This window comes from Spinacia oleracea, chromosome 6 (assembly GCF_020520425.1).
Source record: "Spinacia oleracea cultivar Varoflay chromosome 6, BTI_SOV_V1, whole genome shotgun sequence".
Taxonomy (NCBI): Eukaryota; Viridiplantae; Streptophyta; class Magnoliopsida; order Caryophyllales; family Amaranthaceae; genus Spinacia; species Spinacia oleracea.
In genome coordinates, this window is record NC_079492.1 from 136057200 (window position 1) to 136118147 (window position 60948).

The 60948-nt window shown below is 36.6% G+C and overlaps 3 protein-coding genes across 4 annotated transcripts; 1 reads left to right on the plus strand and 2 right to left on the minus strand.

The window, feature by feature from the left end:
- Window positions 1–17718: 17718 nt before the first annotated feature.
- On the minus strand, window positions 17719–21936 carry LOC110794767 (uncharacterized). The gene is made up of 9 exons (XM_021999722.2): window positions 21779–21936; window positions 21518–21637; window positions 21352–21419; window positions 20059–20167; window positions 19004–19072; window positions 18767–18824; window positions 18239–18474; window positions 18090–18141; window positions 17719–17999 (listed from the first exon to the last, which is right to left on the minus strand). Exons 1-9 carry the CDS (start codon window positions 21779–21781, stop codon window positions 17932–17934), a joined length of 783 nt encoding a protein of 260 aa, XP_021855414.1. The 5' UTR covers window positions 21782–21936; the 3' UTR covers window positions 17719–17931.
- A 7931-nt stretch (window positions 21937–29867) lies between these two features.
- On the plus strand, window positions 29868–34044 carry LOC110794766 (receptor protein kinase TMK1). Its single transcript, XM_021999721.2, has 2 exons — window positions 29868–32668; window positions 33308–34044. The coding sequence occupies exons 1-2, from the start codon at window positions 30280–30282 to the stop codon at window positions 33814–33816; spliced, it is 2898 nt and encodes a 965-aa protein (XP_021855413.1). The 5' UTR covers window positions 29868–30279; the 3' UTR covers window positions 33817–34044.
- A 2588-nt stretch (window positions 34045–36632) lies between these two features.
- On the minus strand, window positions 36633–59907 carry LOC110794765 (uncharacterized). 2 transcript variants are annotated; one of them, XM_021999719.2, is made up of 20 exons: window positions 59554–59907; window positions 59399–59471; window positions 58792–58914; window positions 58270–58439; window positions 56359–56508; window positions 55313–55456; window positions 51487–51547; window positions 50495–50817; window positions 50052–50189; window positions 46990–47106; window positions 44461–44547; window positions 43320–43442; window positions 43073–43193; window positions 42198–42323; window positions 41746–41880; window positions 40039–40181; window positions 39706–39846; window positions 38670–38972; window positions 38055–38223; window positions 36633–37131 (listed from the first exon to the last, which is right to left on the minus strand). In XM_021999719.2, the coding sequence occupies exons 1-19, from the start codon at window positions 59608–59610 to the stop codon at window positions 38116–38118; spliced, it is 2643 nt and encodes an 880-aa protein (XP_021855411.1). In that variant the 5' UTR covers window positions 59611–59907; the 3' UTR covers window positions 36633–37131; window positions 38055–38115. The 2 variants fall into 2 exon arrangements, with proteins under 2 accessions (XP_021855411.1, XP_021855412.1); XM_021999720.2 differs by having other exon boundaries at window positions 38055–38220; window positions 59554–59906.
- Window positions 59908–60948: the final 1041 nt, after the last annotated feature.

Below are 60948 nucleotides of genomic sequence, written 5' to 3' on the forward strand. Positions count from 1 at the left end.
GCAATGAGTGCTCAGTTGGCTAATGTCTGTAATAGTTGTGGATGCAAGGTCATTATGCACCGGAATGTAGGAGCTCTATTGAACAATGCAATGTATTCCAAGCCTACAAGCAGAACAATCCGTACTCCAACTCATACAATGAGGGGTATAAAAACAACCCCCTATTATGATATAGGAGTACCAATGTTCAGAACCCCCACCAGATTCAACACCCTCCACCACCACAACAACCTTACCAACCGCGGAATAACTACAACCCACAGCCTAGTGGACCACCTGGTTTCCTCCACAACCTCAACCCACACAACCTGATCCCATGCTTGTTGAGATGCGGAATATGATGTTAGAATTGCAGAAGTCTCTGAGCGAAAAGGATGCCAAAATCGATGCCCTCACTAATCATAACAAGATCATGGATAAACAGTTGGCGCAAATGGCTACTGCTCTTGCAGAGAGACCCAAAGGTCAACTCCCTTCACAGCCTGTGACCAGAGAGTCTGTAAATGCTGTCACTTTGCGGAGTGGATATGAGTATGATGGGCCACCTATGACTATAGAGGAAGGAGTTGAAGTATCTGTTAGTGGTGTTGTGCCAAGAGAAAGTGAGAAGGTGGTCAAGGATAAGGAAGCTGACACAAGGGTTGAGAAGAAAGTTGAGATACAAGTTCCACCTATCAAACTTCCCTTCCCTCATCGTCAGCTAAAGAACAAGCTAGACAAGCAGTTTGGTAAGTTCTTAGAAGTGGTAAAGAATCTGCAGGTAACGGTCCCTTTCACTGACTTAATTACTCAAGTACCTGCATATGCTAAATACATGAAAGACATCTTGACTAGGAAGAGAGCATTTAGTGAGGTGGAGACTGTTGCATTTACTTAAGAGTGCAGTGCCTTACTACAAAATAAGTCTCCACCCAAGTTGAAGGACCCCGGGAGTTTCTCTATCCCGTGTAATATTGGCAACCTTTTTATTGACAAAGCCTTATGTGATTTAGGTGCCAGTGTTACATGCCCCTGTCTGTATGTACTAAGTTGAACATGGGTGATTTAAAAGTTACCAACATAACTCTGCAAATGGCTGATAGATCTGTAAAATACCCCCTAGGTGTTTTAGAAGATGTGCCTGTTAGAGTAGGTAAATTTTTTATTCCTGTTGATTTTGTTGTTTTATACATGGAGGAGGATAGGCAAATTCCTATTATTTTAGGTCGACCCTTCCCACACACTGCGGGGGCAATTATAGATGTCAAGAATGGCAAACTGACTTTAAATGTGGGGGATGACAAAGTCACTTTCAATTTAACCCAAGTTGCTAGAAGCCCGATGGTAGAAGAGTCATGTTTTGGAGTCAATGTTTCTGATGATTATTTTAATACTGAATTGACTCATACTAACTCTAATAACTCCTCGGAGAAAGCGCATGTTTCAAATTGTTTTGCAGTTGGAGGTGACCGGAGTGTGAACCCCTTAACATGGGTTCGAAAGAAGGCACGGGTTGATGATGCTGCGACCCAAAAGGCCGAAAGTTCTGTAAACGGTGGGCACCGTATTCATGATCGGGGTCGTGGTCTGTCACTCCCCGCACCACATAGCTCATCCAAGGCAATCGATGTGACACCAGATGGCACCATCTTTGGTGCCCCCATTCGATGAGTTGTCGTGGCTCTCATCCCTTTCATGTCGATTGTCTGCGCATAAACGAGGATTGTGTAATGGGGACATTGCATCAATCTAATAGGGGATGAGTATTTCATTATCCATTTATTTCTTTCCATAGTATACTTTTTGATTTTATTTTTTTGTGTGTTTTTAGTTTAGATTCTATAGCTTTAGAGAGGTGAGAGAGAGTGGAATTTTACCACTTGGTCGTTTGAGTAATGTGCAGATTTTTATACCAAGTATGAGAAATTTGAAGGATGATGGGCGTTTTAGAAGGCGAGGAAAACCGGCCGGTTCGAGGAAACCTGCCGGTTACGAACTTAGCATCATATTCATGCCTTAGAAATTTTTTGAAGTGCTTGGTCGTAAGGGAAAATTTTTAGCGAAAACCGGCCGGTTTCATAAAAACCTGCCGGTTCCGTAAGCACAGCAGGAATTCAGCGCCCAAGGGGATTATTGAAGGAAAAGAAGGAAAAAGAGGGAAAACCGAGGTGGCAGGTTCCCAGAAACCTGCCGGTTTCGCAAGGAACAGAAGAAATTGCAACATCCGAAAACCGGCAGGTTTGTGAGAACCTGGGCGCCCGGTTTTCGGAATCATGGGTACCCAAATCAGAGAAATCGCGAAAACCTGGGGGCCAAGTTCGTGGAAACCGGCCGGTTTCGCGCTTGTCAGGGAGACAGAATAGCAGCAGCAGCGATTTCCCACGGGTCTCACTCTCTCAATTCATCTTCTTCCTCAATTTTTTCCCCAAAACTCCATTAAACCTCAAAACCCTAACTCTTCAAATCCTCATACCACCTTCATTACTCCACCAAATTACAAGTTTCTTACATCAAAATCATCCTCATCCTTCCCTCTTTCATCTCTTAGTATCAATTCCTTGTTTTTCATTCAGATTCTTGAAAGAGGGATTTCACCCAAAAAGCTTGAAAATCCATCAATGGCACCAACTAAGAGGTCAAGGGCAGAGGAAAGTACGAGTAGGGCACCTTCACTACCTCCCGAAGTGCAGCTTGAGCAAGACACAACTTACCCGGATGTGGTGTTCGAGTCCTACGATCAACAACGCCGGTTTAAGCTACTCAAAGAGTCAATTATGGGGCCGATTTGACCGGCTTGAGAGTCACTTCGAGAGCCGGTTTGATCATTTTGAAAGCCAACTGGCGAGTCGATTTGCCCATGATGGTGGGCAAGGGAGTTCTGGTGCGGGTCCGAGTGGTGGACAGGTGGGAGGCGATGATAATGGTGATGATGATGATATTGGTGATGATTCCTTACCCTTTTGAGCCAATGAGGACATTGTCCGATTTAGCTTGGGGGGTATTTGCTTCTTGTACATATTGGTATGTTTTTCCATTCCTCTTTTCTATTATTTTTGTGTGTGTGTGTTTGCTTGCTTCTTTAGGATAGTTTATGCTTTGATAATTTTTGCTTTAACAAAAAATTAAAAATTCAAAAATACGTGTTGATCAATGAGATTTAGACAATTAATTCCATGTGCCCCTTTGGTTCGAAATTGTATTTTGATGATTCAAGCTGATAAGACAGGTGAGCATATTGGATTGACTGTTTGATGTATGAACTAAAGTTGTATTGACTCTTGTCAAAGGTCAAATTTGTCCCACTTTTCATATGTATAATGCTGGATTGTGGTTAGCTGTGAGGTCTTGAGCCTTGATTTTTCAGAGTGCTTAATTCCTGGTGTTGCATTGATCTGAGTTTTTGGTTTTCGACTATTAGTATGCTTAACACACTTGCACTTTGCGCATGATGAAAGGCCATTCTTTAGGAAGCTTTCAGCCGATCTTAGATACATCTGTTCCTGCTTTTTCTTTCCCATGTTTAGCCTTGACCGTTTTCTTCATTTAACTCCACAAAATAGCCCTTATTAGCCCCGTTGGTTACTTATCCCGAGTCTAGCTTGGGGGAGCTATCATTTATTAGTATTGGCTTATTTTGTTGAGATGGTTGGCTTTAAAGTCCTATGTTACTCAAGGTTGTGTTTCCATGTACTCGGGAAGTTAGCAATGGAAGAGGTGTATTCATTAGTTGGCACCTAAAAGTTTGTGGTTACGGGTATTATAGTTTGTACATATCTAGTTGTTTATTTTCGTCGTTATATACAAAAAAAAAATAGAGAAAAAGAAAAAAAAAAGAACAAAAAAAAGGAAAAAAAAAGAACAAAAATATATCATTTATTTTGTAGTATTAGAAAAGCAAGGAAAAGGGTAGAAGTTGGTTCATACTATGAAATATATTGGTTACTTCCTCCCTTATGGTTATGTTTTGGTTATTGATGAGTTAGTTTTCGGAGATGATTTCTTTGGTATCATTGGCTGTTTTTGCTCCCCAAGTTAGACTTTATTACTCACATATCCAGAATATTCCTTACCCCTTGTTTATACCCGGCCAACGTTACAAGCCTATATAAAGACCTTTTTGATCATCGTGCAATGTGTGTATAACAATAGGTTGAAATTAGTCGTTTATCAAGGGCCAAAGAGCATATGCGCATTTCGAGTCGACTCCGGTGTAGGTTGAGTGTTTAGGAGAACCTTCAAACACACTAGTGTTGTGAGTTGGGAGGGGCTACTACTCATTCGGTAGTATGCATGCTCATAATGGGAAGGTGAGTGAACGGGCCACAATTGGTTCGCTTAGCCCGCCACATAACGAGAGGAGTGATTCACTTGGTGAGGCCCGATCTTGATTTTATACGTATGTCTTGTGAGCCTTGCTTGAGCTTTGTATCGGTTTGATGTGTGACTGTGGGGATTAGAGATTTCGGTCATGATAATTGCTTGCCTTGATTTGACTCTTATTTTATCACCAACCTTTTTGCATAGACCATGGGGTGAGTTAATCGTTTATGTCTCATTGATGCTTTTTGCTTAGAGACAAGCAAAGGTTTTAGCTTGGGGGAGTTTGATACACTCATATTTTATATAGTTTTTACCCCCGTCCCGTATGCACTTTTCATCTCATTTGAGCTCTTCGGAGCCTATTTTAGTGCTAATGTGTGTTGTGTAGTGTCTGTTAGTTGCAGTGCTGTTTTTGATGATAATTGATCTTTGGAGGCCTGTTTCTTATCACTCTTGGATGACTACACGGATCCCGGAGCATTGCGGGATGATCTAGCTAGCTTCAAAGGGGCCACGAGCGTCAAACTTGGCCCAAAGGAGTTGGGCCTAGGCCTCAAGTTCAAACTCAAGGCAATTGCGTCAAACTGAGCTCAAAACCTGTGGCCCCGGTTTTCGCTACCTGATACTTTTGGAACGCCTGATTGGCCGAAAACCAGCCGGTTTCTGGAAACCGGGGTGCCCTGTTTTATCAAGTGGCTAGAGTCTGGGTGCTTTAGCCCATTCTGTTCAAGGGGGAGTGACTTACACTTAAGGGAGGGATTTGTTAGAAAGTAAGTGTGAGTATTGTGTCCCACATCGGAAGATTAAGTAAAATGCTTCTAGTTTATAACCTAAGTGGGCTACTCCTCCTATTGCCAATTGATTTTGGGATGGAATCACACTTGGGTTATGTTAGTGGGCTTTTGTTTCCTCCTTTATTCCCCCATCTATTATAACAAACTGGTATCACAGCCGGATCTGTTCTAGGGTTTTGAAATTTCGTCAAGAAAGATTTCTGGTATTAACGTGAAGGTCGAGAAATTTACCAGGAGTAATAGTTTCAGTTTATGGCGAATCAAGATGCGAGCCTTGTTGAAACAACAAGGACTGTGGGCGTCGCTTGTTAGGAATTCGGCGGATCCAATCACCGATGAGATGGCCGTTCTGGAGGAGAAGGCACACTCGACGATTTTGTCGTGTCTTTGATATATGCGTTTTATATAGAGTTTTTACCCCCGTCCCTTAGTACTTTTTGATCTCAAATGAGCTCTTCGGAGCGATTTTTAGTACTAGTGTGCTCCTTGTAGTGTGTTTGTAGTTTCAGGTTCATCATTGTAGGAATTAACATATTTTTATGCATTTCCTACTTATTTGAATTAATACAAGAGATTATATACTTTCGAGAGCGCAAACATTGAGTTGGAACAATTTTCATGCAAAGCGAATAGTGAAAGAAGTAGAAAACTGAATGTCGTCCACTCTTTTGATCATAACTCGAGTTATACAACTCCAAATGCAGTGATTCAAATTGAGTTGGATTCTAGACTTCAAGAGCTTTCCAATGAGTGATCACTCGCCTGATTCCGACTTATAACGAAGGAGATATGTTGTTTTTAAGATACGGGATCGTGCAGTTTGACGAGCAGATCGCCCTATCGGGCGGCCCATTGCCCGATCGGGCGACGACAACCCATGGGCGCGGATTTTTGCTTTGTTTTCGGTTTTTTTCTTCTACTTTTGGGCAAGACTATAAATATAGCCCTTAGACATATTATTTGGGATCTTATTTTTTCTAGTACCTTAGTTTATTGCTTAGTTTTTATTCTTTCTCTAAACTTTTGTTAATTACTTTTATTATTGCTTTCAAGTTTCAAACTTTAAATTTCATCCTTTGTTCTTCAATTTGGTATTTTTTATTTCTTTCCTTCTTTATTCAATTTTAATTATGTTTTCATTAATCATGTTTGCTTTGTTTAAATTAAATATTTGTGAGTAGTTTATATTCTAGGGTTTTGGGAATCCATGAATTAATATGAAGGGATGATTGAATGTTGTTGATTGTTGGTATTGTGGTTAATTCCTATTGATTGATTTCATTTACTATGCGATTAGATTTGCGCAGGTCTAATTGTATTAGTCTAGCAATATCAAGTTAAGATTCGAGAGATGCAATTTGATGTTTAGGCTTGTGTCAATAGGTAGAACTGGGATTAATACGTAGCGAGAGCCCGTTAATTCTAAGTCTATGATTAGTATCGATTCGAGAGAGCATTCTAATCTAATTAATTGTTCTATTGATTATTAATATTGTTTATCATCCCGGATTGTTGTTCATTGGTGAACCTATGCCCTAGACCTCTTAATATCTTATTTATTCCTCTTTTATTATTGTCTTAGTTTTAATATACAAATCAACCAACTTTCTTGTTTCCCAATAGTTTAGACCTTAGTTTTAATAGTAGAAAGAACGCTTGTTTCCCTGTGGATACGATCCTGACTTCCCTTGCTACCTTGTTAGTGGAATTAGGTTTATTTTTGACTAGGTGATACGACTTTAGCCTGTCAAAATTTGGCGCCGTTGCCGGGGAAATGGTTTTATTTTCTGCTATTAATTTCGTGGTCTAGATTATTTTCCTGAGTCTCGAAGAACTTCGTGTTTTTTGGGAGCATGTACATATTTTCTTTTCTTTAGTTTCTCTTTGAAAAAAAAATGGATTATTATTCTTTTCCGGTTCCTCTTTGTGAATCTTTTGCAGGTACTTGCAGTAATTACAAAGAAGAGGTGGATGCTTTGCAAAGAGCTCTATATGGTGAAGAGCTTGTCCACCATGAATGCCCAAACACAGAGAGTGATATTTCATTGATCGTTGAGGTTGAAGAATCAATAGTCCACAAAAATAGCTTCCATAAGGAGAGTATGCCTACTTTCTCTTTTCCTTCTTTTTCCTATTCTTCTTTTATTATTGTTTTTTTCCTTTTGTTCTTCTTCCTTTAGGCATCCTACTCCTTACTGGCATAGAGTTCGTTCGGACTTTATGCAATTTTTGTTGTTGGTTATCGTGCATGTCCGGTTGCACGAAAGGTGTGCGAGTGCGCATGACAAGCTTCTGCGCTCGTTGGTTGGTTATTTACTAACCAAGGTCGAGCGGAAGGTATAGAAGACTTGGATCCGGAGGGGTTCAACGATTATTGAGACCCTCGATCTCCACTCCTTTAAGCACTGGGGACATTGCTGAGTTTGGCTTTGGGGAGGTATGTGTTATTGCTTTCTAGATTAGTTTATCGCTTTTGAAAAAAAAAATACAAAAATACGTTCCGATGAATACAATATCATGCTTCCCTGTGCCCCTTTGATTGAAAATTGTTTTGATTCTTGGTATTTGATGACGAGCAATGTGGATGTGTTAGCCATGATTTGATATTCGATTGCTTTGATGCCTTAACATGAGTCAACTCTGACTAACTATTTGTGGACTTGGTGCTTGGCTAGTTGACTTGGTTAGGATGTGTGATAGCTTCCTGGTGTGTCATTGATTTTGAGTATTGGTTTGCAACTGTTATTAGTGTTTTATGACTCATATACATGCACATTGTGGAGGACGAAGGCATTTTTCTGTTTAGGTAGCCTTCAGATGAATCTAGATACATTTGTTCCCTCCTTTTCTACCCATGTTGTTGCTTGTGCCCCTTTATTCGGTGACTAGCCATATTACAAGCCCATGAAAGCCCCATTGGTTACTAGTCCCAAGCCTAGCTTGGGGGAGCTAATAGTAAGTGAGGTGAGGGAGTTGTAGTGTGCTACATTTTGAGCACAAAGTGAGTGTTGAAAAGGAAATAAGGGAATTCTTCTTATCTTGTTTGTTGTTTGAAAAAGAGAAAAAAAAATAATGAAGAGTGAAAGAGATGAGAAGAATAGAAAATATGAAGGTTTCCAAAGGAAAAAAATAAAAGGAAATTGAAAAAAATAAAAGAAAAAAATTCATTACTCTCAGAAAAATTCAAAGCATTGTTTCACTCAAGTATTGTAATTTCTTATCTTTATGAGTGATTGATTTTAATTGTGAAAAAAAGGCAAGAAAGTATAGTGTGGTTTGTTTGTTGTTTCATCATGTGTTGAGTGGGAGAGTTGTGGTCATCATTTGTGGTTGATCATGGTTTTGCTAGGATTTATGCTCCCCAAAGCCAAGGCTTTAAGCTCACATTTTACCCAAATTTACCGCACCCTTACCTAAGCGTATCATTACAAGCTTTGAATACCTTCCGACCTTTGTGCATAGAGTCATATTAATGTGAAAGCAGTTGTTTATCAATGCAAGTTATGACATGACATATTCCGAGTCGACTATTAGGTTGAGTGTATGTTTTTCTAGACACACGAGTGTTGTGAGTTTTGGGAGGGCATTGTACACTTATATGTTGGGAGGAGAGCGAACGGGTACATCTTTTATCCGCCACATAAATGAGTGATGAGTGTGTGAGCACTAGTCTTAAATTTCATTGTGCATTTGTGGTTCACTTTGCGTGACGATTGTTAGGGAGGATTTGTGGTTGGTGGATTTGATTGGTTGACATTGATGCATGCTCGTTAGATTTTGCCTTGAATTATGTCTTTCGTTTTGAAATATGTTAGGGGTGAAGTTGATCTTGTATTCATCGATGATTTCCTTGCTTAGGGACAAGCAAGGATCTAGCTTGGGGGAGTTTGATATATGCGTTTTATATAGAGTTTTTACCCCCGTCCCTTAGTACTTTTTGATCTCAAATGAGCTCTTCGGAGCGATTTTTAGTACTAATGTGCTCCTTGTAGTGTGTTTGTAGTTTTAGGTTCATCATTGTAGGAATTAACATATTTTTATGCATTTCCTACTTATTTGAATCAATACAAGAGATTATATACTTTCGAGAGCGCAAACATTGAGTTGGAACAATTTTCATGCAAAGCGAATAGTGAAAGAAGTAGAAAAGTGAATGTCGTCCACTCGTTTGATCATAACTCGAGTTATACAACTCCAAATACAGCGATTCAAATTGGGTTGGATTCTAGACTTCAAGAGCTTTCCAACGAGTGGTCACTCGCCTGATTTCGACTTATAACGAAGGAGATATGGTATTTTTAAGATACGGGATCGTGCAGTTTGACGAGCAGATCGCCCGATCGGGCGGCCCATTGCCCGATCGGGCGACGACAACCCATGGACACGGATTTTTGCTTTTTTTTCGGTTTCACAAATTCTTATTTATATGAGGTGTACGATAAATATTGTACACCGAAGTTAAAGTTGACGTAAAATGCTTAAAAGTCACCATTATATAGGTAAACTGTAAAAGTTATCTACTTTTTAGTAATAAAAATTTTCATTTTAATAAAAAATATTTATTCAAAATCACTAATAATGTATAAAATTAATCATTTAACACTTTAAAATGTTTATCTATTAACTTTTTTTGTAATAGTATAAAAGTTAGAGAAAACTGAGTAAAAGTTAGAGAAAACTAGATTAAAGTTATGTTGGTGCACAATAAATTTATTGTACAACTTGTGCACGCAAGACCTTTTGTTTCGGTTTTTTTCTTCTACTTTTGGGCAAGACTATAAATATAGCCCTTAGACATATTATTTGGGATCTTATTTTTTCTAGTACCTTAGTTTATTGCTTAGTTTTTATTCTTTCTCTAAACTTTTGTTAATTACTTTTATTATTGCTTTCAAGTTTCAAACTTTAAATTTCATCCTTTGTTCTTCAATTTGGTATTTATTATTTCTTTCCTTCTTTATTCAATTTTAATTATGTTTTCATTAATCATGTTTGCTTTGTTTAAATTAAATATTTGTGAGTAGTTTATATTCTAGGGTTTTGGGAATCCATGAATTAATATGAAGGGATGATTGAATGTTGTTGATTGTTGGTATTGTGGTTAATTCCTATTGATTGATTTCATTTACTATGCGATTAGATTTGCGCAGGTCTAATTGTATTAGTCTAGCAATATCAAGTTAAGATTCGAGAGATGCAATTTGATGTTTAGGCTTGTGTCAATAGGTAGAACTGGGATTAATACGTAGCGAGAGCCCGTTAATTCTAAGTCTATGATTAGTATCGATTCGAGAGAGCATGCTAATCTAATTAATTGTTCTATTGATTATTAATATTGTTTATCATCCCGGATTGTTGTTCATTGGTGAACCTATGCCCTAGACCTCTTAATATCTTATTTATTCCTCTTTTATTATTGTCTTAGTTTTAATATACAAATCAACCAACTTTCTTGTTTCCCAATAGTTTAGACCTTAGTTTTAATAGTAGAAAGAACGCTTGTTTCCCTGTGGATACGATCCTGACTTCCCTTGCTACCTTGTTAGTGGAATTAGGTTTATTTTTTACTAGGTGATACGACTTTAGCCTGTTAGTCTTGCTGACGATATCATCACCGAGGTCGCAGAGGAGGAAACCGCACAAGGTCTGTGGGTTAAGCTCGAGAGTCTGTATATGAAAAAGTCCTTAACCAATAAGTTGCTTCTGAAGCAACGTCTGTTCAGTCTGCGAATGCAGGAAGGTATGCCTCTCCGAGATCACTTAGATCAATTAAACACAATTTTATTAGAATTGCGTAATATTGATGTTAAAATTGAAGATGAGGATGCTGCTTTAATTATGTTAGTTTCTTTACCATTATCGTATGAAAATTTCGTGCAATCGTTTATTTTCGGTAGAGATACTATTTCTCTAGAGGAGGTTAGATCGTCCCTCCATACTAGAGAGCTGTGCCATAAGGCGACTGGTACAGGTACAGATATCAGGCTGCTGGGTTAGTAGCCAGTGGGAGTTATGGGCATGGAAATTCGGGGAAGAAGAAATTCGAGAAACCAGTTTCTAAGGGTCCTAAACCTAATGATATCTGTAATTACTGTAACGAAAAGGGACACTGGAAATCTGATTGTCCCAAGAAGAAGAGGCAACAGGATAAATCGCCAGGTATTGCTACGGTAGCTGATACCAATTCAGAAGAGGATATTGCTTTAGTTGCTGATGAGCACACGCATCACAGTGATGTGTGGATCCTTGATTCTGGAGTGTCTTACCATATATGTCCGCGCAGGGAGTGGTTTACAACCTACGAGCAAGTAGACGGTGGCAATATTTCTATGGCTATTAGTTCTGTTTGTAAGGCGGTTGGAGTAGGCACAATTAAAATTCGGACACATGATGGTAAATTATGCACATTGAATGATGTTAGGCATGTTCCGCTTGTGACAAAGAATCTGATATCTTTGAGTATGTTAGACAACAAGGGTTTCAGTTTTCAGGGTGAAGGTGGAGTTTTACATGTCTGCAAGGGTTCGAATGTGGTTCTGAAAGGTGTAAAACGTGGTACCTTGTATTTTCTTCAAGGATCTACGTTATCAGGTTCTGTTGCTGTTGCATCCTCGGAGATTGATAAGGAGAACATGAACAAGTTATGGCATATGAGACTTGGTCACATGAGTGCAAGAGGGATGCAAATTCTGTCAAAAGCGGATCTTCTTTGTGGTCACAAGGTCACGGATCTTGAATTTTGTGAACATTGTATTTTTGGGAAACTACATAGCAGCAAGTTCCCTAAAGGTATACACAGAACAAAAGGCACACTTGATTACATCCATTCTGATTGTTGGGGTCCTTCCCGGGTGGAGTCTTTAGGGGGTCACAGATATTTTGTGTCAATGATTGATGATTCCTCAAGGATGACTTGGGTGTTCATTATGAAGCATAAAAGTGAAGCTTTTAAGAATTTCAGACAGTGGAAGGCATTAGTGGAAAATCAAACAGGGAAGAAGATGATGAGTCATATTTGTATAGGGTATTTTAGACGCATTTAGGTTGCATTATTAGGCATTTATATCATTTTAGTTGCATTTAGGATCACATTTGCATAAGTTATCGTTGTCGTACTCTATTACGCCCCGTTTGTGTTCTCTTAATGTTTCAGGTGATTTTACGGTCATTTGGATGCTTTCGGAGTGTTATGAGTTGATTTGGATGATGAACGGATGGGATGTTGACTCGAGGATCATTACATGTCTCTAGGGATAATTTTGAGTCAACAACGAAGCTAAACGCTATTTTTCTAAGCATCAAAACGGACAAGCGTTCACTCTTTTGATGATATCTCAAGTTCTACATGTCGGATTGAGACGATTTTTATTGGCCTAGAAAGTAGGCTTCAAGAGCTTTCCAACGACAGGTCACACGTCCCTATAGGCATTGTAGATCAAGAGTTATGACATAAACAAGATGGCTCGACTATCCGATTCGCCCACGGCCCAAAACGCAGGCCCAACTCTCCTCCTTGGGCGCGAAAACCAGCGGGCCCGCTGGTTTCTGCGCCCAAGTGATTTCTGCGCGTGTTTTAATCTTCGTGATCGTCCAATTAAATCTTAGCTTATGTAATTGTTATTTTTTCCTATTTTATTAAGAATTTAGGAAGCATATAAATACTTCAAGGGATTGCTTTATTTCCCTTATGCTTTATTTTATCCTTTAGGTTTTAATTCTCCTAGAATTCTAATTCACGTTCTTTTTCTCTCTTTTTTTTTCATGACGCTAGTTTTTCTACATACTCCATCAATGTAATTCTTTGAGGTATTATTGATTTTTCTCTTTATTTTGTTTATTGCTTTTAATTATGTTTTCATTCTTAGATTTTATTTTCATTGTTCGTTTCATGATTGAGTAGTTCGCTTTCTAGGGTTTGGGAATCCATGTTTATATTATGAATCCTTATTATTATTGTTGATGGTTTTATTATTCATTGATATTTCTAGTTGATTAGGTTTATATTGTTAATCTTTGCAATCTGATCAATTGTTTGATTAAATCATGCTAATAGGATTTAGAATTGAAAGACCGAATTTTAGAGGCTTACCTACAACTAGCAATTCTGATTATGTTAGCGATCGTACTGCATATGTTGAATTGAGAGTGTTAAGACTCGACCGTAACTTATGCTCTAGATAATTTGAATATTTGAATTGTTGATGATATTTTGATTGATTCTGAACTATGAACATGGTGAACCATTGCCCTAGATCTTTTAGTTTAATTTTCTTTTTATTTTAGTTTAAACATTGAATCCTAAATTTCGTGACATTGTTAGTTTCGCCATACCTTGACATCTAGATTTAAATAGCCATCTCTCTGTGGATTCGACCCTGCTTACCCTACTACATTGTTAGGAGGTTTCGTTAGGATTTTATTTTTGACGGGTGTACGACAACCTATCAGAAGATCAAAAGGCTGCGAACTGATAATGGTCTGGAATTTTGTTGGTCTGAGTTCGATGAGTTGTGCAAGAATGAAGGGATTGCTAGGCATCATACAGTCAGGGATACACCACAGCAAAATGGTGTAGCAGAACGTATGAATCAGACACTTCTGAAGAGAGCTAGGTGCATGCTTTCTAATGTTGGACTAACTAGAAGATTTTGGGCAGAAGCGGTTAGTACAGCTTGTTATCTGATCAATCGTGGACCTCACACAGGTATACATCTCAAAACCCCTATTGAGGTGTGGTCTGGTAAGCCTGCTGATTACTCTAGTTTAAGAGCTTTTGGTTGTACTGTTTATTATCATGTAAATGAGGGTAAATTAGAGCCACGAGCTAAAAAGGGAGTATTTGTAGGTTATGGGGATGGGGTTAAAGGGTATAGAATCTGGTCTCCATCTGAAAAGAGGGTTATACTAAGTAGAAATGTAGCCTTTGATGAAAATTCTATGTTTAACCCTACTGTGAAGTCTATTGTTGTGTCAGAAAGTAGTAGTGTTGAGAAACAGGTGGAGCAGCAAGTCACTCTAGATGGGAGTGAACCACAACAACCACAGTCAGAATCAGAACCATCAGGTTCTTCATTACCAGTAGCGAATCAGCACAGTTTGGCTCTTGATCGATCAAAGAGAGCTAATTATGGGATGCCTCCCAAGAGATATGATTTTGAAGATATGGTGGCCTATGCACTGCAGGTTGCTGAAGAGGTAGATCCTAACCCTGATGAGTCATCCACCTACAAAGAAGCAGTTACATGTACTGAGTCTACCCAATGGCTTGCTGCAATGGGAGATGAGATGGAGTCACTTCATAAGAATCAGACTTGGGAATTAACCAAGAGACCTCGAGACAGAAAGATCGTCACTTGTAAATGGGTCTACAAGAAGAAGGAAGGAGAAACATCAGTTGAGGTTATCAAGTATAAAGCTCGAGTAGTAGCTAGAGGGTTCACTCAGAGAAAGGGAGTAGACTACAATGAGATGTTTTCGCTAGTGGTCAGACACACTTCCATCGGGGTGCTACTAGCAATAGTTGCACAATAAGATCTGGAGCTTGAACAACTAGATGTGAAGACAGCTTTTCTGCATGGAGAGTTGGAAGAGGAGATATACATGACTCAGCCAGATGGTTTTCAGGTTCCTGGTAAGGAAGATTATGTTTGCAAGTTGAAGAAGTCCTTGTATGGACTAAAGCAGTCTCCGAGGCAGTGGTATAAGAAATTCGATAGCTATATGATAGAGATTGGCTACACCAGGAGTCCGTATGATTGTTGTATCTACTATAGCAAGGCAGCAAATGGTTCATTGATTTATCTGGTCCTGTATGTAGATGATATGTTGTTAGCTGCAGAGAACAAGTCTGATGTTCAGAAGTTGAAGGATCTCCTTAGTGTTGAGTTTGAGATGAAGGATTTGGGTGCGGCTCGGAAAATTCTGGGGATGGAGATTTATCGGGATAGAAGCAAAAAGAAGCTCTTCTTATCACAGAATGGATACATTCAGAAGATTTTGTCAAGATTTGGCATGTCTACAGCAAATCCCATAGATACTCCTAGTGCTGCAAATGCACATCTGTCTGTTGCTTTTTCACCTAAGTCTGCTGAGGAGAAGGAGTACATGTCTCGAGTTCCATATGCTAGTGCAGTAGGAAGCTTGATGTATGCAATGGTCTGCACTAGACCTGATCTAGCACAGTCTGTTAGTGTTGTTAGTAGGTTTATGGGTGAACCTGTAAAGGAGCATTGGCAAGCTGTTAAGAGTATTGTGTCCCACATCGAAAGATTAAGCAAAATGCTTCTAGTTTATAACCTAAGTGGGCTACTCCTCCTATTGCCAATTGGTTTTGGGATGGAACCACACATGGGTTATGTTAGTGGGCTTCTGTTTCCTCCTTGATTCCCCCATCTGTTATAACAAATATCGGAAGATTAAGCAAAATGCTTCTAGTTTATAACCTAAGTGGGCTACTCCTCCTATTGCCAATTGGTTTTGGGATGGAACCACACTTGGGTTATGTTAGTGGGCTTCTGTTTCCTCCTTGATTCCCCCATCTGTTATAACAAATTGGTATCAGAGATGGGTTTTCGATCTGTTGGGCTATTGCACCATTTGTTAACACCGTTGTCTGTGGGCTTGTTCCGGTTATGGCCTGTCGGTTGGTGTCTCCTAAGTGGCTAGAGTCTGGGTGCTTTAGCCCATTCTGTTCAAGGGGGAGTGACTTACACTTAAGGGAGGGATTTTTTAGAAAGTAAGTGTGAGTATTGTGTCCCACATCGGAAGATTAAGCAAAATGCTTCTAGTTTATAACTTAAATGGGCTACTCCTCCTATTGCCAATTGGTTTTGGGATGGAACCACACTTGGGTTATGTTAGTGGGCTTCTGTTTCCTCCTTGATTCCCCCATCTGTTATAACATTACTCATTGATGGTATATCTCTGAGGGCCACTGTGGACTTAGATGTCTTAGTCATGGTGCGAAATAAATTACTCGTGAGATGAACGATGCACAAGTTAAGCCAAAAAAAAAACATCATAGGGGCCATTAAAAATAAATATCCAAATGAACATTCCAACATGAGACGGCATTTACAACTTCAAAGATAAGATACAACGAAAAGGTTCAGAAGGAAGAAATGTCGCTAAGCAGTTGTTGCATCTAGCAAGAGAGCATGACTACGCATGACTACATAAATTGGATCTCAATGAAGGACCGTCATTATCGCACATTCATAGCTCACCCAACAATGGTGTACGTGTTACACACATATCCACTGGTTATTGGCTTGGATTCGACATACAACATTAACAGATATGAGTTTCCTATCTTGGAGATTGTTGGTATGACACAGACAAATTAAAATTTTATGATTTCCTACGCATTTATGAAAGATGAGACAACACAAAGCTATCGTTGGGTGTTAGAGAAATTGAAGTCGTTCCTCGTGAAGGCGATCATTCCCTCGACAATCGTAACAGATAAAGAGGGTGGTCTTTTGAAATCGGTAGCCGAGGTATTTCCTAATTCTAAACATTTGCTATGTAGTTGGCATATCAACAATGACGTGGAGGCTCATGTTTCATATTTGTGCAACAAGAACAGATATTGGTGCAACGTTCAAGAACAGGTGTTTGAAAAAAAGCATAGAGCCACATCTGAGGCAGAATACAATCATGGAAGATCGTTATGCAAGATGGTCGACCGTTATTGATTATTTGCACAAAACAGGGCTTATTAGGAGAAGTTTGTTCTAGCTTGGACGAACGGTGTCCTACTGTCCTACACTTCAGCAACACAAAGATTTGAAAGGCCGAGAGTCAACATTCTGTCGTGAAGAGATGGCTTGGCAGTTCACAAGGGTCATTAGAAAAGTGCATGCTTCAATCGAGAATCAAGTAAGAAAGATTAAAAATGATTTAGAGGGTTTGAGACGTTATTGGTTGTGTGTCCCGTCATACTTGGAGCTTATTTTAAGTACTCGGCAGTTAAATACCGAAGTTTTTTAGTACGGTTGTGCTAAACTAACAACTCATGGAGTCCGCCCTGGGCAGATTCTTCGTCATTTAGCTATGTAATACGAAGTAGTACTTTCAATATCATCAAGCTCATGTAATGTTTTCTTCTGAGACATGCTGTATACGAAGTAGAACTTAGGATGAAAAGAAAATGAAACCGACCCAATTGGAAAGATCCTACTCTAACAATCTAATTGAAAGAATGTAATTCCTTGTATACCCAATCATCCATTTTAAGATATTCAATTGTGCCTAAAATTACATGACCCATTGTAACCGTAATTAACCAAACCCGGTGATCATACGACTTATAGGGGGCGTTTGGCATGTGGGAATGGGAATTTGGAAAACAGAGAGAAATTTGGAAGGGAATTAGGCTATGTTTGGTTTGGTGTAAAACGTTGTCTTTGCAAAATGATTTTCCATGGAATTCATCATCTTTTCAAGACTCTTTCCAAGGGAATTCATCATCTTGTCAAGAGTTGCCTAAGTCTAAAACTGGTAGACCGGGATCAGAGGACAGACCGGCTAATGCACCTCAAGCATTTAAGCCTAGCAAGAAAAAACGCATAACAAACACAACCTCCCAATAACAATTTTAACATGAAAAAACAAACAATGAATCTAAACATTAAGTTAACCAACTTGATTGACATGTATCTGTGTACAATGATACAAATTACGACTCAAAGTTAGAGAACAGGTCGCACGCTCGCACCAAAAAAAGAACAAAAAAACTAGCTTGTCAAGGTCTCTTTCTTTAATAAAAGTAAACACCCGCTTAATAGTAGTAGTGATATAATGTCAAAATTACAAGTGAATTCACTAAACAGCCTGATTAAACTAGCAAAACAGCATTTATACAGCCATCATTCTCAGGGTCATTTGTCACTTGAGCATACTTCCCTGAAACCACCGTAAAACACGAGTAAGGTACAAGTCAATATGAATTTAGATAGATTTCAACAATTATTGCTATCCAAATTGATCACTTACCCCATACTACTTTCCCAGCTGGTGTGACCAGACCTAGTTCACTCACGTTGACCTAGAGCAATTACGAAGCAAACAATTAGTAAAGTATTAGCAGTATGAAAGTATAAAACACGTAGGGTGTGAAGAATAGTTATAGAAAATAAGTGTACCTCAATTATAGTTCCTTTGGTCATAACACCGAGGGAGCTATACATTGGACCGTTGGGGTTCTTCTTTACTCCAATGATCTCGAGATTAAAAGAACATTTAAGTTCAGGATGAGTGACATTGGCCTTGGTAAAACGTAACCCTGACGGACGAATGAAACGTTCGTACTTTGGCGGTTTTCTAGTGAATCCGGCACCAACAAATGTAGCTTTCGTTATCATTCTTTTCCATTGCTTGGCTGCAAAAGAAAAAAACTGTTACGCTTGGCTACCAATAAAACTGCTAGAATTTAACATAGCAACATGCTGTTACTGAAACATTAAAAGTTTCTTCATACACAAAGCAAATCTACAAAGATGTCCAAGAGATAAAAGGAGGGACAGGTTCACACAGAATAATAGCCAACCAAACTAGACAAAACAAAATTGCATCCATACCACCATCATGTTCTTCCAACATAAAGAAGAGCCAGAAACTCACGACAAAATGAAATCCAATAAATACAAACAAGCATTTCATGAAATACTTACTCTTCCTTTTTCCCGTTCTTATAACTTTAAACATTTCATCTTCAGCAACTGGTCTAACCTGAAGAACAGAAGTTTTGTATCGAAGTTAGAGTTAGAACCTTTGAAAAATACAATATATTCCTTCAAGGAAAACCATAAACTTCTGCATTTGCAAGGGTCCTCCAAGTAGAAAAAAGTCTCAGTAGTAGAGTACGGATGCTAATTAGATAAAAACAACAAAACGAAGTAAAACTTTACCTTGGGTAATGGGACCTCCCATTTTCCAGCTCTATCTTTTCTCTTTTGCTTGATTGTGTTACTCAGGATCTATTCAATAAAAAATATGAAGCTCAGCAACTAAAAGTTAAACTAAGAAATTCCAATATGTTGGTATCAAAAAGGAAAAATATAAGCCAAATAATAATCTATGAACATCTTTAAGACCTCTTTCTTAAACCAATAACTGCTGACACCTTCATTAAGGGATGTAATCTTTAAAAGCATCAATCACGAGGACAGGCTGTATTCTCAAAGACCACACAAAAGGTACAACCAGACTAATGTGTTGCAATGATTGACTGAGCCCTATTCCAGCGCCCAGCACTCCAAATATACAAAATCAATGTCAAGAATATTGATTTTGGTGTCCTTTAACTAGGGATGGACTAGGGGTTTGGCTCCCAACTCTAATACATAGCTAAAGCCTTACAAACAGAATTCTAGGGAACGCTCAGAAGATTCCGGGCATAAGACAATTGAGGAAGATACTATGAAACAAAATTCAGCAAGCAACAGTGGCCAAAGTTTAAACTCTGTTCATAGATCTTCAAGACTCGTGGAAACAGAACTAGTATGAAGATCTTCACAGCAGAAGCACAAGAACACTATTTCATTAATACATTTTATGATGGCTTCTAGCAAAGGTTGTTCCCCAATATAAGAGAATCTCACAGTTCTACAAATTTTCAAATGAACTGGGTGCAAAACAAAAGAAGAGGTCTTACAAATTGTCTTCTAGCCCATGTTGTGGTGAAAACAAGTCCAGCAATAAAAGCAAAATTCAGTTTTGTGACCAAAGAATGGGGATAAAAATATCAGCAGAGTTTCCAGATGATACATATAGTTATGGCCAGCGACTGCTCAATTATGAACATCTATGTACTTAAATCATACAAAATTTTGCACAGTAAGATACAAAGATTTACAAATATACATTGTCAGCATATCAATCGAAAAGATGTCACAAAATGTAATGAACAACTAGCTGAGCAAAAATGTGCCGTCTCAAAATGAAACTAGCATAAAGCACCAACCTTAGCCCTTGCTGTTACGTCACGATCAAGCAAATATGCAGGAACTGCTCCATCATGAACCTCATCATCCACCTTGCGCCTACTTGGTGTTTCGTCATGCATCTTAAGTCTGTGGATTTGCATTTAAGTTAGAAAGTCACACAGATAAAATAGTTGCAAAATACCTCACCATGGAAAAATGGTTTAGGAGAGGGGGATGGACATTCCAAAATTTGAGAAACAGATACCCAGTACCGTTTTCCATTATCTGAGTCAATGCTACAAACGAATACTTTAAGGAGTTGTTGACTTTCACATTTTTCATAAAAAAGAATTACACCGCAAAGCTCTCAAACCTCCATAGAATAGACAATCCCAGTTTATTCCCCTAAATTTGATCCTTTCATACCAAAACAAGCAAGAAGCGTACAACCTCCTGGGTTTAAGATTAAAAAACCTTTTTACCATTTTTTAACACTCCTATGAAATTGAAATGACATTGCCATTACAAGGCCTTACAGGTAAACAACCCCAAATCACCAATTCTTTCTAGACAAACATCTGTAGCTTGTATATCTACGTAAAGCCAGCAGAATTTCGACTCAAAGCACCAACCTTAGGCCCTACACTTGATCGAGGAGGTCCAAGTGGTTAAATGCTATTACCATAAAAAGTATGCAATGGCTATGCCTTCCATCTTATCATTACAAATCAGAAAATCTGCACCTCAAAGAGCTTATTATACTCACTAGTTACATTAGTGCCATTCTTACAGATCTTACTTAATCATTTTTTACATAACCAAACGACAATGATGATATAATTCCATCTCAATCTCCATATCAATACGACAATACCAATTGCAAATTAGAACCTTTTCCCATGTTTCTTCAATTTCTTCTACATTCTCAACCCCAAAACAATAACTACGACATCACCAATATTACAGTGACCAAGAACGATATAACCCAACTTACCCCAACATACGCCTAAAACCACCACATACAATCCATGAATAAAATGTTTGGCTTTTCTTCAAATCCCCAATCCACTCTCACTCGTCCTACCAACAAGCTCTCAGTTGATTTCCTCGAAACCACTAAATATAACAAAAGCTCCTTTCAGAAAGGCATATAACCTATTCTGTCTCCAACCCCTTCATATAATCACTAAAAATCCCAACTCTACTACCCTACCAATCCTAAATTATCTACTATCTCTGTATAACCAGAAGACGACCCGAGCTTATAAAACACAACAAGGTAACATCTAGCAAAACACTAAAAATTAGAGCAATCAGAAAGTAAAACTTACGTTTTCTTCATTTGAGCTTTCTCCGCATATCTCTTCTTAGCAAGCATCTTACCCTTAATACCCAAAGTCTGCAAATTTCCATAGCAAACAAGATTACCAAATCAAAACAATTGGAATAATAAATCAATCAAAAATAAACAAAACGTAGACGAAATATGATACTAACATTTTGGGCTTTTTTAGAGCGTTCATGGACTTCACGCGCCGCCTTCTTGCGCTTACGCTCAAAGTAATCAAGACGGTATCCATTCCTCTTCCTGTGAAGCTCAATGTAATCTCCTTGAGGCTGTCAAGAAAATATAAATCAAATCATATTCCCATAAAAATCGATGAAAATTTGATATTCCGCCATTAAGAGGATGAAATTGGAGCTTCAACATAGCAGTGAACATCATCAAATTGATGGAAGAGGGAAAGAAAGACGAACCATGGTGACGAATTTGAAGGTAAAACCCTAGAATACGGTTTGATTAATTGGGGAAAAGGGTTTTGGTGGCTGCAGACAGCCGGAGTGACGAGTGAGAAAGAGAGACGTTACTGGGGTTTTAGATCTTTTAGAGGGTGAGAAATTTATGTGGGTTCGGGCGGGTCGGAACCGACTTAGCCCATTACTGTTATGGGCTTCTGTACTGTTTTTAAACTTTTGCTTGTTTAGTCGTATTTGGGTAAGTGGGCAAAATGGGTGATGCCAGCCTCATGGAGTAATGGGTACCCTATTCAATTTGGACTTAGGAGATGTTTGGTATGGCTTTTTTCTGGACCGGAAACGGATTCAAGTAACCATTACCGTTACTGAATGTTTGGTCAGAGTTATGGAGTAACGATTACCGTTATTTAGGGGTAACCTATTCCTCCCCTTTGTTACTGGTCCAACCCTAGAGGTAACAGTTTCCATTCCTTTCTCTTAACAACACAGCCGCTCAACTCCTCTCTCTCTTCTCTCCTTCCCTTCTCCTTCCCCTCTCCATCTCTTACTATTTTGGTTTGAATATCTGACGTCTCTTCAGTGGTGTTCTTCTTCGTCTTCTTAGGCAATGATTGCAGCCTCCTTCTGTATCTTTGGTCCGATTTCTCGTCATCTCTTTGGTTCGAATTTCCTCCGTCATCTTTTTGCTAACTCCTTCTCCTCGTCGTCGTCGAATTTTATTTTGTCTATGTCACACTCATTCAATCACTCTTTTCCGACCATTGTTTTCTTGAAATTGGAACAATGAATTTTAATTGAGCATGTAATCAATTAAATTTATATGTTAATTTTTTTAGAATTTAATTGTTTATGAGTTGTTGGGAAATTGAAATTATTGATTACAAATTGGTAATCCAAAAATTGGCAGGCTTTTGATTGGTGATTATTTGGGAAAATGCATTTTTATGTAAACTACTGATTCCAATTGGAAAAATGAAATTACTGATAATTAAAAATTAGTAGTTTGATTAGTGTTCTGTTCTAAGTTGGGTGTTTTTATTCGTTAGTGTCAAATTCCGCTGTTGATGTTTGGCAGGCTGATTAAAAATTGGCAGGTTGATGCTTGCTTCCTGTACTTCTGCTGTTTGTCTACAAGTGAGAGAAACATAAATAAGTGATTCCTTTCCTAGAATATACCAAACAACCAATAACAGTAATAGTTAACATTACCTGTTCCCCTGCTTATTCGTTTCCATTCCACTCCCTTTCCAACATTCATACCAAACACCCCCTTAGTAGAAAATAGCCCAAACATGGTAACGTTTTCTTCATTCGAAAAGCCCAAACATGGTAGCTTAGTTGGTATTCCCTCCGTATTTATTTAAGAGATACACTTGGCCGGACACGGGTATTAAGAAAAAAAAATGGAATGAAATAAAGTAATAAAATAAGTGGGGTTGAAAAACAAGTAGGGACCATGTCATTTTAGGGAGTGGGGGTGGGGGTGGGGGGTGAGGTGTAGATATAGTATTTAATTAGATGGTGGGGTTGATAAGTTACTAAAAATGGCAAGTGTATCTCTTAAATAAATACGGCCGGAAAAGGCAAGTGTATTCCTTAAATAAATACAGATGGAGTAAAGTCTTGAGGGGTAGTACGCAAGACCTGTGTTCAAATCCCGTCTACATATCCACCACTCTAACAATACAACTGATAACTCTAAAACAATTAAAAACATAAAAAAGTTGTTCCTGTGAATGTATAGAACTCTAATGCCCAAGTTTATGTATTTGACTAACAATTTATATGACAACAAAATTTTTTCTTAGTTTTTATTCATTTGCTAATCAAATCATATATTTTTAAGAAAATTTATTTAGATCAAACATAAAACCATAAAATTACAGAGAAAATAATAGGAAAAAATAATGTTGCGCTTTCTTTTAGCTAATCAAATGAGTTTTTCTTTCCTTTAAAATGTATTTCTACTTTTTAACTCAATATACAAGTGTAACTTTAAAGAATTCTTATAAAGTATAAGTAAAGTAGTACAAAAAAAAAGTTTTACACAAATAAAGAAGGAAAAGAAAACTACACAAAATTAGTTTACCGATTTTTTATTAACTAATTTTATTCTTAAACTGCATATAAAATGAAATCCATATTATTCAAAAACATTCATATAGAAATTTATAAGTAAAATTGAAACGAATACAAAAATCAAACTATATGTAAAACTACAAGGCATTGCTTGGGCCACTAACTAGTTGGATATCAAAACTCTCTTTGATCTTCTACATTTTTTTTTTTTTGGTGTTACCACCCGATTCACCCTTAAGACTAATCCGGATTCGGGGCGAGTTTAGGGTGGATAGGTTCCAATTCCTAGTGGTGTAAATTGGATGGACTCGGTTGGACTTTGCCAAGTCCAAATCCAATCCAAAAAAAATTGGACTTGGATATTTGAGTCTGAGTTTGATCCAAAAAATTTCTGAGTCCAATCCAGTCTTATCCATAAAAAAGTTCTTGAGTCCGAATCTAGTCCAATCCGATCCGAATTTTATATAGAAAAAAAAATTTAAATCCCGTCTACATTAACGAGCCTAACGTGATGTTTTTCGATCTTGGCTCATTTACTTATCAAGCCTAGAATTTTTGTTCAAACTCGTTCATTCATTAATAAACGAGCTTTGATCGAGTTTTGATCGAGCTTGTTCGCGAGTTGTTAGCAAACATATCAACTCATTTACAACCCTACCTAATAACTAATACTCCGTATATATTAAAAGACACACATGCATAATCCAATATATTCTTTTGCGAACGAGAATATATTGTGTATCAAATTTTGGTGTTGACAAATACTCTGTATAATGAAGAATATAAATTTGGGTGTTAACAAGATAATTTTATACCATGTCGTTATTTTTTTTCCAATAATATATGACAAAACTTGATTTTATTTTCTTTTATCAAAAAAATTTATTCCTTAAAAAACTCCTCCGTATTTTTGAATTAAAAAATACATTTAGTAATATTTGTGTGTTGCACGTGAACTAACCTAATATAAATATTATATTGCGGCCAGTAAACATAAACATGTAATTCTTAACCCTCAAATTTCAACATAAAAGTCTTAACCATTAAGCTACAAAATGATATCATATATTTTCGTAACAAACAATAAAAAAATGTCAATACATTAAGAAATTTTTAATAACAAAAAAGTTTATCAAATACTACCTCCGTTCCTAAATGATATTTACGCTTACTATTTGCACGGTAATTATGAAATTTTGGTGAACATGTAATAGTGGGGTAACAAATGGAAAATGAGTGGCTATAAATTATCCAACAATGTGAGTGAATGAAAATTAGTATTAAAGTATTGTGAGTGGGTAAGTTATGGTGGGCCAAATGAAAGTAAAAATGGAATAAAGTAGAGTGTAAAGAACTTTCAGGAACGGACTAAAACAGAAAGCGTAAAGAACTTTCAAGAACGGAGGTAGTACTACGTAGTTATATACTCTATATATTGAAGTACTATCCCGTTTCAAAATGATATTTGTACTTTCCTTTTTAGGCTCCATTCTATTAGACTTATTTTGACTGAACTTGTATTATATGAACTTAATTATCTAAACTTAACTAAACTTATTTGAACTTATTTTATCTTAAAAAAAAACTTATTTTGTCTGAAATAAATTTATTTGTGTGTGAAAATGTCTGAAAAAAACTTATTTTTGTTGAACTTGTATTATCTGAACTTATTTGAACTTAACTGAACTTATTTTGTCAAAATAAGTTGCACAAAACAGAGCTTCAGTTCGTCTCATAATGTTTTTTACATTGTGTTTTATTTTATTATTAGACATGAAAAGTTACTATTTTATCCCTTATACCCAACAATATTTACAATTTTTAATTTACGTTCTCTTACTTTTTCATTTTTCTCATACACCCACCTTCTATTTTTTACACATCTATCTTACTTTATCCATATTTTATTATATTCACCCCTTTTTTACATAATTTTTCTATTTTGTCTTTGTATTTGAGCAAATAGTAACTGTAAAAAATTATTTTAAAACGAAGGTAGTAAATAATAAGTATTTGAGGCATTCACCTCATGAACCCAAATAATAGTTGATATCTTACGGCATTCGTGAATTCAAAAAAATTGGGCGGTGTTGATAATATCTCGTGCTTATGTTATGAGGACACTAACCGCTAAAATAGTAAAATGGGGTGTTGATATTAAATCCAATCACGTTAATGTGGTCCGAACTCAATTGACGCCCACATTTTGCATTGGGAGCTTTTTATTCTTGACCACCAAAAGTGATGCGTCCTTCAAACAAGACCATTGCATTTTTTTTAACGGTTTTTTCATGAAATGCCCCTGAGGTTTCACGAAACGCACCAAATACACCCGCGCGTTTCGAATCACATAATATACCCCTATTTAAACTTAAAGTGCACCAAATGCCCCTAGACTTAACGCCGTTAATATTCCGTTAGCATTATTGTACCTTTATACCCCTACTCACCCAATATTTTACATTTAACTATTTTTTTAAAAAACAAAATTCCTCCTCTCCTCCTCTTCTTCTTCTCTCTCCTCTCCTCCTCTTCTTCTGCCATTTTTCTTCTCGATTCTTTCTTTTGATATTTGCAAGTATGCAACAACACAAAGGGTATGAGAGATAGAAGTTGTAGATTACCAAAAAAAAAAGTTAGAGAAAAGTAGTAAGCTAGTGTCAAGCTCTCTCGATGACTCGATCTCTTTAATCTGCAGCCCACTTTATTATTATTTCCATTTTTGGAAATTAAGTTATTGGTATCATTGAATTTTTGCAATTGACAACCTGCAAAGAGAAATTTCATTGTTGTTGACAAGATTGATAATCTGACATTTTGTATGTTTTTGAAGATGATTGAGTCTGGTATAAACCAAAGGTATGACCTTTCATTTGTTAATGGAGATGCATGTTGTGGGAGGAGAAGAGGATTAGAATTGCGTATGCAAATTAGAATCGCGGATAGAGGGTCGACTTTAATCTGATTTATTCAGATGAAGAAACCGTTAATTCTATTATAACCCAGGATGATTTTTGCATTCTTGTTTGATTTTTCAATTTAATTTTGCATTCCATTATGGCTGAAATCGAAGAATTGGGGCTTAAAACCCAGAAATTGATTCAATTAAGGCTGCAAAGAAAGCAATGAAAGATAAGGAGAGAGAAAGGAACAGAAGAGAGAAAAGGAGCCGCCCCCACCGCCGCAACCCTTTCCCTCATCTGTTACTTCCGCCGCAACCTCCGCCGTTACAGTATCATCATCACCATTCGCCATCGTCTTAATCTTTCCCTTCTTCATCAAACTTCAATTCATGTTCACGATTTCAATTCACTCGAAAATCTGGGTTCGAATATTTGGGGGTTTGAGTTAGCAATTGATATTTGATGAAGATGGTTTGAAGAAAGGAAAAATTGTGGTTGGTTTCACCATTTTGATACCCAGAAAAAAAGGGACTTGAGATTGAGAGGAGAGTGAGAGAAGAGAGGGGATTTAGAGTTAATTAGGGTTCATTAGGTGTTATCTAGGATTATTTAGGCTAATTAGTATTTAATTAGGATTAGTCGGATAAATTAAGAGTTAATGTTAACGGAGTTAGACTTCCGTTAAGTCTAGGGGCATTTGGTGCATTTAAGTTTAAATAGGGGTATATTATGTGATTTGAAACGCGCAGGTGTATTTGGTGCGTTTTGTGAAACCTCAGGGGTATTTTATGAAAAAACCGTTTTTTTAAAAAAAGTTGGGAAATAATTGAGATTGATTTGTCCAAAATATCCAAAATTGTTTTGTGGTTTGTTAAGGCAAGTCATGTGCTCTTTGGTTTGAAAGTGACAAAAAGTTTAAACTTGTCAAATATTAGTATGTTACCATCATACAATAATTTCTCTAACTTTCAAACTTTCTTTCTAAGCTCCCCTATCAATTGCTCTTTCTAAGAAGTTACTACGTATATTTCAATAAGATATATGGAGGATTATTTGTTATTTTTTATGCATAAAAGGAGATATTATAAAGAATTTGTAGTGCTACTAGTTGATCGTATAAAGAATTTACGAGAATCAAATCCAAACCGTTTGTCCTTATTAATTTGTATTACATCGGTTTTAAAAACATCTTTACGCTTTTTATTTTATCTGTTGAGCCATGTCTACATAATAGAATGAGATCCATTCAACTTTTTTTTTTCATTTATCCGAATTTATTATAAATTAATTTATTTGTAAATTGATCTCAAGTAATCCCTATCTAAATACAAACTCTTATCTAAATTTATACAGAGTTAACAAGCGCAATTTAGATTATACACCCGGGTGCACAGTGCTTATTGTGCACCCTAAATAACTTTTGTTGAATATCTAACGAACATAAAGAATGATACAAATGAAATATTTGCACTATATGTTCTTTGGATTTGAACTATATGTTCATTTAGTATATGTTTTATGGATATGGACGATATATTCTTTGCATTTGAACTATATGTTCTTTTAAAAATAGGATGCACAGTGAGCATTGTGCACCCATGTGTATAAACCATATTTTGGTTAAAAAGTTAATGAATGCTCCGAATTAGAATAAGTGTTAAAATAAGGTAAATAGAACGTGACCAAATACTAGCTACGGCCTACGGGTATTAAACTGTGCTAAAGATGGCTGTGGGTCGGGCAGGCCCGATGCCCGACCCGACCCGGCACGAGCACGAAAAAAGCACGGTCCGGTACGGGCACAAATTCGTGGGTCGTGGGCCTTAAATTTTTGGATAAAGCACGACAACACAACGCACACTAAATATAGTTAAATTAGCCTTAGGCACGACGGGCTGGCCCGACCCGGCGCGAAAGCCTGTGGACTTGGACCCCATTTTAACTTTTCGGCCAGACCCGACACGAAACAATGTGGGCCTGATGTGGACCCGACACGGCTAGCTCCATGGCCCGTGGCGGCCCAAAGCCCGGCCCGGCCACGGCCATCTTTAAACGGTGCTACTTCGAAAAGAACAATTAATTTCGGTGACTGGAATAAAATAAACATTATTGATTTAGGGTGGCAACAAACGATTAGACAATAGCACCTTCCACTCCAAAGGAAACAAAACAAATCCAGCATTGCAGCTCATCATCATCATCTTCTTCCATAAGCAGTCTCATGCAGCAATTATTATGTCCCACTCAAATTATGCTTTCTGTCCATTTTACTAATTACAATATTAATTAATATCCCTTCTCACTAATTTCAGATCTCTTCTTTTCTTTGACTACCCCCCCCCACCATCCAAATGACGATTTTGCCCTCCTCTCTTTCTCTCTCTCTTCTCCCAATAATCATTCTCACTATTGTGGTTCAAAAGAGAATCACAAAATTCCCATTGGATTTGATTTCTCACTTTAAAGTTTAAAACAAAAGTTAGAAAAACAACATCCTTAAAAAGTTGAAATAGAAAACATTGTTTTATGATGGAGTACCTTTCAAAACAACATCACCCGAGTTCTGATTTAAATTTATGGAGAGACGCTTTAGAGTTGAACTTAATTCATCTTATTTGTAATAATCCGACATATTTGTTGTATTATGCAATATTTAATCTCCTTTTTAATATTAGTACATATAATTGATATTAACACGATGATAAATATGAACACTATTCAATTGTACAATAAGCCACATACTTATTCCCTCCGTATTATAAAAAGAGATACACTTTCATTACACGACCGTATTTTAAAAAAGATACACTTTTACTTTTTGACATGTCTTGATCTCCATTTCAAATTTTATTAATATTTATCTATTTCTTGTAGTCTCTACACTTACTCACATCATCTTTTTACTATAATAAAATAATTCACCCACTACCACTTTCATCTTATTTTAATAAATTCAACTCACTCTTCTTAAACTACATGCCGGTCAATTTCATTTTATTTTAATAAATTCAACTAACTTTCCTAAAACCCGTACCGATTAAAGTGAATATCTTCCTAAAGAGTACATAAAATATGATTCGAGTCTGATCTGAATAAATCGAGAGACACTTCACACTTAAACTTAATACATCTCGACTCGTAGAAATCCAACCCATTTATCGTATTATGCAATATCTAATCTCCTTTTTATATTAGTACATACAATTAACATTAACACGAAATTAAACACGAAAACGACTCAGTTATACAGTAATACAATGTACATGGAGTATGATTTACCTAAAACTTTCATGTAGGAGTTGAACCTTTCTCTCTCTAAATCCGCCTTTAGTTGCCAATATCACCCTTCGTGATCCACGGTTCACACACACTCCCCCTCTTACCTTCTTCTTCTTCTTCTTCTTCTTCTTCTTCTTCTTCTTCTTCTTCTTCTTTTTCTTCTGTGCTGCTCATTATGAGCTTTCTCTCTCTAAGCTCACGCAAACTACACATGGGTTTTGCCTCTTGGGAGCTTCTAAAATGAGGGCAGCCAGGGAAGTTCACTGGAATATGAAGAAATTTGCTTTAGTTCTTACGCTATTTCTCTCTCTAAAAACAGTAGTTTTCAGTGTTACAGATCCTGGTGACCTTGCAATTCTGAATGACTTCAGAAAAAACCTGGAAAATCCTGAGCTTCTAAAATGGCCTAGTGAAGGAGATGATGATCCATGTGGAAATAAGTGGGAGTTTGTGTATTGTGCAGATGGAAGAGTTACCCAAATTCAAGCTAAAAGTCTAGGGTTAAAGGGTACTTTGCCTAAAGATTTCAACAATTTGGAAATGCTCTCAAATTTGGGTCTTCAGCACAATGAATTGACTGGTATGATACCTTCTTTTAATGGGTTAAAAGAGTTGAAGTTTGCATTCTTAGATTTTAATAATTTTACTGCAATTCCTGCTGATTTCTTTGTTGGGTTAGTTAATTTACAAGTAATGGCATTGGATCATAACCCTAATTTGAATGCTACTACTGGCTGGTCTCTCCCTATTGGGTTGCAAGATTCAGCTCAGTTGGCTACTTTGTCATTGGTGTCTACTAATTTGGTTGGTCCATTGCCTGATTATTTGGGGGGGTTTGGGTCATTGACCGAGCTTCGATTGTCATCGAATCGAATCTCCGGTGGGATTCCGGCGAGTTTAAATGGGTCGAATTTGCAAACACTTTGGTTGAATGGACAAGGTGGTGGTGGGATGAGTGGTACTCTTGATTTGATTGTGACAATGGAGTCATTAACTACTGCTTGGCTTCATGGGAATCAGTTTAGTGGGGTAATTCCTTCCAACATTGGGAATTTGGCTAGTTTGAAGAAACTAAATCTTAACTCAAATCAACTTGTTGGGTTGATTCCGGCTAGCTTGGCTGATATGGAATTGGATCAATTGGATTTGAACAATAATCATTTCATGGGTCCGATTCCTGAGTTTAAGACTAAGAATGTTACATATGAGTCGAATTACTTTTGTCAAAAAACTCAAGGAGATCTTTGTGCTCCAGAAGTCATGGCACTTATCGATTTCTTGGGTGGGTTAGAATATCCATCGATCCTTAGTGCTTCGTGGTCAACTAATAATCCATGTGTTGGATGGTTGGGAGTGATTTGCAATGACAATAAACAAGTTAGTGTCATTAATTTGCCTAATCGCGGCCTTAATGGTACACTAAGCTCCTCTCTTGGGATGCTCAAATCCCTTGAAAAAATTATACTCAATCACAACAGTATCACTGGTCAAGTTCCCTTGAACTGGACCGATGTGAATTCCCTCACAACCGTAGATTTGAGTCACAACAATCTTTCCCCTCCATGGCCGAAATTCAGCAAAAACGTCAAACTTGTTATTGATGGAAATTCTCCTCTTATTTCCCCCCCTCCATCACAAACTTCAGCACCAAATGGTCAATCTTCAGCACCAAAAAATGGTCCATCTTCAGCACCAAAAAATGGTCAATCTTCACCCTCAAAGAACTCCGGTCCTTCTCAAACATCAGAAACTAGAAGCCCTGATGCCCCTAAAAGATCTAAACTGGTTGCTATTGTAGCTCCTGCTGCAAGTTTTGCTGCCCTTTTATTACTGGTGGTTCCTTTGTCAATTTATTACTGTAAAAGGAAGAAACATATCCACCAAGACCCAAGCTCCTTTGTGATTTACCCAAGAGAAGCATCAGATTCAGATAACGCCGTTAAAATTGTTGTTGCTAATAACACCAATGGCAATACATCAATTGGAAGCGGTTCTGCTAGTAGGAATAGCAGCGGAACGGGTGAGTCCCATGTCATTGAAGCTGGAAATTTGGTGATATCAGTTCAAGTTCTCAGAAATGTGACCAAAAACTTTGCCCCTGAGAATGAGCTTGGCCGTGGTGGGTTTGGAGTTGTTTACCAGGGGGAATTGGAGGATGGAACTAAAATAGCAGTGAAGAGAATGGAAGCGGGTGTGATTAACAACAAAGCGTCAGATGAATTCCAATCTGAAATAGCAGTCTTGTCTAAAGTCCGTCATCGACATTTGGTATCTCTTCTGGGATACTCAGTTGAAGGGAATGAGAGAATATTGGTGTATGAGTATATGCCTCAAGGGGCACTTAGCAGGCATCTCTTCCACTGGAAGACTTTCAATCTGGAGCCTCTTTCGTGGAAAAGGAGGTTAAATATTGCTTTGGATGTGGCACGAGCAGTGGAATATCTTCACAGCTTGGCACATCAGAGTTTCATACACAGAGACCTCAAACCTTCCAATATTTTGCTTGGTGATGATTTCAGAGCAAAAGTTGCAGATTTTGGGCTGGTAAAACTTGCTCCTGACCAAGGGCAACAATCTGTGGTCACGAGGCTGGCTGGAACATTTGGATACATGGCACCCGAATATGCTGGTAAGCAATCATTGTTGAACTTAATTGTTTGCGTAAAGCTTGATGGATTTAGTTGTAACATACAATTTTTTAAAAACTTAAACAGAAATTATCTTTCCAATCGAACTTCTTGTTTCTTCCAAGTTGCCATTTCCAGAGAATAATGGAATGGAATATTGACTTATCTAGTTAAGCAGAGAAATTTGCTAGATGGGAGAATATTTGTTGTGCTTTAAAAGTTAAACCCCTGTGGCATAGTATCTTTTGGCTATAACATTTGGCTTGTGAATTATGGATGGATAACTGATAATATGTCATTATCAAATGGAATGTTCCCCTTATCCCTAAAAAAGCATAGAAATATAGGAAACAAAATATGCTTTTTTTTTTTTTCTTCAGTGCAATAGATGTCATATACTCATATAGTCATATATGGACTTGGAGCTTTCTCTTCTTTCATATGGTTTTCTTTTCGAAGAAGTTGTTTACAGTCACTTTTCTGGAAGTTTCTTCGTTGTGACATCAAAGCTGATTTTTTTGAATGACGGAAGCCAGTATACCTATAATCAGACTATAGACTAGAACACTCAATTTTAGCTTGTCTGGCTACCTTTAAATTCTGTTACAGCATTGATTGACCCCTATGTTTACTTGATTCAGTCACAGGCAAAATCACAACGAAAACAGATGTTTTCAGCTTTGGTGTGGTGTTAATGGAGTTATTAATGGGAGTTACGGCACTGGATGACCACAGACCTGAGGAACAGCAGTACTTGGCAGCATGGTTCTGGCGGATAAAATCAGATAGAGAAAAGCTATTGGCAGCCATCGATCCAGTTCTTGATATTAAAGGAGAAACAGTTGAAAGTATCATAGCAATCGCGGAGTTAGCAGGCCACTGCACAGCCAGAGAGCCCAATCAACGGCCCGATATGGGCCATGCTGTCAATGTACTGGCCCCACTAGTCGAGATTTGGAAGCCATGGGATGATGATACTGAAGATTACTCTGGAATTGATTATAATCTTCCCTTAACTCAAATGGTGAAGGGATGGCAGGAGGCTGAAGGGAAAGACATGAGTTATACAGATCTTGAAGATAGCAAAGGTAGTATCCCTGCTAGGCCTACTGGGTTTGCTGAGTCCTTTACCTCTGCTGATGGTCGATAGAGAGAGCATTTTGTTGATATTTTGTATTTATATTTTTGTAGATAAAGTTTGTTGTTTTCAACTTCCCTTAATGATCTTTTAGCATCACTTGTGTTCATATCATTTTATGAATTAATGTTGTTGTACTTGGTATTTGATGTTTGAAGTTGGTAAAAGTGTAAAACTCAAACTGTACAATAGATCTCCCATTCTGGGTTCAAGTTTTTTACTTATTTTTTTACGCAAAAATTTTGTAGTCAGTATTATGTGATGGCAGTCTCCTCTCTTATGGGAAGTAGTCTGTACTCTTTATGCTTTAGCTCAAAAACCCAATTAAATCTATGAGGTTTCCCTGTAAATGTTTCTCATATTTGTTTAGCTTTATTCGTCGTGGCAAATTCATATTTACGGAGTATATCAAAATTAAGGCTTAGAACCGGTTCTTTTTAGCTTAATTACAGTTTCAGGACTTATCTGACAGTTCAGTTCAGTTTAACTTATTATTATTATTGTTACTATTATTTATTTGAAAATGATAAAGCCGTATCACAGTGATGACATGACATACTTATGTGTCATGAACGTGATTAAAAACTAAATATTTAACTTATACTCCCTCTGTCCCTTAATACTCGCACCGTTTTGACTTTTTACACTATTCACATAATTCACTTTGACCCTATTTTATTTCTAGTATATGAAAACAAATGTTAGTATATAATATATTGTTGGCTTCATCTTAATATATATTTTCCAACTATTAATATTTCTATAAGTTTTTATAATATGTAGTTAAAGATATTGATGGTCAAAATTGTGCATTGACAAGCGTGTCCAGACAAAACGGTACGAGTATTAAGGGACAGAGGGGTATAACCTATTAATAAATGCTTATTTCCATTTAGTTGTGCGGGGGATGAGGAAGGAGTCAAGGAGACTTATTCTCCAAAGTGGCATTAGCTTAATATTATGTCATTTGGGATTTAAGACAACCTCAAGGTTACTATGGATACTAAAAGTAAATGGAAAGTAAACACCTAAATCTTTCCATCTTAACTCCTCGTGTTATAGAGATATCAAGTCTTTCCATTTAATTCCTCGTGTTATAGAGAATCATAACACGAACAAGGGGTGAAAACCTAAGAGCTTCTTCTTCCAATTCCTTTCCGTTCCTAGCGAGTTTGGTATTTTTTTTTAAGGAGAATTTGCTAAATCCAACCTAATAAAGTTCTCTATTTGTCAATTACTCCATCTGTATTTATTTAAGGGATACACTTGCCTTTTCCGATCGTATTTATTTAAGAGATACATTTGCCATTTTTAGTAATTTATCAACCCCACCATCTAATTAAATAATATATCTACACCTCATCCCCACCCCCACTCCCTAAAATGACATGGTCCCCACTTATTTTTCTTATTAAAATATATACTCAACCCCACTTGTTTTATTACTTTATTTAATTCAATTCTTTTTCTTAATACCCGTGCCAGGCCAAGTGTATCTCTTAAATAAATACGGAGGGAGTACAAGTTTACAACCTCGAACTTCTATTTTTTCAATTACAACCTTAAACTTATACATCTATTTTAAATTACAACCCGAAATAATTTTCCGGCAAAAATCACCGGAAATGATGTCATAATGTTATTAAAAAAAATAGTTACATATTACCTATAAAAAAACTAATTCGATAAATAAAAATTAAAACAAAAATAAATAAATAGTCCAAGGGCGTGTTCGGCGGTAGCGTTTAAGGTAGCGGGTAGCGTTTTGACCTAGTCAAGATGCTACTTGTAAAATTTGTAAGTGTTTGGTAAAGTAGCGATTTAGGTAGCGGTTAGCGGTTGAGGTAGCGGTTGGGTAGCTTTTGTCAAACGTTAAAATTAATAGCGTTTAAGGTAGCGGGTAGTGTTTGACAAATTTATAATAAAGTTTTAAATAATATTCTTGCTTTTATTTTTATTTTTATAATATCAACCGCTACTTTTACCGAACACTCATATTAGTTACCGCTACTTTGACAGCTAACCGTTACCCGCTATTATTCACCGCTACTCGCTACTTTAACCGCTACCCGCTACTCAACCGCTACCCGCTACCGCTAAATTTGCCGAACAGGGCCTAATTTTTTTTTTTTACAGATATTATGTACGTCATATTTTTTTTTAATAACGTTATGACATCATTTTCCGGCCATATTGCCGGAAAATGATTTCGGGTTGTAATTTAAAATATATGTACACTTTTAAGGTTGTAATTGACAAAATTAGAAATTTGAGGTTTTATTTGGCAAATTTGCCTTTTTTATAATGCCTTACACGGTAAAATAACTGTTCCTTTCTTTTTCAACCAATTTCCCAGTACCAAGCACACTGTTGAAGTTTAACGGTTCGAACTTCATTTGGGTTAGAAAAGGAGCTTGAAGGATTTAAAAAACCTTTTTTTTAGTGACTTTTTTAACTGTTCGAGCTTCAAGGAGTTTAAAAACCTTTTTTTAGTGACCTTGTCAAAGAAAAGTATTGCTCGTTCCTTCCAATGTTTTTGTTAACAAATTCAACCAAAAGCCCTAGCATTATTGAAATAAAAAACCAAAACAATTCCTCCACCCAACCTTCAGAATTGAAGTCGGAAGTAGTGGAAAAAACACTGAAATTGGCCAGGCAGGGGTCATAAAATTTAAGAGATATGATAGGGTATAGAAAGAGAAACAAAATTAAACCTTTTTCTACAGAATTCGAATATCAAAAACAAAAGAGTCAACAAAAATGGGACACGACCAAAAAAAGAAATGTGAACAAATAGGAGGTAAAGGGAAATTTCTTAGACATCAAAGTTCTGAAATCGTGCAAGTTTTATAGAAAAACACCAGAATGATAATTTGCCAGAAAATATGAAAATAAATTTCTCTACAATTATATACAAAGTATTACGGTAGTATCATACAAAGTATTACTGTAGTATCATTGGATATAAAGCAGCTTTGTATTTAAAGGGTAAGAATTTAGAAGGGATCGATCATAATACATGAAAATGTCCAAACATCTAAAATGTGAAAGGATCTGTATATAAGAAGACATGTATGTTTAACAGTGAGAATAAACCTAAGTCTAAAACACAGGGACAAGTTTAGCATATACCTAACAAAATTGTGTGGGCGACGACGACTATATTGGCCTTAGCCTCAACATTGCTCCCGCTAAAGATCTGACTCGACATGGTGCACATAAGATCTATTTGAATTATATCCATGTTGACTGCTGTTGCATGGAGAAGTATATGATTAAGTTTAGGTGTATTTGGTGAAATAGCCGCAATATTTATGGTGATGATCCCTGCCAAAACAAGAGCGGAGAAGAACAAAGAATAAGCAACATATTTCACACAAATAGCTTTATGCACCTAGATTGACACTGAATTTATTCTGTAATAAGATCCCAGATTTATTTTCTATTATGTATTAGTAGAAACATACGGTCAAAGAGCACTAAGTCTTACCAAGAAAACAGAAAGGTGCAACCAAAAACAGGAGGATGTATAAAATGAATCATCAGAAGTCGGAACATAAATGATTTAACGTCTTTGTTAACCGTTTTCTTTGTAAGGTTTACGTCGTGTTCAGTATTTCTAATAAGAAATATATTATGTATGTTCAACCATTTTCATGATATAGATAAAAGATAATTCAGATTTCAAGTCTTGCAAACCGAGATGGGTGACAAGCAGCACAAAACTGAAGAACATTTAGAACATGTACTCTGTACAGTAACGGCAGACATCAAAGTATTCCCTCCACCCAGAATATAAAATCACGTATACTGTTTCAGAATATTGAAAAAAATTAGTCTCCTTTCCTACTATAGTAATGGTTTACGATAAAATTGCAATTATGGCACTACTTATTTAAGTGATAGGATGATGATAGAAATGACAATATCTATTAAAAAGGGTATTTTGTAAAATCATGTCTCATTCTTAATAATGAAAGGTTGACACAATGTAACAACTAGTTCGGGACGAGGGGATTTTCCTTTTCCTCTGCAGTACATTGCTTTTTAAATTTTTAGATACCTTCTTAATAACTAATATAAACTCTCCCCGAATAGTTCTCTCTTTTTTCTGCCATGTTAAAAGCATCTTGAAGGGGGGACTAGGTGTAGGAGATGGTGCACTGAGTACATTACAACTGTACACTAAAAGAGAATGCCAACAATTCAAAGAGTGAAAGATGAAGCTCAATTAGAAGGATTTTTTTTACCGCATGACACCAGGATTTAGATAGGGAAGCTGTACTGCTTGACTTGAAACTGCATTTGATATCAGGATGTCATGCTGAATATGCCACTGACCTTATTGTTCAACCTCTCTACAGAACTTTGTACCTGATGCTTCTGTTCAATGTTCATGCTGCTCATCATGGAGGACTGCTTCAAATGAAAAGAACAAGCCAATTAGCATGTGGTGCAAAGTGTAGAATTTAATACTATCCAGAGTTCAAAAGCCTCAATTCAGCTCTAATGGAACTTTAAGCAAGTCAGTCTTATAATTTGCCTCAAATTTTAATCAACAGGACAAGTGATACTGTAGGGCAAAATGAAGGGCAAAATTAAACAAAACAGTCCATGATTTCAACAAGTTCAATGCAAAAGCGACTATCTTCAGTTCCCTATCAATTCATATTAACTCCTCTAGAATGAAACGAAAACATGATCAAAACTCAGCTTGAGCTCAATCACAAATTCAGTCAAGTAAGCTTGCCCTTGAGCTCAAATCGGCTCATTAAAAAGTGACCCCTTGTGTTTAGAAGCAAAGGACCATATATCTCAAACACAAAAATATTTAAAGACATGCAAGTTAAGACAAATGTACAAACCTGTATCAAGAGTATGCTCCGAAAAATGTTATCGATTTCTGTCTGGCATGAAGAAAGAACTTTTCGCATTTTGACATCCATGGACATCATTGAAATAATGGAAACAATAGCCTTTATTTTCCTAGGATGATCTCGTGTAAGTTGAGTTTCTCTTAAGAAAGGTAATTCACCAGATTCTCCAATCAAAGATCCCATGTTATCTAGCAGAAGTTTACGAAACATGGAACTTCTATCCAACAGAAAAAAGCAAGGAAGGAGATAATCATGCCACGCCATTTTGTCCTCCTCGTGTTCCGGAAACAACTGCATAAAGACCATAAACTCTGGTGATCTCTCATATGATGTTCATAATCGATAATTTCAGAAGCAGAAAGTCAACAAAAGAATCGTCAGATAGTAATGTCTTTGGATATAATGGGGAGAAGGATGGGATGGGAATAAAAGGGATCCATTTTCCTTCTTCTTTTGACAAACCAAATCTTTCTACTGTTGTAAAAATCTGGAAGAAAAATGCAAGCACACTCCTTCCCTTCCCTCTCTTACCCACCATGATTGCTAACCAAACACAATACTAAGGATATAAAAAACTTGTATAACTTGCGAAAATCATTTAAAGCTTGAATGTCTTTGTTCAAGAAAGACTAGAAAGTCTATACAATGGCTTAAATCAACATGGAAGTTGGCAGTTATTTCTAGATGAAAGAAATCCCAAGTGAAAAATAATATTAAAAAAAAAAAATCAAATGCACAGCAACAGCAACAACCCTAAGCAGCTCCACAAAAGCTTCAATTCAGTCCATTTTTACAAGCATGGTTAATCGAAAAGAGAGGTATGCCACCAAAATGTGACAATTCCACGGGAGCAACTTTCAGACATTTTTGAGACCCATAACTGGATAATAAAAACAAGTATAAGCACTCAATACCATTTTGAATTATAAGCCCACAAATGCAGAAACCAGCACATGTGCATGCAAATAACATTAAAACGGCGAGGTTGGATAAGGACCAAGAGTGAAACAAAATCGACACTTACAAGTGCAACATCAATCATGTAACTCAAAACAATATTGCCAAGCTTGATGATACTTTTCTCTGAAAGTCTGGTTGGTCTTGAGTCCACTGTTATAAGCATTCCCATCAATGCACAAGCGTTATGCACTGGTAATTCCTGTGACTGGGGAAAGAAAATATACATTAAAAAAACCTGATAAATTATACCAGTTATATGGATAAATCAGCACATTCAAAATGGACAACGTTTGTTTAGTCCACGCAAGAGTCGATTGGGATGAAAAAACTGGGGCTTGGGCCAACTAAAAAATAATGAGGGCCACACATGAAATGAGGAAATGTTTAGCCTACTCACAATATGATCAAGCACCACATCCTCTAATATCTGAAGAAGTAGTGATGGATCTCCCATCTGACTTAGGAAACAGCAGATACGTCCAGTGACAGATCTAAAAGTGGCTAAGTTAGCCTCTTTCTCCACATCGCTACAGGTTTTCTCTGCAATGAAGAGGCAAAAGAAGAACAAACTATTTTATGGACAGATAAGAAAGATTATCACACAAAAAAGGAAAAAGAGAACAATTAGAGGATAAGACATCCTTAGCAGTCAATGAGAAAATAATAAATTAAACCCTGATAAGAAGTCCCCTTTCTTTAGACCAACAACATCAGATCAGACTTAACAATTGAGTCCAAATTTCTAATTTATCATTTCACATTCTTCTTTCCATAAAAAAACCCAATGCCACAGGTTCTAAATTGTCCCCATTGGGTAGCTAAGATTCAACTCAATCTTTTAATGAAGGTCATGCAAATGACCATCAACCTTATTAGTACCAAGAGGCAAGGGTCACACGGCCTCACACCACCAATTCTATCCACTGAAGCTGCTAAGAAATCATCGCCTAGAGGCAGAGTATCATGTTCCAAGGGGATAAGATTTACCACTCCATCGTCTTGATCTTAAATTATTAAGAAAACTGAGGGAGATCACTATATCTAGTCATTCCAACCCCCCACCTTCCCTCCACACCAAACAGCCGAAGATGGGAATCACTATTAACTGTTTGCTAAAATGAATTGAAGAGGCATTGTAGCCTGGGTTATTTCACCAAATTGTCAACAGTTTAATAGCTTAGTACGAGTAACTTTCTTCTGCCATAGGCAGGGAAAAAGTGGACGTCCTTGCATGACACATCAGTGAATGACAGGGAAATAAAGAGATACTCGAAATACAAAGAATAGGCTGGTTTCAATTAATCTTATGTATGCGTGAGAAATCACGGTCAACACATGTTAGGAAGCTTTATACTCCGGCAATATTTATGTAATATCCTTCATGCAGAATTTTATCAAGATTCTAGATTGTAATCATAGGAGTTTAAAAAGGATTAACTATCAGTACTTAACTATCAGAAAAAATTCGCTATAAGCCCCAAAACAAACTATTGTCATGATTAACTCCCTCCGGAAACATTCGGAACTATTGCATGCTTTAAAATTTTGGTTTCCAGACTTTAGAAGTCACATGATATAAGCTGTATAATAAACTTCAAAGTAGTCATGTATATTTTGAAAATGACATCAAATACACGATAGCAATTTGGCAAATTTTACGTTCATTATACTCCCTCCATCCCACACTACTCGTTACACTTACCTTTGCACAAAGTTTTAGGTGATAAGTGGTTGTGTGGTTATCAATTGTTATTTTATTGAAAAAGTAGATGTGATAAGGGTTAGTGGTGTATTTTTCTAATTGAATGAGAGAGGGTGTCAGGACCAAACTTTTTTAGTGGAAGGAGAGAGACTATAATAATTGTGGGGTCATTCCTAATATAGAAGTGTAACAAGTATTGTGGGACGGACAAGTAATGTGGGACGGAGGGAGTACAAATGGGCGCCACTTTTTTGGTTTGTACATTTTTTTTAGTTAAAAAAAATGAGATTAAAAAATGATATTGAACAGGTCCTAAGTCCTAACCAAGAGATAAGACTGATTTATACTTTTGGAAAAAGTAAAAATGAGACATGTAACGAAACTGCTACTAACATTACTTACCCGGAGATATTTCATATTGTGAAAGTAAAGTGACCAAGAAGCTGATATAGTCCACGACAAGGATGTGACCAGCTTTATAAGATGAATGTAGGACTTCTATGATCCGAAATAATACTGAGGACCCCAAGGAATGAGCTGGAATCAATTAAAAAAAAAGTATTTAAGTATATCAATGATCAATTCAAATGCAAAGAGCATAGTGCAAATTTCTAGAACTTTTAATAAGCCATGGTGTAAAGTTCCACACATTATAAATCATAAATTAAGCTGAATTCTTATCTTCTCACACTGTAGCATATAGGCAAGGTAAATAGCCTATCTTGACATGTTCTAATGAATTTCAATAGTATATATAACATTTGTGTGAACGCAGGTTATTAGAAATTCTGTCTGTTGTTTTAGGTGCTAATATTAGGCATCATTCTCTTGCTTACAAGACAAGGATAGCTTACATAAGCAGCATAACGCCAGTGAGGCAAGTAAATGTCTGTTCAAAGAAGAAAAGTAATAGAGACAGCAAATGGAAAGTTCTTGGGATTCCTTTGGAAGTTCCATAAAAGGGCCATAGCATATATGACCTGCAATACAAAATAATCATGATTAATGGACAAAATAATATGATTGGGATGGGAGAAAAGGGTAAAACAGGGTATAATCAATGGAGAAGCCAAAAAGGTACAAGAATCAGAGCAATGAATAGTAAATACGCAGTATTAAGGTTATCATTTCTTTCGCTACGGCTACACAACATAACTCCTATTTTTGACAAACAAATCCAACTAGGTATCATTTATAGAAAATATGTATAAATGGCCAATAAAAGGAAGAGGAGGCGATGAACTCATTTTTGTTATTTTTTATCCACTGCAAGGGGGGAGGGGGGTTTTGTAAAGCGTATTTCTTTACCAGGCAAGTAATCGACAGTGCACATTAACCTTATCACAATAGTTAGCCTCAGGTGAGCAGAGGGTTGACATTGACAATTGATGTGAACAACATTTAGCAAAACGAAACACAAAAGGAGTATGACACTCCAGCAACCAATTATCCTGTTTGTGTTAACAAGAGATTTAATTAGGGACTTTAGGGTATTCAATGAATCTTCTATTTTTTAAATCCCGATGATTTCAGTTTCTTGGCTAAGCATACCAATTATTAGATAACGAAACAATCGAGTTAATACAGAAATAAAATACGTTAAGCGTCCAGTATAAATAGTTTTCCACTCACTCATCCTGTTCTCTTTTTTTTAATCCAAGGACCACTAACTTATAATTGATGCTGAAGATTCCACCCAAAAAGACAGAAAACGGAGATAAATATTCACCATTCTCTGTGGTTATGCAATAATACTTTTGCAGCTCATCCTGAAGTTTGTCATATTCCACTGCAAGATCACTGTTTGATAGTCCAATCTGCCCTAGGCGAAGCAAAAGATGCAATACTGCCTGTTGAAAATGGCATGTGCTGACATGAGAAATAAGTCATTATAAAAGCCAAAAAAAAAAAAAAAGTATATGCCACAAGAAACTTGACATGTATTTATTTATGATAAGAAGGGGTTGGGCTCATACACGGAAGCTTGCTGGCTTTCGATTGACATTTGAATTCAGCAGCAGCCCAATCTCGTGTATCCAAGTCCTCTGACAGTCCAGTATTTCTTTATCACCCGCATCGGAAAATAGGATTTCTTGTTTCTGCAATTAGTGAAGGTGATCTTAGCATTGCTATCACATGTTACATGGTAACCAGAAAACAATTATCATTTTCATGAACCTCAAGGCTAATAACATTATAAAGAAAATCAATTTCCAAATATTACATCATACAACCACAGAGAACCAGAGATTCCAAAATCCTACCCTTCCATCCGTCTTTTACACTGTACCTTAACTCTTGCCTGTTTTACTGAGTACCAAGAACAATGTTTCTCCATGTGCTTGTTCCAATTTTTACTTTCTGAACTGTTTCCTTCACTCCCTTACAACCCCCCCATCTAAATACTGTAAAGATTTAAGGAACCACCAGTACTTAGTGACCTTAGCAATACTATCAAATCGTGCAAGACTACAAGGTAATCATAAACAGTCATCCATTGCAACATAAGGCTAATAAAATCATTAAGATAACTAACTTCCAAATATTACCTCATAAAACCACAGAGGACCAGAGAGTTCAAAATCCTACCCTTTCACCCATACTTACGCTGCACCATATTTATGGTCTATTTTGCCCAGTACAAAAAAATTGTGTCCAGAGAATAGGGGAGGGGGGGGGGGGGATGCGAAACAGCTGCCCGCAGCACTGGTGCCAGCAGGCACCAACTCAACTCAACCCACCTATTTAAAGGTTCCACGTGAAAACTTAGGATTGAAACTAAAAATGTAATAGCAGCATTGTAAAATGATTGTTGGTGGCTGTCTTCTGCAACTCTTTTGTTTCACTTTCTATTCTTTACCCTTGATTTTGATAATAGCTTTTCCCCCCTTCGTTCTCACAATCATCATATAGCTAATAACCGGTGATAAAATCTCTCTCTTGCCGACCTTGTCAGAATTTATCAGACATACCAGTTTCTGCAGGTTATGAATCTTTTGACAGCAATTTATATCCTTAAGCTACCAGGATTGTAGTCTTCACACCCACTTTTCCAACTATAAACGTTACTGTTTTAACAAAAAGAAATACAACATATTCAAGTATTTAAGAACATACAAGAACTAGCATCTCTTCGACTGCTTCCAGGCAAGCCATTTTCATTGAGGATTCAGGACTGCAATTTCCAAACGCTGTGGTGAAAGCCTGCAATTTAGATGAATCAAGTTTATTCATAAGTGAACACAAACATTATAGCATTAGACAAGGATAAATGAAACAATGAAGAATCAGAAGTGCAGAACACAGTTGAATATCTAGGGATGTTATCAAAAGCCATCATGACACCAAAGTCCTTTCAGCAGGCAATGAGGAACTCATATTATCTTCATAGAGAATTCAACTAGGTTAAACATATTGAGACTAATAAGAATTGCTCAATTTGAAGTCTCAACAAGGATACATGATTTACCATTGTGCAAAGTCCAAATGAAGGTGATCTCTCTTTTCCCTTACATAAACAAGAAAATAATATTACTAGCACAATTAGCTCTCTTTTCCTTTACTTGAAATTCTCCATTTTGGTCAGTGAATTAATTCAGCTAATGCTAACTGGAAAGTTCATTAATCCCCTTTAGGTCCTATTCCACCAACTTATGTCAGGAATTAAAACCTCTTTCACCAGTGATCATGTTTTCTAGACTGATCCTTTTAGTCTAATGACAGAAGGCATGTCACAATTAAACTCCTCTACTTCATATATATATAACCTTGACAGAAGTCTCTAAGTAAGAAGAATTCTTTAATTGGATATGAACAGAAACATAGAAAGTGGAGAAATCCTCCAGACAACATTCTGTTGAACCACGTATACCTTAATTAAAACAATATCGAAACCTCAATCTCAATGATGGGGTTGGCTACATGAACCAAGATTTTATCTCCTGTGATCGTCATCCATTATCCTCTCCCTCCATTTCCTTCTATCAATCTGAACCACATATTCCTTAATTGAAAAAACCAAAAACAGACAAACCTAAGCGGTTGAAACACCCATCTAACTTCCAATCCGTTTTGCTGAACCAAAGCCCTCTCAAGATCAGTGCCATCATGCCATGATGCATTGGTTTTGTGCTCAAATCAGACCCTAGTCATAAACACGAACCTCAGATCAGATTGGCAATAAATTTGCCTTCATACAGTCCCATAATTCATATAAAAGAGTTAGAACTAATGGTGCCATAATCATCTCTGACAAGGAATTGTTTTTCGGAGCAATTATGTTCTAAACTCAACCCCCCCCTTGGCCTATCCCATCTTGCAAAATAACATCAAGTCTCTAGCATCAACCCATACCAAGGAAATATCACACCAACTTTTCACATATTAACCAATTCCAATGCTATTCCAAACAACTTGAAGTAGATTACTCATCACCAGTATCGCCTTATTAATTATCCACAGTTGGATCTCAAATGGCCTACTTAACTTCTCTTCTAAATCAGGAATCACAGAAGGTCTTTCATTTACATACTTCCCTAACTCCTTTTACAAAAGATTCTTTGTCCCAAAAGAAATTCAGGCTGAGCGGTCGCCTGGATCGTGTGGAATAGGGGGTAAAATCTAGGGGGGGTCTAGGGTTGTAATCGTAAGATCTTTAACTTTTCCCCTCCACATGGGTGCAATACATTACCCTAGCCCCCCATAGTGTAACAATTATGAATTACTCGAGTAACAATGCAGCCCCGAAAAATCAGACTCTCTCTATTCCTCTCCTCTGTCATGTCTTATTCTCTATTTTCCTCTCCTATGTCCTCTCTTATTCTCTCTCTTCCTAGTCTCCAAATTATAATTGATCTTTCATCTAGAAATCATCAACACCTTCTGAATCTTATGCAAAAGTAGCTCATTCAATAATTACCTAACACACAAAAAAAAAAAAAAAATTTGTATTTAGTAATTTAGTACTGACAATAACATACCAAATCCAGTTCTTTGGAAAAATAATCCCCTCAACTACTTACCTGGTAATGATTCCTCTACTAAATCCCCCCCCCCCTATAATCACTAAGTCTAATTCAGGCAAGGCTTTACATAACTGAATACGTTTCTTCATTAACCAGTATGGTTTTTTTACTGGCATTAAATAATAATGAAGTTAAATCCCCTCGTCACTTTGTCAACATGGCTATGTTACTTGAACTCTTCATTTTACCTCAAGTATCCGTGTCGTATCCTCGACACTCGGACATAGGTATGGAAACCGGACACTTCATTTGGACTAAAATCATTAATTTTTTTCACAAAATAACCGAGTCGGATACTTGGACACATACCCTTGCCCGACATGGGTACCCGAGTAGCAACACAGAGTAGTTGGTTTTCATGTAAAATGTCAACCAAATAACCCAAGTGAACACCAACATGGAACTTTAAAGGTGTAAGAGATCATAGGAATTGTCGTTTCAACAATACCAAACACAACTGCAAATCCCTAATTTCATCCATATTCTGAGTTACATGTGGCCACTTTAGCTTAACAGGTCACCTCTATTTAACCAAGAAGATAACCACCACGATTTACAGAGCTATGCCATAATTTCGAGAAGTTAACTGGAACAAACAAAAATGTATTGTGAGGGAACAGACCTTAAGAAGGTGATGCTCCTGATCATCTACGGTTGATACCAGAAATGGAATAAAAGGAATCAGTGAAGGCAGATGCTTGTCATAGAATGCTTTATCAGAAACATTACTTCTATATATCTGCAGATTGAAACAAATAATATTAAACTATGTATACAAAATTGGTAGATACTATACATACTCATAATATCAATAATAAGAGAATGATGGTCCCATTTTTATTACAGTACGAAAAAAGAGAATTTGTCTGGTGAAAAAGTCTATGAATGGAGCAAAGGGTCTATGCTGCATATTCAGAAGACAATTAGGCTTGTTGATAGAAGGTTAACAGAAATCTATAAGGCCGCATCTGTCATCAAGGCAGCTAATGTCAATCTTGCATGGGAATATTAGTGCAAGCCAAAAAGAGAACAATTATATTCAGGAATCGACTTCCATAAAATCTAAAATGTACAACTTCTGCAACTTACACCAAAGCTAATTATAGAAGATTCTCATTCCTAGCTGTCACCCACGCATTTAAGTTCAAAGCAGCTTACCAAAACTAACCAACTACCTGATTTCTACAACTATATGCTTTCTCGCTCTCTGTTAGATGACCCATTAAACTTTTTTAGACTATTCATACAATCTACTTTGACTACGCTTGGTCATTTATCCTTAAGAAAATATATGGTCATGTGGGATCTTGTTTGATGCATCTCAATTAGTTTAAAAACTTTCCAATAACAAGGTTTGATCAGTAATAACCAAGTTACTCAATTAGTTTGAAAACTCACCCTCCGTTCCAATTTAGAAGTTTGACACTATTCACAATTGAAGAGACTTGTAAATTCTTTCCAATATATAAGAAAAACATATTCATGTAGGGTCTTATTTGATGCGTCTCAATGAGTACTTTTAGAATATCAAAATGTTATAATTTTTACTAATGTATAATTAGAAATAAGATGATATAAAATGACATTGGCAAACTTGAAAAATGGAAACTGGAACATCATTATGGAATAGGGGAAGTATCAGTTTATTTAAAAAATAGTTCTAATTGGTAAATCACAACCTTTTTCAAATCTACTAAAACAGTGAACTCATACAATTAAAAAAAAAACCAAGAATAAAATTAATTAGTTTCAATCAGCAAAATAAGTTATAATCCCTAATAACAAGGTTTGATCAGTAATCAAAAGTTGTTAATTTCTACCTTTCAGGTTACTTTTTTTTACTTGTAGCCTTTCAGAAAAGAAGTTGTAAACTACTACCTTTAAAAACTACTCCCTATGTATCATTTTATTCTTTACGCTTTTCATTTTTGGTGACCCATTTTAATCTTTACATTTAGAATATTTCTTTTATATTGTATCATAAATGTCTTTAATATTCTGTCAAAAATCGTGTAAATCATTATTTTAATTAATTAAAACCATTGAGACACTAAACCTTTCATACTTTCTCATGGAGACATTACATCTCTCACATTTTCCCAATGTGATATTTTGGATAAAAGTGAAAACAATTATCATAATCGTAAGTTGCATAGTTTAACTTAAAAAAAGGAGAAATCTTTATCAACATTAATTACTCCCTCCGTCCCGGAATACTTGAACCGGTTTGACCGACACAGAGTTTAATGCAACGTAATTGACTTATTATTTAATTGGATGGTAGTTGATAGTGGGGTATTTTTTTAATGTAGATAGGGGATATGTGTCAACTTTTTAAAGGGGTAAGGGTGGGGGGAGGGTGCATGAGAGTATGAGACCATAAAATGACATGTAAAGTGGGTAGTTGATATAATATTAATAAAAGTTTACCATTTATAGATATGGTGCAAGTAATCCGAGACGACTTTATAAGCAAAGCGGTGCAAGTATTCCGGGACGGAGGGAGTAGTTGTTAAATCGCGTGCATGATACCAAACGTAAAGAATAAAAATGGACGGAGGGAGTATTTACATTGATATTACAACTTTTAGCCAGATTGGGTGGTTCAAATCAAGGCTTAATTTAACCAACAAGGTTTTAAGCTCGAGGATATGGAAAAGTCGAGGTCCGATATCGATGCTATCATAGATTGGCCATAAATAAAAGTAAAGGATCCCAGCTATATGTAGAATTAATAATGTAAATCAAAAGGTAATAATTTTCAAAATAAAATTGACAAGGTAGTAAATGACAAAAGTGCCTATATCAAAGGCGTTATTTGACAAATTTTCAGTAAAAATAACTTCAGCTTAGTTAAAGTCAGGTGAGTCCCATAGCAAGAGAAAAGAGGAAAAAGAAAGGTCAATGAGAAGAAGAGGGGAAGTGAGGCCCTACCTCCCAATTGGGAGGGGGGAAGGGGTGTTGGTAAGAAGAAGATTAAATAAGACGGACCAAAATTGAAAAAGTGGGAACAAAAATTGGAATGAGAGAGACCAACCGAAACTCGCATAGGAAATTTCCCTAAAAGTTTAAGGCTGAGATAACCTGGAGTCCCCAACAAAAATAGATAGCATCTAATATGGAAGGCAGCTAATGTCTCTTTGTTCTGATACATTAAGTCCGTTTCCTCATGACATTATAATGACAAGGCATTACAACAAATTTTGCGACCATTGTCCAATCCGAGAGAAAACCGGCACATTTCTCATTGAAAGCACATAAAATAAGGCTGCCTTTTACTTTACATTGAACAACGCAGTCCAGGTATACATGAAAACTTTTTTTTAAAAAGGGCATGTTAACCAATTTAGCGATATCGTAATAAACAAGACTCAGTTATCGTAGCTCCATCACAAAATCAAATGTCTTGTCATTATACGAGAGAAGTTCTATGATGGGAAACGGTTAACAAACATAATAACCATTTAGCTATATCATATTGTGTGAAACAAGCAACATGGAATACTAGCATCTTGTGATGTCTTATACAATAACTATAAACAACATGAGAAGCTAGTATGTATTTCAACATTTGGAAATCAGCTGATATGCTAACATGTCGACAGCAATTTTACAGGTTGGACATCCTCAATTATAATATATTATATCTTAGAGTTCAAATGAAATGTATAAAGAGAAACGAACCTCAAAAAGCCAATTTGTTAAGAAGCTCAAGAATCTACCGCACAAAACAGGAAGCGGGCAGATGTGTTGGTTGAAAGTGAAAAATATTCGGGATATTACAGCATTTAATATATAATATCTGCGGTCATGGTGATCATTCTGTAAACCAAAAACAAAAAGACGAAACTTCAATACTTCAATAGATAAAATAATACAACGCTGCAGGTTTTTCTCAAACTAAAGAAAGTAAAATACTCAAACAAATGAAGAGGATGGCCCAGAATCAAGATATTCAAGTTCCCATCTTTACTCCCCCCCCCCCCCCCCCCCCCTTGACTTTATATTACTGCCAGTCTAAAGCATGAAATATTACAACTAACCATGCATACATCACAGAAAAACATGCTTCACGAAATTCATATGAGGATCACAAAAGCTATATGATTTCCCAGAAAAGTGAATACCTCCTCAGAAAGAGAACGAGTTGGTTGCATGGGGAAAACAGCAAAAAGTCTATCCAGCAGCAGAGAAGGGAACTTCTCATCCTGTAGACAGATATCTGCTCTTGAATTAGAGGACATTGAAGTGAGTAGTTCCTGTTGATACTTGCCAATTCCGTACACATTGTACCCAACAACTAGATCTACGCTCTGAAGTATAGATAGCATGCAGTCGAAATAATGTGAGTCAAGTTGGGGCTGAGAGTAGGCCTCCGACATTAAGCCATAGAAGCAATTGACCAGAACAGGCACAAGATCCTTCAATTTGCCAACAATCAGAATATGCCCTACAAGAAAGAGAACATGACAAACAAAACATCCTTCAACAAAATTAAGATTTGAAAACAGACATAATCTTAAACTGCCAACAGCAAGACTCAAATGGTAGTCTTGCAACGGGAAGTCAGAGTGTCAGACTTTCAACTTCAACCACAAAGCCAAGCTGGGGACAGTCACACAGCCATCAGCAATTTAGTTTACATTTATTTTCTTCTTTCTAAGCTCTTCTCAAAATCCTCATCCACATTAACGCATAAAGCACCCTACGTATGGACATAAACATGGAGATTTGGTACGGGTAACACAGTATGTAACATTACCAGAAATTCAGAATGGAAAAGATGTTTCCAAATTTGATTATGCCCCCTACTGCCCTACAGGGGTCCAACCATATCATTCACTCAATTATCACTGAGCAGTGAGAATGTGCCTCCAATGCAGAGAAGGAACAGAAATTCACAAACACTGATTACAAGTAAATCATACAAAAATTTTTACCAAGTGGCAAAACCTGAACTCTTACACTACGTGGAGGCACATTTAGAAGAAAAAAAGGGGCAATCATTGGAACCATGTTACAATTTATATTTTATACTTAGATCACATAGTGTAGTAGTATTAATAAGTTGTAGCAAAAAAGGAACAAACAAAGTCTAGTTTTGAGAATCTTTGCATACCAGTAGAATCTTTAGGCACGTCTCTCTCAAAAGCATGCAGTACTTCTTTTTCAGCAGTGGTCTGCATCAGAAGAGATAACTGAGAACTGATTATCTATAGACATACACGTCATAGAATCAAATCTGAAGTTGAGAAGGCTAACGGAAAATAACAGCAGGAGAAGCAATTATATGGCCATATATGGCATGTGTTTCATGAAAATAACAGATAATAAGTTCAGAGAAGTGTGACTGTAAAGGTGCCTCAAGTCCTCAACAGCACAAATATGTCAAAGGAAGGGACATCAGAATTCAGAAGGGAATTTCATGAGAGAACTAGATATGGATACATCGCAGATAAAATCAAGAGTGATGGGATTGGATTTACAATAGAGCCAAATCAAAATATTGAATCCATGCTAACTCGAGTGCTAATGGACTGAAATTAAACGTGAAGGCTTTTGAATGTCAATTTTTGAAAAAGAGGGTTCTTGATACTATTAAACTCACATAAAGAAAAGCTACAAGTGCACAACTATCATATTATTAGGAAACAAAACTATGGCTGCATTACATGGACACGGTTACGATATCGGATACAGAGTTCCCGACACGTTACTTCTGAAAAGTTGCACCTTAAATTTGGACACGGATACGGGGATACAAAATTTGTAAAAAAAAGTCAAATTTCATATAGTTACAGTTTATACTGTCAAACGACAGTTAAGTGTTCTTTTGGAGAGGTAGTAAATAGTATAATCAATACTCCTTGAGTCCTTGGTCTATGACTTTTTTTTAAATCTATTATGTAGAAAAATATTAATCTCTGGTTTTAAAAAATAAAAAGAAAAAATTGTGAGTTTAAAAGTCAAAATCTTTAGAATAAAACTCCCCTCCGTGGTTTCAGATTACAAGAAACAAAAAAAGGCAATGAATGAGTTTTAATTCTGTATCCGATACTCTTACCAATTCTCACAAATCAACGTCCCGGAAAAAAGCCCCAACATCCCAAGAACAGATTTCAAAGATAAGATCCTCAATTAACAGATATAGAATAACATACTCGAACCTAAAATCTAGTCGTATCCTTGTGCAAAGTGACGTATGACGTATCTGACCCGTATTTCTTACTTGAAGCGATGTCCAGTCATATTGACATCGGTATGACAGCCAAAACACTAGACTATGCCACAGAAATCAATATGTATGAAGTGAGGAAGTGTCCAACAAGCTTGACTTAAAGGCCAAAAGGATGATATCATGATAGGCAAATCAAACTTGTTTAGTCTAGAATGGTAGGCCCAACAATAACTTATTAGAAATGTAAGTGGTTTGAATGGGTCAATCCACTAAATAACATACTTTTTAGTGTTCGATGAATTCAGGTTTTTAGGAAGAAGTTAGTATTTTAGATAATTTTTGTAAGGGCTTATGAAATTAGCTTTGGCGAACAAGTCAATATTATACTCGCGGGAAGAGCTCATATAAGGATGGATAATCCATCCTAGATTCAACAACCTCCTTCACTTGATTTGGTTGATTAATGGCAATTATAGAGTTCGAGCTCAATTGAGTTCAATTGACTTGATACACTACGATGTGAAAATATAACTAAATGTCTCCTGAATTTTTTTGAGGGAAAAATGTCTCCTGATTAATTAGCAATAACAATGCAACCAAGCCTCCTCATACAATTAATTCACATGAATTGTAACAGAGGGCATTATAAGTGAAAACCAATTCAACATATGTGTTGTCTCATTCTCTTTGATTGAACAAGAAACAAAATTGATGGTGAAATTAACTCAGAAGATGAGTAGTCTGGTAACTAAAACTGTCTATATGTAATGTCTATCCCACTGTAGAACTGGAAACTATATCGAGCCATACCAGATCCAAGAGCTAAAAGGACATGAAACAAATTCTCTGGACTCACAACAAAAAAATCCAAAAAAAAAAAGAAGTAAGACATAAATTAGGTACCTCAAACCCGGCCATTCCTCTCGAAGCATAAAACATCCAAAATATTCGTAAACCAAAAATCCTAACCCCCCAACTCTGCCAGTGGCAAACAGTTTGGCTGGTCATATCCTCCTTTGTCCTTGCACCATAAAGAACCAACAGGGCACAACACTACTGCCGAGAGGCCAACTCAAAATGGTAAAAAGGAATGATTGGCTTTGTCAACCCTTCAGACAAAATATATACACATCAACAAAAGATTCTCTATTTGGCCCTAAGACTAGAATCGAGTTTATCCAAGGTATCTATCCAAACACAGGATTTTCCTTTTATGAGCTACTGAATTCCTAATTACATTGTGGATGGAAGTGGCTATAAAGGTCCTTTTGCAAGGGAATCATACGCCAAGACAAAGAGATCACAACCAGACTCTTTTTTCACTAAATATTAGAGGGCTACAAAATTCCAGCCTATCTAACATATTAAGTAATGTATCCCCAATTCCAGATGTTAAGATGAAGTGGAAACACAAAAACACAGCATTCTCTCTGAACTATTAGAAATGTTGACATTGAAACTTGGGTTATAATATCACTTGTCGAGAAAGGCTTTTCATAGCTCCTTGTGTGTCATTGGAGGATGCAGAATCAGTAGCAACTCTTAGCGTAAGAAGATTACTGCTTGCCATCTAAAACTTTGCTTTCAACTAATATTTCGCTCGTATTCATTACTCCCTCCGTCCCTTCAAGATTGCCCCATATTCCTTTTTGGGGTGTCCTTTGAGTTTGCCTCATACCTTAAATAGTAAGTTATCCCGTTTTCTCTATCTCTCTCCTCATGGGCCCACTTTACCAACCCACGTGCACATTTTACTCAAGTCTTAATAAAGTGAAGTTTGCTATATGGGGCAATCTTTAAGGGATGGAGGGAGTATTTGCTTAGACGAAGACAGAAATCTACTTTATGGATGTTGTGCTTGAACAAGAACCACACACATACGTTATCGTTTAGGGGACTTCCTGCTCTCATCCCTTTGGACATCTGCATTTCTGAGTTCAAGTACTTCGTCCAATAACCATTAGGGATGTCAATATCACTATTGCCTTGGACCAATTATAACTTGTGTTTTAAGTCCAAGGATTTGCTAATCAAGGTTACAAATTAACTAGGGAGTGTGATACTTTTGACAGGCTCAAATGTTTCTTAGTGTACTTAGTTTCTGCCCTATTATCTTTTAGGCTCGTTTATACAAAGGGATTGATTGCAAAGCAAAAAGATAAAAGCAAAAAGAACACTGTATTTCTGGTTTTGAACTCAAGCTAACTGGTGTGCCAAGCCCCCAGGGCTAAAGACGGACTTTAGATATCATGATCAAAGGGTATATTAAAAAAATGACTTAATAGTTAAAACACGGATAATAACAAATACTTTTCCCTAACACCTCAGTAAAAATGAAAGCCATACAAATGTAATACATATAGAAAGATCTGAATGTTAAAGATGTATGCAAACCAGTGAAGAGCGGTATCAATTGAATTATGTAGACAAACACGGTTCTCATATGAGCTCTATAATCCCCGTGGATGTAATTCAGAGTTTAACAAGAACAACTGTTTTGAAAGGTATAACTCCGAAAATACAGAATGATATTTTACTGAATCGTAAAATCTTCTTCCCTTGGCTTCTCTAATACGAGAACAACCATGATATCAATGGTCCAACAGATCATTGTTCGTACAGTCCAGGTTACCAATAAAAAATTTGCATAGTAACATGTGGAAGTGATGTTCAAAATTAGTTAAATCTGAAAAATTGCTAAACCTATTACAAAATCAGTACAAAATTTAGATGCATGCTACATATTAAAATTTAAAAAGTATGGCACCTGTCCAGAAGAATGAACTCCTCTTTCGTTTGATGGCAACAATGACAAGCAACGCACAAGGGAAGAAAGAGCAAACTTGAGTTTGTTTTTGTCCTCCAAATGGAATTGGTTCTTCTGTAGTAGATCCGTATAATTTTCTAAAGCCTGCATTCAATCAGAAGAGTGGAAAGGAGGAAGGGAAGAGATCAAAGACCAAACCAGGATGAGAGAGGAGGGGGGGTGGGAGGAAAAAAAAAGGTGAGAGGGGAAGAGGGGGAAAACAGAGGGAGACAGAGGCGTATTACTGTATTTTTCCTCAAATAACCACTGCAAAAAGCTCAAATTAATGCTTGTAAAAACTGACAGCAACATTAAAGCTCTGTTTGCAAAATTTCATTATGACACCAGATGCAACATTACAATCAAGGGCCTAACAAACAGCACTTGAAACAAACTGGGGATGTAACACTAGGGTTAACTCAATGATTCGGTTGCTTTCTTCAAACAAATTATTCTTCCACTCACATATTCAACACGTGAATTATTTTACGAGAACATAGGCATCAAAGTTTGACAAGATTGTATTACAGCCAACAAATATTTCAGTTAACTTCAGGCGAAGCAAATGAAGGGGAAAATAACAACAATAATAAATTACATCATCTAATCAATAACAAGTCAATAACTACACCATCCATTAAAAGGGGTGGAAAGCAGGAAGATAAAAGAAAAGAGAAGCGAAGAACTCGCAACAGTTGGAGTGTGAACATGCAATGATATATTTCACTATCATGTAAGAACACAGGTACAACAAACAAGAACAACACTAAATAATCTCACGAAATGATAACTAATTGCATCAAGGACTAGACTGACTAGGGAACAAGCTAGCCAGATACTAGTAGAAGGGCACCAGCAGACCAGGATGTCCACTTGGTTACAAGGTACATCTAGGGGTAGGTGTACCCTTGTACCCAAAGATACTTTTGGGAACACCTAAGAATGTAATTTCATACCAGCCCACATAAACATACTAAAATATATAATAAAATCTCAACTCATAATACCTTTTCTGCATATGTGGAAAAAGCTGGAGGATAATTCTGAACCACAAGATCGAAGAATTTGAAAGCCATAAAGCGAACATCAATTGCTAAATGTGTCATTCCCTTAAATATATAGGCCATAATTAGAGATATAGGAGCACCCTGAATGTCCTACAAAAGATAGAAGAAAACACGCAATATACTGATGAGAACAGCATCACAAATAAGCCAAACAAATGAAGTGAATATAATTAAGAAAGTAAATAAATAATGTCAAACCCTATGCATATTCCAACTTTGGCCATAGTTTACATTCCCGACAAATATCAATTTTGGCCCTTAAATATTTAGCACACTTTCACTTTATTCCATTTTTGTCAAAAAGTACTATTACTTCACTCCAACTTAGCTCACTTTTGGGGGTTAGTTTTCTTATTACACTGTCTCTTTCTCCCCCTGAAATTCCCTATAACAACATTCTCTTTGTTCAGAATATAATTGACAGTAATCAAGGGTAAGTTAGCTTGCATACTCTACACATGTGAACAGAAATTCTGCAATTAGGGGCACAGAGGAGCTGAATGACACTTTGACCATCACATCCATCATCAATACTTAACTAATTTCCATGTGCACAATCTTCTCTTAACTCTCAAGGCTTGGCCACTAAATATTTCAGGCAGGAAAAAAAAATTCAGTCTCCCATAGTATTCATCATAGCAAACTGCAGATGAGACCAGACGGATAAATGGGCAATTGCAGGACGCCCACCCAGCACCATAGTGTGGGTTCATATGCTCATCATGGTCGTCATAGTTGGGAAGGATTATGAGGTATTGTTATTGGCCAGGCCTTCAAGTACGAAATCCCCAACTATCCTATGGTCCTTTTGAGAAACTCGGCAAGCTCCAGACATACACATAATACATACTCCCTTCCATCCAAAATATCGTTAGTTTAGTTAATTTCTAATTAACCCAAAAGATTTTCACTACACAGTATCAATGCAACATTAAACATCACTCTATATTATCAACCTATGATCATACGTCGTTATGTAAAATCAATGCAATATTATACACCACTTCACAATACCTGTGCAATATAACATGATTTTAATCGAAATTTTAGTATGTTAACAAGTCATTACAGAGACAAATATTTAGATGATAGGATAAATTCAATTCTTACAGATTTAGGACATAAGAAAAGAGAATTGTTCTGAAACAAGTGAACTTAAAGCTTAATCATGGTAGAACAAAATTGTGATCACTTTTTAAGCCCTAAACCCAATTGAGAAAGATCAATAGAAATGCCTGACATACAAGAAGTTCTATCAGGTTAATACTAGCAAGAAAAAAATTTGAAAAAGAAAACTAGGAGACTCGTATTAAAGAAAATCTAAAAGGCTAGGAAGAGTATAACAAGAATAATGTTTTTTTTTTCTTTCAAAAAGGTCTTTTGAAATACTACCAATACAAGACCTGCAATTTGCATTAAAACACTGCGAAAGATACTAGTTCTTGTTTGGTTGAACTTGGGAAAGATATTGTCTAGGAAGATGTTTTTCCCATGTAGTTGAGTTTCTTAGGAATTGTAAAATGTTGATTCGTTAAACATAGAATTCCACTTACCTAGAGGGGCTAGGTAAGTAACTTCCTCCATTTTGTGCAACTTCCCATGTTTTTGTCAACCAAACAACCTCACTCTCTTCCACTTCCTAGGATTTTTAACTTCCCTTGTTTTTCAATGTTACCAAACAAGCGCTATGTATAACTAAAGTTATTTAGACTCAAACTTCTGGAAACAAAAGAAATTTGTATCAATTGCATCATAGCTTTACCAAGATGTGAAGGACGAAGAAGTAAAGTTCTAAAACCACCAATCAGCTAGGAAAGATAAGTCCAGTAGCAAGCAGAACTTTTTTTTTACCTCCTTGCACCCTGGGAGGATAATAGCCTTAAATAGTTGATACAGAGTTTCACGAACTACTTTATCGTCATCACTGATACGTTCACGCAATTTCTCTATAACAGCATTCTTATGCATCTTCAACTCCGCTGGGAACTTGAGCAATAATTCCCTAATACCTAATAATGACTCTGCAAATAAATAATGGTATAAGTTATGTCCATACAAAGAACATTATTATCACTGAAAAAAGAAATATATAAGGGGAGAAAAGAGTTGTTCAAGCATTTTGTATGCTATAAAAAGGCACATACAAGAAATTATATACAAAGAAACCAATTTTATAGTCAAATTGATTATCATGTTATCTTAATAGCAGGAACAAATAATGAACTAATGAACATCCATTCAAGTCATGCATATGGTTGCTCGTCTACTAAGTCAAAGTAAACCATCACAATCGCAAACCATTCTTTTCAATCACAGCTTAGAGTAATACTTATAGACACCATTGAGGATAAAGGCTATTAAGTTGACACAAACCTCGACGAACTTTGACATTATGATGAGATGTTTGCTGCAGCAACTCCTTCAGTGTCAGGCCTTTCTTGCTCACAGGTACACCCTCCTTATCCAATGCAACACTCTGCTCCGGAAGAATTAAAACTGCCCACACACATCAATTAAGAAGACATTCATCAACAGCAATAAACCACATTACTACATTGAAAGTAACACATCAATTAAAAATTAAATATAAAGTTTTAAACACAAATCCTATATAAATTATTGATCCATTCAATAACGATTACAACTATGGAATTCAGCAAATAGTGTATTATTCATATTCAGATACAAGCATGATATAAAAAAAAAGAACGTTCACCAGCTACTAGGGAGTAAAAAGATAGAGTATTTAATCGCTCGAAATTCAAAAGGAACTAAACATGAAAGCAGTCCAACACTTGAACTGTTGCACATATACATGCCAGAAACATCTGTCGAATATCGCAGCATTAATCAACATCTCTAATGCTTGAAATGATCATCATTTTTCTTAGTGCCGCATTTCGAACATTTAATATTTTCCTTGTTCTGTAATTTAAGTAAACACAAACATTGCCAAAAATATTATAGTACTCCGTAATACCTTTGGATTTAATTTCAGTATTAGTAGCATTTTTAGGCGGCGGCAACTTCCTGCCCAACTTCCTTTTGAATTTCTGCAAAACAATAACAAATAATTAAGCACAAATTCATCCAAAATACACAAAAAAATACTTTAATTAGGAGACAAAATTCTACCTTGAAATCCACACCACGAGCTTGTGGCTTCTTTGAAGGTGTTTTCGAACGGCCCATGCCTCTTTAAATTCAAATTTGTAACTTCAGTTGCTGTAAAAGAGGGTTTAATTGGGGTTTTAGGGTTGTTTCAGGAGAGAGAGATAAATAGCTGAGAGGTAAGTATTAGCAAGGAATTGAATGAGTGATAACTGAAAGGAGTGTCGGCCTCGGCTGTGGAGCGGTGGCGCCGCCTCTGGAATGAAGAGATGGCGGGGAAAGGTGGCTAGGGGTGCAAAACAATTACAACGTACTGTGAACAAGCACGGAAATAGTGGGCCTTCGCTCAACTTCGGGTCGCTCAATCTAACTATCCGAGCTTCCGAGGTTTACATACAGTTTGTTTACTCCCTCCGTATGTAAAACAAGTGGGGACTATGTCATTTCAGGGGATTGGGGGTGGGATGGGGTGTAGATAGATTATTTAATTAGATGGTGGAGTTGATAAGTTACTAAAAATGGCAAGTGTATCTCTTAAATAAATACGGCCGGAAAAGGCAAGTGTATCCCTTAAATAAATACAGAGGGAGTATTTTGTTTTGGACTTCAACGTAAGAGTATAGAGTTGGCTCAATTGGTAAGCAGTTTGGTGATATTTAAAAGGGAGGTCTCGTGTTTGAATCTTGCTATATGTAGAAAATCTTATTGAGAGACTTATTAGGGTCGAATCCGGAAGTAGTCAGAGCTAAGCTCCAGTGAATCGGATAAAAAACTGGAGTATAATATTTTTCTCTTTTTTTCTCTGTCAATGAGTTGATAGGTCCGTGAACAAGTTCGGTAAAAACTCGGTCGAAGCTCGTTCATTAATAAACAAACGAGTCCGTACAAAAATTTGAAGCTCGTTTAATAAATGATATTAGCTCAAACAACTTGGTTTTCGGCTCATTTAGGCTCGCGAACATCTCGTTCATGTTCCTTTATACGTTCGCCATTGTTCGTTTATAAGCTCGTTCAAGCTCGAATTTTTATTTTTATTTTGGTGCGAATGAGCCACAAGGGCAATATAAATTACAAATGGGGGCGGGGGATTCGAACCTGAGACCTATTGTACACAAGCCCTCAGTCTTAACCACTAGGCCAAGACATTATTGGTATTCAAGCTCGAATTATAAGTTAGACCTAAGTTGCAATTATTTTGTTAAACTTCAATTTTTAGAATATTTTCATTTATGGGATTATAAAATACTATTAAAGTATACTATGCAAAATATTTATTTCGAATTGATTATTTTTAAAAAATTTAAAATGATATTACGTTTATTAACATGTTCGTTTAAATTTGATCGTGCTTGTTTATCAAGGCTCATTTGTGAAAACCTCGTTTATATTGATATAGCTCGGCTCGACTCGGACTTTAAT

What these genes read in the sequence shown, in the direction of transcription:
- LOC110794767 (XM_021999722.2), bottom strand. An exon ending in GCTCTAAAAAAGCCCAAAAT is followed by an intron (nt 21,420 to 21,517) that starts GTTAGTATCATA and finishes GGAAATTTGCAG; the next exon opens with ACTTTGGGTATTAAGGGTAA. An exon ending in GGGAGGTCCCATTACCCAAG is followed by an intron (nt 18,825 to 19,003) that starts GTAAAGTTTTAC and finishes TCTGTTCTTCAG; the next exon opens with GTTAGACCAGTTGCTGAAGA.
- LOC110794766 (XM_021999721.2), top strand. Translation starts at nt 30,280, where the DNA reads ATGAGGGCAGCCAGGGAAGTTCACTGGAATATGAAGAAATTTGCTTTA. An exon ending in CATGGCACCCGAATATGCTG is followed by an intron (nt 32,669 to 33,307) that starts GTAAGCAATCAT and finishes TACTTGATTCAG; the next exon opens with TCACAGGCAAAATCACAACG.
- LOC110794765 (XM_021999719.2), bottom strand. Translation starts at nt 59,610, where the DNA reads ATGGGCCGTTCGAAAACACCTTCAAAGAAGCCACAAGCTCGTGGTGTG. An exon ending in TTGCATAACCACAGAGAATG is followed by an intron (nt 42,324 to 43,072) that starts GTGAATATTTAT and finishes TTTGTATTGCAG; the next exon opens with GTCATATATGCTATGGCCCT. An exon ending in ATGTGGTGCTTGATCATATT is followed by an intron (nt 39,847 to 40,038) that starts GTGAGTAGGCTA and finishes TTCTTTCCCCAG; the next exon opens with TCACAGGAATTACCAGTGCA.